Source organism: Urocitellus parryii, chromosome 7 (genome assembly GCF_045843805.1).
Source record: "Urocitellus parryii isolate mUroPar1 chromosome 7, mUroPar1.hap1, whole genome shotgun sequence".
In the NCBI taxonomy this organism is placed as follows: domain Eukaryota; kingdom Metazoa; phylum Chordata; class Mammalia; order Rodentia; family Sciuridae; genus Urocitellus; species Urocitellus parryii.
In genome coordinates, this window is record NC_135537.1 from 63497329 (window position 1) to 63569417 (window position 72089).

At 41.9% G+C, this 72089-nt stretch overlaps 1 pseudogene; it reads right to left on the minus strand.

The window, feature by feature from the left end:
* Positions 1 to 13765: 13765 nt before the first annotated feature.
* Positions 13766 to 49258, minus strand: LOC113184183 (heterogeneous nuclear ribonucleoprotein F-like; annotated as a pseudogene).
* Positions 49259 to 72089: the final 22831 nt, after the last annotated feature.

Below are 72089 nucleotides of genomic sequence, written 5' to 3' on the forward strand. Positions count from 1 at the left end.
CTAGTCTGCTTTCCTTCATGTAACTGAATGCTGTAGCCTAGGTAATATATAAATAATGGAAGTGCATTAAGTTCATTGTCCTGGAGCTTGGGAAGTTTAAGAGAACAGTACCTGGCACCTACCTGGTAAGAGCCTTATTGCTGCATGTTAATATGGCAGAGGGCGTGACATGACCGGCAGAGGTACACTAGAGAGAGCTGTTTTTTTTTTTAATAATAAAGCCACTCCTGTGAAAACCTATTAATCCATTAATCCACAAATGAATACATTTATTCATGAGTGCTCCTCCCTTATGACTCTGTCAGCTCCCAAACATCCCATCTCCAATGTTGTTGCACTGGGCATCAAATTTGCAACATCTGAGCTTCTGGGGTACACATCACCACCGTGGTGGCATTGTTCAATGGATGTAGTTAGTGCTTCCAACTGAAGTATTTCAGGAGGCAGCATGACTGCACTTTTACACTATTTCTTCCTCACCACGTGACCTTCAGCAGGTCATCCCATCTGTCTGACCCTTGAGTACTACTGTAACAGGGGGAGTCATATCAAATTAATGGGGTTGCGGTTAAAATTGTAGAAAACACTTAAGTACCTGCACCGAATCACTCACTTAAAGGGCAATTTCTGTGGTTCATCAAAACAAAGACTTTGATTGTACGATGGACCAATTGAACTACTACTAAGGTGCCACAGACTATAAAATGCATTCCCCCCTCCTGAGATGATCACATGGAAGGAAAATGTACATCTTAGGACTGATAAAATGGGGTAACTGCCTTTTGGTGAGTTCCTAAGAAGAAGGTCATAAAAGGAAAAAAAAAAAAAACCAGAAGCTCAGAAACTGTCTCACCTTTTGGAAAAGGATCAAAGGAACGAGAGCCATTCTGCTTTTTCTGTGATTAAATTGGGGCCCACAACTGGGACAGCTCTCTTATCTAGTTGTGTCCAAAGAATTCAAGGAGAAAAAAATTTCTTTGGAAATGCAAGCTCAGCCCTGGCATGCAGAATGGAAGATGAGCTGCTATGGGGGAGGGGGGGGAACCCTTTCCCTTTTTACTTATTGAATGGAAACAGCATCCTTCACCCATGGCCTTGGCTGGTGGCTGCTGTTCGGAGCTGGGGGTGGAGGGGAGTCACCTTTAGTCTCCCCAGGTTAACTACATCCAGCTACCCATATCCTTCTTATCTGGAGTGTCTTACACAATCTGTCCATTTGAAGGTGTTAGCTGTAGGAGAGTGACTCACTTCTGAGCCTCTAGTGTGCCAACTTGTTGGATCTTGACATAACTTTGAAGGTGACCTCAATAATGGCCTTGCTGAGCAGTATACGTTATATGTTCCACCCCTCATCTTTTTATTTTAGTTTTGGGGAACCAGTAATTCCCCTTTAGGTTAAATCTGCTTGCATTTGAGATTTTTTTTTTTTTTCCTTCTCTTCTTTTTCTTTGCTACCAGGGATTGAACCTTTGGGCACTCTACCACAGAGCTATATTCCTCACCGTTTGTAATTTTTATTTTGAGACTGGATCTAGCTAACTTGTGCAGGCTGGCCTTGAACTTGCAATCCTCCTGTCTCAGCCTCCCAAGTCACTGGGATTACAGGTGGCAATGCCACACCCACCAGTTTGCATTGTTTTGCTCCTTGGAACAAAAAGTATCAATATAGCATACATGGGTAAGAAGTGGGCTCTGGAGCAGCTACATGAATCACTCTGCCTTCCTAGCAGTGTAGTCTTGGGCAAGTTACCTATTGCCCTTCTGTGCCTCAGTCACCTCATTTGTAATATCAGGAGGCTAATATGATAGCACTTACTGGATAGTGGGGTTGTAAAGATGAAGTGAGTTAATATCTGTCATCTGCTTAGAACAAACAGTACCTGGTGCATGGAACATTCCTAGTCAGTGTTGCCTTTTATAAACAAAACTATTCCTTGTTTTCCTCTTGCCTCTCTGGCCATTCTTTCCTAGCACCCTCCGTAAGTCCTCTGGTTTCTGTCCTAGACTTTCTCCTGGTTTTGGCCACTGATTATATGCTAACCATTGTCAGCTGTGTTATCTCCAGGCCTGACCTCTGTCTTGGGGTCCAGACCCAAATACCCAGTTACTTGTTTACCATCTCCAATTAGATGCTATATTATTTTCCCTCTTGCTTCATAACAAATTATCAGAGGCACAGTGTCTTAAACCCACACATATTTATTATCTCATAGTCCCCGTGAGCCAGGAGTCCGAGCTTGACTTAACCACATCTTCTTGTCAGGGTCTTTCAAGCTTGCAGTCATGGTCTTGATTGGGCTGTGTTCATCCCGAGGCTTAGTTGGGAAGGAATCTATTTCCAGGCTTGCTTAGGTTGTTGGTGGTCGTGTGACTGTGGATCTCGGTGTTCTGCTGGCTGTCGCTGAAGGCTGTCTTCAGGTTCTAGAGGCTGCTCACAGTTCCTTGCCACGTGGGATTTCCCAACAAGCTCACTTCATCCAGCCCCCAGAGGAGCTTCAGTCCCTCTGGCTAAATAAATCTTTTTTTTTTTTTTTTTTTGGTACTGGGGCTTGAACCCAGGGGCACTTTACCACTGAGCTACCCCGCTAGTCCTTTTTATTTGTTATTTTAAGACAAGATCTTGATAAGTTGCTGAGGGTCTTGCTACATTGCCATTTCTGAGGGTCTCACTGCATTTCTGGCTTTGAACTTGGCATCCTGCCTCAACCTCCCAAGTTGCTGTGATTGCAAGCACACACCACCTTACCTGGCTGACTGTCTTTTTTTTTTTTTTCTTTAATCTTTTTTTTTTTTTTTTTGGACTGGGGATGAAACCCAGGGGCACTTTTCCATTGAGCTACATCCTTAGCCCTTTTTATTTTTAAATATCAAGATAGGGTCTTGCTAAGTTGCCTAGGGCCTCACTAAGTTTCTGAGGCTGGCCTTGCACTTGCAATCCTCCTGCCTTAGCCTCTCAAATCTGTGGGATTATAGATGTGCACCGCCACACCCAGCTCTAGCTGAGTGTCTTATAATGCAAGTACAGGAGTGACATCATCTCACCTCTGCCATATTCTGTCGGTTAAAGCAAAGTCACAGTCCTGCCTGCACACAATGGGAGGCGATTATTCAAGGGTGGGAACACCAAGGGTTCATGGGGCCACTCTGGCATCTGGGTGCCACAATATCCATGAGCATCTTCAACGTGCTCCAGGTGGGCCCTGTCACCTCCTGACCACTCTGTCCTCCTTCCACAAGTCCCTGCAGGAGGACATGGCATCACCATTCACAGTGAAGGCAAAGGGTCATCCTGATTCTCACTCTAAACCAGCCCCTCACACAATCAACCATCAAGCCCTATTGATTTGCCTCCTAAATGCCTTTTGATTCCTTCCTTCTCCGCTGTGTTTACTGCAGCACCTCCTGCTTGCCTCCATTCTTTTCTTTCCACCACAGCCAGAGCCTTAGTGTTGAAATGCATTCTGATTACCTTGTACCCTTACATTGCACTTAAAACTCCATGACCCACATTCCCTAATGGGGCCCATCAGACCCTTTGTCATTTGCCTTCTCCCCCCCTCCCTGACCTCTCTCTACTTGGGGCTTTTGTGCTTCCTGTCCTTTTTACCTAGAACAGACTTTCCTTCTCTTTGCTCCTTAGTCCCCATGCATGAATCAGATCTCAGCCTCCATGTTCCTTCTTTTGAGAGTCCTACCTGCCTGCTCACCTACTTCAACCTGTCTGCTTTTTGCACACAGGTCCCTGGACTTCCATGCTCCTAACAGCGCACACAATAGTTATTTCTTTTTCACTTGTCCTTATTCTCTAAACTGTAAGCTCTGTGAGGCTGGGGGGACATCCCCTGTGGCTAACACCAGGATTTCAATGCTGGAAGCCCTCAAGTAAGAGGCAAGTAAAGGAAATGATAGATGAAGCTTTGGATCTCAGCCTACTCTTAAAAATATTCCCTCTTCTTCTTTGCAGCCATAGCCAGTGTTCATTCCCTATGGGCTCGGCTCCAGTTGGCAGACCTTTATAAGTCGAAAGTAATAAATTAATAGAGGCACCTTTGTTTGGGGTAATATTTCTTTCCTATTATGGCCAGTCCAGCCCTTAAGACATTTCCCTGCTGCCGTGATACTCAAGCCACATCAGTGCCAGGACATCACCGACTTCCTCCTTCTGCAGTGTTGGTCTTTTTGCTGTGTAATTGGAATTTTGTAAAAATAGCTGACCAACTGCTGTACATATAGTTCTAACAACTCGCTGAGAACAGACCCCACTGTCCACCCTATGGAGAGGCCCACAGCTGCTTCCCGGACATTCCAGGGAATGCTCTCATCCACTAAGAACAGAAGGAGCATTTGTTCCCTGAGCCCAGTTTGGAGGGACAGCTGAGGCTCACCCAATCCAGCCAGGTCGGCCTGTCCCTGGGCATCGGGGTCTTGTTTCACACAACCAGCGATTGAGCTTAATTGACAGGTGTGAAGTATGTTCTTTCTAACCCGTCTTGATTCACTTGTGCCTGTAGGGGTGAAACAAACTCACTGGGGAGCCCAATTAGCATGTCCTGTTGTTGTTATTGTTATTGTGGTTCCTGTGTTTAAGAGCCAGGGTGGGGGAAGAGAAAGAGATGCCTGTGTGTTCTGTGAGAAAGTGGCTGAGAGGAACAAAACTCAGATGCAGACTGGGAGAGATGGAGGGAGAGACCCCGGGAAAAGGAGAGTGGAGCAATAGGAGACAAAGGAAGAGAGAGGCAGAGAGCTAGGAGTAGAGAGATGTACAGATAAGAGGGCTTGGGGGCTTGTGCACACAGGCACCACTGGTGGCCTTTTAGTTGGGTTAAGTGTGCACAAATGGAAAATGGGACAGTGTAGAATGTCAGTCCCATCTGGAGGGCCATGTGTGAAATAAGGACAAAATGAGCATCTGTATGGTTGCTAGTGTATTCCCAGTGGGCCAGCAGTGAGTTCTGGGAGGAGGTGGTAGGATGAGACCAGGAGGCCTGTGTTTCCCCAGCAGGAGGTGTCAGCCTCAGCCTTTGGCACACAGGTGAGGAGGCTGGGTAAACGGTAGAGTGACCACAAAGTCATGATACTGGGGCAAGGATGCCCCCCACTGTGAGGGCCATTCATTCTCTGGAATGTTTAGAGGTGGTCCTAACATAGAACCCAAAAGCCTGAGAAAATGTTCTTTGGATCATCCATGGGCTTCAGACCCCACTGAATGCGGCAAGGCACCTGTGTATATAAAATATACTCCTGTCCTTATGTGTACCATACATTCACTCACCCTCCAACACCCTGTTTAAGAGATACTATTATTGCCTACACTGTACAGAGGTGCAGAGATACTAACCACCTTGCACAATACCATAACGGTTAGTAGGAGAGTATACTAGATGGAGAGTATGGTGGAAAGCATGGACATCCTGTCTTAGCTCTGAGATATTAAGATGGACTCTGGAAGCTTCAGTCAGGGGCAATGACCATGTGGACAAACCTTGGAATCACAGCCATGTGGCCCACACACCATGTGTCTGTTACTAGCTGGGTGCCCTTTGTCTTTGCCTTAGACGATGTGGGCTGCAGATTCCTCCTCTGTAAAATGAGGACAAAAACAGGGCTATTCTTAAGGGGTTTGAAGGTTAATCAGGTTATGTATTTCATGTGCCCTCCATAAATGTTGTCTGTGATTATTATCTACCAAATGGTGGCCCTTCCTATTTTATATAGAATTGTCTGTCAGTATCAGTATCTGTTGTCTCTCAGGATCCCCTCTGGATAGCAGATACTCAGATGCTCAATACCCTTATATAAAACAACAGTATTTTCATATAACCCACACATATCTTCCCTCATAGGCTAAATAATCTCTAGATTACCTTAACATATAATGCAAACAGTTGTTATACTGTGTTGTTGAGGAGATAATGATAAGAAAAACTCTATACACGTTTTAAACAGATGTGATCTTTAAAAAATTTTTTTTCGACCCACAATTCATTGAATCCAAGCCTGCAGAGCCTGCAGATACAGAGGGCTGACTGGACTAATTGTAGGAATGACATGGGTAAGGAATGGGAGAGTGCTTTTATAAGTTTTCTATGCTGTTCAACTATTACTACTATTGTTCTTATTCAACATGACTGACTGCAAGGGGTGCGTGAGGTCTGTGAATCAACAACTTCTGCAGGGAGTTGGCAAGTGGAGGAGACTGTGATCTGGGATGAGGGCAGGGAAGGCTAAGGAGGAACAGTGATTCCAGAGACTGAACATGAAAGACACCCCGGAAGAACTTCAATGTCATGCTCTGCCGAGGAAGGAATCAGAAAAGGCTTGATTTAAAAATGCATTGCTGAACAGGATATAGAAAATACATTCGTTCAATGCAGGTTGAATCTCTACCCCTGACTGGGAATTGTGCTGATTTACAGCCACAAATAAGATGTAGTCAGGGTACCTATGGAATGACTTTGGGGTAAGACTTTAACTGGAAGTTTGGAGTTTGGAAGGGCATTTTGAGAAGAGAAAATAGGATGGCCAAAGACATAGGCATGAAGAATGATAAGCAAGCTTTATAAAACATCCAGCAGTTCTGTATGGCTGGTGTGACATTTGTAGAGTAATGGAAAGTGAATCCAGAAAAAGGATGTGGAGCTATGCTGGGCAGTCTTGAATCTTTGAAAGGTACTAGGGAGCCATTGAAGGGTCATAATATTCTTGTGGCCACATGAAGGCCACTCTCGACTATGAATTTTCATTAGTGTAACTTAACTAGGGATAGAGATCGAGTCTTCAATATAGAAGATCTTCTGTGCCAAGAAGATCTACTCAAAACCTTTTCAGGGCAGGAAAATGTACATCCAATCTTTGAGAGTGATATTAAGTCAATTGCAATACATGAGACATTCGCAGACTTAGTACACGCACTGCACAAACCCATGGCCGCACACTCACACACATTATCAGTAGAGTGCATTTTAAAGTCAGTTTTGCACTTGGAGGTATGTACGTGTGTCATTTTCTTTTAGTTTCAAAATTTAATGTGTCACTATATAAAATTCAAGAATAAACGTATATGGCAGGGTAATTGTTCAAGAATTAAAAGATATGCCAACAGAACACTAGCAGGCTTTATTTTGTGACATTTGGGGCTTTTGTCTCTGCAGTGTTTCCTTGTGGTGAAAGAGGTAGATTAAAGATCATTGCAAATCAAAGCGATGCTTTCAACCTCCTAAATGAATGCTAGCTTGTCTTTTTTCCACTTTTCACACATTTGCATAGATCTGTCAACTGAACTCTGAATTCTTTTAAGAGCAATGCTTAATACAAAGTTATGAACACCCGCGTACCACAAAATTGCTTTGCCCCTCTCTTCCTCGGTTCACATCCCCATGCCCTTACCCTCACCCTCTCTGGAGCACATTCCTCTCTGAAGATGGAGAAGGAGCTTACAGAGGTGGAACCAGAGCCTTAAAGACAAACCGGTGGCTGCCAAACTGAGTAGAACTCCCCAAATGAAACTTAACACACCCTGCCACTGACCTTCCCTGTGTTTCTGTGTTTAACTGCCTATTGGCTGTGTTTTCAGATGTTGCCTAGTGAAACACTGGAATTATCTTCTGGCTGGGGCTGGGTAGTCAGGTATGCATTCCCCGGGGCAGATGGGCCCTTGGCTTTGACAGGGTTAAAAGGCCTGGGCTAGAGAGAGCCCTCTGCAGAGGGAGGATGGACACCAAAGGGCTCATGCTGCTCATCTGTCATCTGCTTCAACTGTCATTTTTGGATATTCGCAGTGATCCAGTGGTTCCTGTGATTCTGATTGGTTGCTAGCTGTGTTCTAATGTATTGTCTAGCACAGTCAGGTTTGCAAGATGTATCAGCTATGCTTGCAGTTAGGCTACTAACCACAACTGTCAAAGTCTTCAAAAAAAAAAAAAAAGAATACAAAACCCTGGGGCAAGAGGGATCTTGAATTGGTATATGTTTTGTTGCCTGTGTTTTTATTCTGAATTAATATCACAGATCAGGCCAACAGTTAAACAGCACATCTGCCTAGGGTTTGTTGTAGCAATTCACAATATGTTTTTATTCATTATTGCTTTAATTATGGTTCAGAATTCTTTTGACTCTCTTTCAGCTAACAGGTGGTTTTCTGACCATGATAAATGCTAAATGCTATGGAGGATAAGGCAGTTAGGCATTGTTTTCCTAGCTGTGGTTACACCTAGGCCCCAGGCAGCTTCTGATTTAGCAGTTTACAACAGATTGGAATTCCTGGGGGATTTCATTTAACCCTTAGTTTTTCCCAACCTGTTTTCAATGTACTGCTGGGTGGGGGCTCCCCATTACACCCAGCTGCGCAGCAGATGTACTTTTTGTATCCTGGGAGGTAGCGGGAGGGTTGAGGGTAGGTCAAAAAGTTAATATGTCAATGTTCTGAAGGGTGATGGGAGTAAAAACTTGGTGATATTAAAGATGATTTGAATTTAGATTTTTTTAAGAATAAAAGCATTCTTTTATATATCTGCAATAGATGATAACAATTAAATAAGTCACACATGAATCATTGAAATTAGAGTGAGGGCAAAGACCTATTAGATCATCCAACCAATTCCCCAGCGAACACAGAATTATTCCCCACAGGGTTTCAGGGGTGCTTTGTACAGTCTCTTTTGAAAGACTGGAGCAATTGGGGCCCTCAATTATTTCCTGAGAGAGATGCCTTCTATTATAAAGGACCACACTGTTTTCCTCCTTTGGCTGATATTTAAGCTAAAAAAAATATGTCTATATGGTGCATGCAAAATCATTTGCACAAGGAGACTGACTGGAGGTAGAAATTATACCTACAGATCTACTAGAAAATGGCATGCTTGCACTTGACATTCTTCTGGCACTCTTATTTATGGTTTTTGCACTTGAATTTGCATACTCCTTGGAGGCGGCAGTAGTTCTGAAATATTCTTTGGAGACCTCCCTCTTTTGGACATAACTATCATCCATGGGTCAGGGGTAACATTGCATCTCTGAACATGAAATTAGGGGAACACAGGATATGGAATAATTTCTGTTTAGACTGTCCATGTTTTCAGGGTAAAGAACACTCAGTCATCCAGGAAATAGCAACTGCTTAGCATTCCTCTCTCTTAGGAACAGACTGGTATTGTCTTTTCCTGGGCTGTTTGCATTGGACAGGCTACTGATTGTGTGCACATGACGCACATGATGGGGGTGGTGGTGTCCAGGACAGACACTCCACCCCCAAAGATTCAGTAATCAGGGGCCTGGAGCTGCAGAGCCAGTCCGGTGTGGTGTGTGCTGTGTGCAGTGTGTGTATTGGGGGGGAGGTGCGGGAACAGAAAAAACTTCCTGCTAAGTTGCTGTGCTTTGTGTCAGACAGCCTTTAAAGGAAAGTTTTCAGTTCTATGAGGTCAGATTTTAAGATTTCTAAGAGGCCAGTTGCAGACACTGAAAGGGATGAATTGCAGATTTTTTTAGAACTCTCACAGAATGCTGTGATAGGAACACCTCCCATCCCATCCCCCTCACCCTGCCTTCCAGAGTGGTCAATGTGCAGGCAATGAACTTGAAAATGAAGAACAAAGAATCAAGCTTCCTGTCCTGGAGGAGCTCATGAATAGGTAAGGCAGGCAGGCGTGGAAATAATTTGGAAGCATTAAGGGCTATGACATGGAGGCGGGTGGGGAAGCCAGGAGACTCAGGGGAATGGCAACCAAACAAGCCTGGGACTTGGAAACTTTCTAGGGGAGCTGGACAGGAAGCCTGATGCCAGGAAAAGTGGGGGGAAGTTTTCAAACAAGAGAGGATTAGCAGAGGCAGGAGAAGCTTTCAAGTTGGGTGGGGAGTCCATGCCAGTTCCCGCAGTCTATAGGAAGGAGCTCACTGTCCTCATTTTGCAAGTGAGAAGAAGCAAGGTGGCCACTCACACAGCCAATGGGAGAGCCTAGATGCAAAACAGGTTCTTCTTAACATACTGCCCATGCTCTTCAGAAAAAAAAAACAAAGGATGTCAGAGTGTAAGTTCAAGGTGTGCATCATTTCCTGAAGCAAACAGGTGCCCATAGGAGTAGTAGAGCTGAAGGGAATTTCTACTGGGCCAGGACCTTCTGTCATCCACCTTGTACCAGACAGAGGCAGGGCTGTGCCTCTGATTACAGGAGAGAAGAAATTGGTTCCTGCAGAGTTTATCAGCTCTTATAATTACTCTGGATGACTCAAACTGTGGCAAAATCAAGGGCCTTCTGCAGACTGTCCGTCCTGACCAGGGCTGAGTCAGCTGGGGCTGTGGGAGCCACAGTGGGCCTGTGGTCATGGTCAAGGAAAATATGTAGCTCTGTGGTCATGTATTTCCAACAGGCATGTGAAATATGGGGAAGCTGTGGGAGTATTCTATACCTCAGAAATGGGAGGAGGGTGAGAAGGACAGAGTGGCAGAAGCAGAAGACAAGCAACTGGACATGTGGGATGGATACGGATGTTGGGCTCTCCGTGTCATGTGGACATTATTTCCACTGGTATGATGTTCTGCCTATTTCCCCATGCCTTAGTCACTCGTACTCTGTTATTTCTGTGGAAACTGCTCAACTCTGCCATTAAAGTGCAAAAGCAACCTGCCTACCTGTAAAAAAAAACAACTGAGTGTGGCTGTGCTCCAGTAAAATTTTGTGGTACTCTCTTAACCCTTTTTAGGTGCTGTAACAAAATACCATAAACCAGGTGGCTTATAAACAATAGAAGTTTATTTCTGACTGTTGTGGAGGCTGGGAAGTCCAAGATCAAGGGGTTGGCAGATTTGCATTCTGGTGAGAGTTCATGTCTTGATTCATAGATGGTCAATATGGAAGAGGCAAGGCAACCCTTTAGGGTTTCTTATAAGGCATTAATCCCATTCATGAAGGTGTGCTTTCACAATCCAATCAAGTCCAAAGCCTACCTCCTAATGCCACCCCATTAGTGTTGAGGTTTTCAACACGTTCTTCCATGTAGGATGGGATTACTTCCTGATCAACTCATTGTGAGTTGAAATCATAAGTTGGAAATATATTTAGTATATCTGACCTACCACCAAACATCATGGCTTAGTACAGCCCACCTTAAATGTTCTCAGAAAATTTATATTCACTTACAGTTGAGTGAATTACCTAACATAAAGCCTAGAGAATAACAAAGTGTTGACTATCTCATGTAATTTATTGACTACTTGACTAAACATGGGAAACAGATGTTTGTATGGTTAGATTTTTCACTCCATTGAAAAGTTAAAAAATCTTAAGTTGAACCATCAAAAACTGGGGACTGTTTGTACCTACATGAAAAGGTTAAATGACATAATATGGGAAAAAAGCAGTGCCTGATGTTTCGTCATACAAGTATTTAGTAAATGTTCCTTTTCTGTTTTGTGCTTGGAATCTGCACCAATAATGCCAAGGTTGACCTTGGTGGAAATGGGGGTGCTGTAAACTTTTCTTCTGAGACATAGTCCATCCATAATCCAACCTGGCTAAAATCCTCTTGCTTATGGTGAAAAGGTATAGAGAGAAAAATTGTGAAAGTGTACTATAGAAATAAACTATTCCACCAGAAAATTCAGGCTGTGCCCACCAGACCTGGGGGACTCATCTCGAGTGTGTCAATGCCTGTCTTAATATCCCACATAGAGAACCTGTGAAATCCTATTCCTGCCTTGAATAAATGTGGACATTTATCTGGCTTTTAATCCCATCTTGAAAAATGGATTCAGCTCCACAAAATACATAAGAGAAACGAGAAATGTATATCTAACTGAAGATACGGAGGAAAGTCAGGAGGGAGAATCCATAATGCATTCCATAGTGCAAAAACACAAAGCTATGTTCCATTAGATTTTTTTTTCATTCTGTTAGATCTCTCTCTCTCTTCCTTCTTTCCCTCCCTCCCTCCCTTCTTTCTTCCATCCTTCCTCTATCTTGATCTCTTTTGCAGGGCCTCACACGTGCTAAGCAAGTTCTTTGCCACCGAGCCACGTCCCCAGCTCTTGCCAGTATTTTTGGTCTTCCTCTCTTCTCTTGCCTCAAAGTCCTGTCTATTTTCCTGAGCAATTCAGTTTAGCATTTCTTGTTCTTTCCCAGAATATCCTGCTGGGATATGTTCCTTCTAAGCGTTCATCCTTCAGACGTTCCTTTCTTAATTGTAGATGAGCGGTAAACTGTTCAGTTTTTGTTTTACCAAAATAGTATTCTTTTTCTTTTTTTTTTTTGTTTCATTATGAAAAAGTCTTTAAGAAAAATTAATAGATCCATAATTCAAAGAGAAACATTTCTCATTCTAGTTTTCTTTTTTTCATTTTAAATCTTGTAGGTTAAGTTTAAACTATTTTAAAGTTCGTTTTAGGAACAAAAACTCAATGCTAATCCTGTAGGGATTGGTCAGACCTTGATTTAAAATTTTCTTTGTATAATGATTTCCTTTTGAATGTATTTTAATAAGTGAATCTTGCTAAATTTTTAAACTATTGTGTGTGTGTGTGTTTGTGTGTGTGTGCTAAGAATTGAACCCAGGACCTACATGTGGATTTTTGCAGCACACCCCTGTGAACATTGGCAGATGCACTCTTTTCGACAACTCAAAGACACTATATCCCTAGGGTTGGGGGTATAGCTCAGTGCTAGAGCATGGGCCGCTCGTGTGCTGCAAAAGATCCATATTTTTTTGTATGTGAGGGTTACTGGGGATTGAACTCAGGGGCACTCAATCACTGAGTCACATCCCCAGCCCTATTTTGTATTTTTTATTTCGAGACAGGATCTCATTGAGTTGCTTAGAGGCTTGCTTTTGCCAAGTTTGGCTTTGAACTTGAGATCCTCCTGTCTCAGACTCCAGAGCTACTGGGATTATAGTCCATGCCACCATGCCCAGCTCAAAGATCCACGTTTGACATACTTTAACTACTTTAACTCAAATAACATCACTCTGAAGTATACTACCAAAATATTAATCAAGAAAAGCAGAAAAAAATAGATTTTAGTTTATTCAATCTCTCATACTAGAAGAAAAGTTTGCATGAGAAAGCACCAAAGAGGTATTTTTTTTAAAATTCCAGATATCACAAACTCTTGGTGAAAAATGGGTCCCACAGCTTCCTCTATTTATAAATTGCTTTTCACTACTTGTTGGCTGCCTGTGAAAATTTGATTGAAATAACTCAAAGGTTCCTACAAAACTAGTCTTCTCCACCCATGCTGTTCTGACTGATGTAGCCAGCCCATAATAGCCCCTCACTACATGACTCCACTATGGTGGCCTAGGCCTCTGACACCTCTAACCCTCCATCACCTGGTTGCTGTAATCCCCACCGCTGGTCCCTGTTGTGGAATTTGGGAACAGTTCTATGTGTCTGTGTTGCACAATGGCCCTGTATTTTGACATAGCCTCCACAGCTTATTTGTAGTGGCAAATTGAACATCTGCTTTGCCTATCATTGCTCCATCAGGGCTAGTCTCAGAATGGATGCTCACCATGTTGAGTGAAGTTGTAGATATTGTTCTCAGTTGCTTTGTAGGTCAGCTCCCCCACCCCAACTCCATATGGATACAGCAGCTAATGGTGCTCTGAACATGAACTCACCATCTCCATGTCTACAGTTATACATGCCTGGAGATTAATTGAGGCCTCTCCCAAATGGTCAGTGGGGAAACTGTAGCCACAACTGAGGCAGCTGAACTTCTCAAAAGTCTCTGTAGCCTGCCCAGTAGGCACCAGACCTCATCATCTCCAGCCCTGCTCACCTCACAATGCCATTGTAGTTCTGGGCTCTGTCTGGCCAGTCACAGGGTCCCAGCCACTGCACTGACATAACTTTAGAGGCAGATCAGAGGATGAGTTAACTTCCTCCTGACTGCTTTTAAACACTTCCATATTCCTATGCCCTAATCTCTCCTGTGCTTCTCAGCTAATCTGTGAGGCAAACTGTACTAGGACTCCCCTGTAGTCTTGCCTTCAGGGTCCACAGGCAATGTTGATCCTATTTGGCTTGATTTCCAGCCCTTAGAAGAACTGAATAATTTCTTCCTTTGTGCATCCAAATGGGACTCCCTGAAGCTACATGAAGCTGTCATTGGTAGTGTCAGAGCTGGTGGGACCACTATGCTTCAACAACCAATCCACCTCAGTTTCTGTGTGACTGGAACATCTCAAAGGTCCAGTGTCCTTTGTTTTTGCTGTCTTTTCAGGGCCATTTTATTTTTTTAACATCATCTTCTGATTCAAGTTCAACAAAAGCCTCACCACTCTGTCTGCCTTCTCTAGTGTAAACAAAATGGACCCCAGGATCCCAGTGTGAATTGTGCAGTCAGACAGAAAGTTCTGCATGTCCTGAATTGAGCAGTAATAGGACAGGCCACGGAGCTTGATCTCACCTCCTTTATGGACAATTGACAGGGCAGGTGTCACACAAGCTTGGGCACAGATTACTGTGGCTTATGGAACAATCATGGGACCTTCAGTGGAAGACTCTTATATTAGGTAAAAAATTGTCCTCTGAGGAAGGAAGGGCTGATTTTTAATTTAATCAAGCAGCATAGCTTGGGCCAGAGAAGCCCAAATTCTCCCTGATGCTTCAAAATGCAGGGGGCTCTGGGAAAGTCCAAGTGCTTCTTCTTTTTGTTCTTAACCTTCCTAAATAAGACATGGTGCAGTCCTGCTTCCATGATGGAGCCAGAAGAATGTTCTTTTCTTTTCTTTCTTTCTTCTTTGGTACTGGGGATTGAACACCGGGGCGCTTAACCACTGAGCATCACCTCCAGGCCTTTTGATTTTTTGAGACAGAGTCTCACTAAATTCTGGAGCCTAGCCTTGAACCTGTAATCCTCCTTCCTCAGCCTCCTGAGTTGCTGGGATTATAGGTGTGCACCACTGCACCTGGCATATTTTCTACCATTCTTGAGAGAATACTTCCGATGCCATTCTAGGTTGACAGTTAATTTTCTCTCAGCCTTTGATGACACAATTCCACTGCCTTTTGGCTTCATACTTTCTGGTGGAAGTCTGCTTTCAAACTATTGTTATTTTGTGGTAGATGCTTTGTGTTTTCTCTCCCTACTTTTTTTTTTTTTTTGGTTACTGGGGATTTAACCCAGGGGTACTCAACCATTAAGCTACATCCCCAGCTCTTTTTATTTTTATTTTTAATTTTGAGATAGGGTCTTGCTGAGTTGCTCAGGGCCTCACTAAGTTGCTGAGGTTGGCTTGAATTTGTAATCCTCCTGCCTCAGTCTCTCAAGCTGCTTGAATTATAGGAATCTGCCACCATGCTCAACACTTTGTTTTTTCTTTCCTGTTGCTTTAACATTTTCTCTGGCTTTGGTGTTTCACATGATGTACCTAGTGTATATGATTATTTTTTTGAGGAATTTTCTGCCTGGGATGCATGATAATTCCTGTCCCTGTGGATTCATGTCTTTCATTAGTACTAGCATTTTCTTAGCTATTATAACTTCACACAGTCTCTCCTCCATTCTTTAGTTCTCTAGTGTAGAACAGTGTTTCGATGTACATTAGAACTTCTCATTCTTTCCTTCCTTTCTCTTATTTTCTTATCTTTTTGAGTTGCATTCTTTAGAACAACTTTCAGTTCACGGCTCCTTTCTTCTTTCATGTTTATTTTGCAGTTTTCACCTATTAGACTACCATCTTTGCATACTCATATGTATATATGTATAGTTTACTGTAGCTAGATTGTTTAATTAAATGTAGCTTTAATTTTTATAAGTTCTACTTGCTTCATTATGAAATGTATTTGGTCTTTTATTGCCCCCTCTTTTTTGTGGTACTAAGTATTGGACCCAGAAATGGCCTACCACTGAACTACACCTTCGACTCTTTCTTTTATTTTGAGACAGGATCTTGCTAAGTTGCCCACATTGGCATTGAACTTGAGATCTTCCTATCCAGATCTTCCTGGATAGCTTGGATTACAGGTGTGTGTCACTACATCCAGCTGTTTGGTCATTTTTTTATAATCCCCCTTTCCATGTTCATTTTTTCTATCTCTTTCAACATTTTATACATGTTTTATATATGTATGTATGTATGTATGTTTTAATTGTGGTAAAATATACATAGCATAAAATTTACCATACTAATTAATTTTAAGGATATAATTCAGTGGCATTAAGCATATTCACATTGAACATAGTTATTTTATAATCTATATCTGGTAATTCTAATATTTGAAGTCCCCTGGGGTTAAATAATGCTTATTGTTTCTATTGAATCTCACTTGTGGTTGTTGGTAATCTATAGGTTTGGTAATTTCTTTCTGTTTTTTTGAAACTTAGATTTAATTGAATTTAACCTGTAGCAATCTTTGTAGGACTTTGTAGGAGAGAATTGGCATTTCCCTTTGCCAGACATTAATTTTCTCTGTTTGGGGTGTTTAAGATTATCTGGACTGGGCACAATGGTCTATGACATTGGTCATATGAATGTCTATGACATTCCCAGCAGCCCAGGAAGCTGAGGCAGGAGGATAGCATGTTTAAAGCTAGACTCAGCAACTTAGCAAGACCCTGTTCCAAAATAAATAAATAAAAAGGGTTGGGGATGTCGCTCCAGAAAAATAAGAGTTGGTGCTACTCAGGAAACAAAAACTAATACCAGAATTCTAGAACAGTGTTGGCAAAATAGCACTCAGGCCAAGCACCTGTTTTTATAAATAAAGTTTTATTGACACATGGCCATGCCTATTCATTATACATGGTCATTCATGCCCATTTATTTACAAATGGTCTATGTTTGCTTTTGTGCTACAATGGTAGATTTAAGAAGTTGCAATTGACCCCATATGGCCCACAAGCCTAAAATATTTATTGTATGAACCTTTAAGAAAACTTTCATAGTTGTTCAGGGAAATACTGTCTTTAGAGCCTGCACAAACAGGTGGGGTAAACCTGAGACTTAAATAATGCTTTGCAGTGAAAGGGTGTCCCTCATGAAAGCAGGCACATAGTTAGCAACTCCTCAGGAGACCATTGTTATTGTTTGGATACAAGGTGTCCCCCTCAAAGCTCCTGTGTTGCTATAGGATTATTCAAAAGCAAAAACAATTAGATTGTGAGAGCTGGAGCCTAATCATTCCATCTAGTTTGAATGGACTCAATAGTGGTTAACTGTAGGCAGGTGGGGCATGACTGGAGGGGTGGGTCATGGGAGTGTGCCCTGGAAAGGTGTATCTTCTCTCTTCTCTATGGCCCCTTCCCCCCCCCCCCCCTGCTTCCTCGCTGCCATGTGGAGGAGTAGCTTCCCTCCTCCAAGCTCTCTGCCATGATGTTTTGCCTCACCTTGGGCCTAGAATAATGGAGTTGTCTTATCTATGGATGGAGACATCGGAAACCAAGAACCAACACATCCTTTTTTGCCTCTAAGTTGTTCTAGTTAGATGATACAAAAGCTGACTAAAACAACCATCTTTGTTGTTTTTATCATTATTACTACTAATATTTTCCACTGGAGCTACGGAAAATTGTCCTTTGGCTTGTTTTGCAAAGTTGGATTTTTTTTTTCCTAGTCCACCCTTTCACTACAAAGTGAGCCTCTTTGAAGGTTTAAGCATTATTTAAGTCTCAGGTTTACCCCTCCTGTTTGTGCAGGCTCCAAAGACCGTAGTTCCCAGAACAATCATGAAAGGTTTCTTAAAGGTTCATACAATAAATATTTTAGGCTTGTGGGCCATATGGGGTCAATTGCAACCTCTTAAATCTACCATTGTAGCACAAGAGCAGACATAGACCATTTGTAAATAAATGGGCATGATGATCGTGCATAATGAATAGGCATGGCCATGTGCCAATAAAACTTTATTTATAAAAACAGGTGCTTGGGGGCTGGGGATGTGGCTCAAGTGGTAGCGCGCTTGCCTGGCATGCGTGCGGCCCGGGTTCGATCCTCAGCACCACATACCAACAAAGATGTTGTGTCCGCCAAGAACTAAAAAATAAATATCAAAAATTCTCTCTCTCTCTCTCTCTCTCTCCTCTCTCACTCTCTCTTTAAAAAAAAAAAAAAAAAAACAGGTGCTTGGCCTGAGTGCTATTTTGCCAACACTGTTCTAGAATTCTGGTATTAGTGTTTCCTGAATAGCATCAACTCTTATTTTTCTGGGGGAGGAGGAAGGTACATGGTTAATTTTGTTTTGTTTTACTATTTATATTTCTGAGAATTTTCTTTATTATCTTGAAAGTTAATAAACTCATTTGACACATTTAACATTTCAATTTATCCAACATCTCAGTGTTTTGCAATGGAAGGATTTAAAAAAAATATCTTCTATCGTTCCAGCAGCAAAATCCCACAATTTCTCTTTCCTCTTTAGTTGATATATGAGCTCAACAAAAACTCATAAGTTAGCTAAATGATAGCCATCTGATTTTCCTTAAGCATCTCTTGAGTTCTTTAACATCTTGTCATAACAATTTATAGTTTCTTTTGCCTCTGAGAATTTATAGTCTCAAAATAGCAAGATTTCCAATGATAAATGCTAAGATTCTGACTTCTTTTCTGTTATGTCAGAGGATGGAGTATAGACAGTCCCCACCTGACTTAATGATGATTAGACTTATGAGCTTTCAACTTTATAATGGGTGTGAAAGCATACCTGAGCAATTATTCAGTTTTTCCACTTTCAGTACAGTATTCAAAAAACTAACTACATGAGATAGTCAAAACCTTATGAAATTGTGGGGAAAATAAGAATTTTATAAGATACTCATTATTCAAATATGACATAAACTGAAATGTGGCATGGCTTAGAGGAGATGATGTAATTTAAGGAAAGGGAATGCATTTGATTTTGGTGCATGGAATATCCTCCTTTAGACAACAGAGGTTTAATGACACATGGTCCAGTTGCTATATTGAGATTTTTTTTGAACAGCTTTATTGAGATAACATTAACATATGAAAATTCTATATATTTAAGATGCACAACTTGATGTTATGATATACGTATACATTTTGAAATGATCACCATGATGAAGCTAATTAGCATAACCATTACCCATTACCTCTAATTGTTACTGTGTGTGTGTGTGTGTGTGTGTGAGTGTGTGTGTGTGTGTGTGTGTGTGAGAGAGAGAGAGAGAGAGAGAGAGAGAGAGAGAGAGAGAGAAGGTGTGTGGGGGAGAGAGATATGATGGACTTTTCAGTGAGAACAATCAGTGCTCTAGGGTGTAATATTTATGCATCATCAGTAGTATTGTAAACATGTTTTCCAAGTTTAAAGTTTTAGAGTCAACCTACATTGACACAGCAAGGAAGGCCCAGCTATCATTAAGGAAAATGGTGAATGTTACAAACCTAGGAGTTTCAGAGGTCTGCACACAGCTGCCTGTGGCTGGGAGGACAAAACTCTCCAGGGGTAATCTTGTCTCTGTCTTAGTATAGTCTGATGGGTGAGAGTTTGAGGGAGAATTTATGTTTTAAATGAATTTATGTTTGGTATATTCTAAAACTTTTAAACTCTCTGGATCTTTTTTCTTTTCTTTTCTTTTTTTCTTTTTTTTATACCAGGGATTGAACTCTGGAGCACTCAACCACTGAGCCACATCCCTGGCCCTATTTTCTATTTGAGTTGCTTAGCTTTTGCTGAGGCTGGCTTTGAACTCGTGATCCTCCTGTCTCAGCCTCTCTAGCTGCTGGGATTACAGGCATGCACCACTGCACCCGGCCTCTGGATCATTTTTATAACCTTGCTTTAGAAAGAGTTATCCTGTAGTTCTTTTATTTCACAATATTTATGGAACATTTCCTACATTCCATTTGTCAGGCTCTGAGGAAGAGAACAAGAGAAAAATATCCTTGTCCCCATGTGGCTTATATTTCACTAGGGGAGAATGTGCCTTTCTACAAATGTCTTTAGCAATCAGGAAAATGCAAATCAAAACTATCCTGAGGTTTCATCTCACTGCAGTCAGAATGACAATCATCAAGAATATAAATAATAATAACTGTTGGTGAGGTTGTGGGGAAAAAGGTATGCCCATACATTGTTGGTGGGATGGCAAATTAGTGTAACCACTCTGAAAGCAATATGAAGATTCTTTAAAAAACTAGGATTGGAACCACCATATGACCCAGCTATCCCACTCTTTGGTGTCTATCCAAAAGAACTAAAATCAGCATGCTGTAGTGATTTGTGCATACCAGTGTTTATAACAGCACAATTCACAAAAGCCAAATTATGGAACCTAGGTGTCCCTCAAAAGATGAATGGAAGCCAGACAAAATGGGGCACACCTGTAATCCCAGTGGCTCTGGAGACTGAGACAGGAGGATCATGAGTTCAAAGCCATCCTCAGCAAAGGCAAGGCAGCGAGGTGCTAAGCAGTTCTACGAAACCGTGTCTCTAAATAAAACACAAAATAGGTCTGGGGATGTGGCTCAGTGGCTGGGTACCCCTGAGTTCAATCTCCAGTACTCCCCCAAAAAAGAGATGAATGGATAAATAAAATGTTGTATACATATACAACAGTGTTTTACTCAGCCATGAGAAGAGTGAAATTATGCATTTGCTGGTAAATGGATAGAACTGGAGGACATCATGCTAGGTGAAATAAGTCGGACTCAGAAAGTCAAGAGTTGAAGGTTTTCTCTCCTATGTGAAAACTAGAGAGAAATAAGGAATGAACAAAAAAAAGAGGGGGGGAACCTAATGAAAATAGAATGTATAATTGTGTATAATTTAGAGGAAGAAAGGAGGGATGGGGAAGGGGAGGAACTACAAAATGAAATTGACTAAATTATGCTATGTCAATGTATGAATATATCACAGTGAATTCTATTTTATATATAATTATAGAACATAAATTAAAATGAATTAATAAAATGTATTAGAAAAATGATAAATGAATAAATTAGAAAAAATAAATTAATAGAAGGAAAACCAATACAGTAAAGGAAGAGGATTGGGAGAAGGTAGAGGGGAGGTAAAAGGGTAGTACTGAGGATTGAAATGGAGCAAAGTATGTTATATGTACTAATGAATATGTCAGAATGAACTCCACAGTGGTGTAAAACTCTAATGTACTAGTAAAAGCATAAATAAATTATCTTTTGAAACAATCTTTAAAAAAATAAAAAACATCCAAATTTGCCAAAATTTCTTAATAAAAAATATATTGAAAAAAAGACAAAAGGGAAAGGAATTGGGATATCATTGATATCTCCATCACGTTTAGCAACAGTAGGTTCTAAGGCCCTGTATACTTTGGTGATTCCTAATTCTCTATCTTCAATCCAGATCTTATTCCACAGGGTCAGTTCTGCATGTAGGGGTGTCTAAGGAACACGCAAAACCCATCTTCCTCCAGTATCCTGCAGCTCCATCAAAACACACTCCTTCCTTTTTCCATCTCCCTCCTCTTCTCCCATCCTCCCACCATCTAGGAGCAATCACTGGATGCTCAGGCTGGCTGACTGTACCTCCTGTGTAGCTAGAGCTCAACTTCCTGTCTAGGTATCATACCCACCACTCCTCAGTCACCATCTCTCACTTGGATTATTGCAACATGCTTTTCAATGCTCTCCAATCCATCCTCCTACACCGCAGCCAGAGCCTTGTCTCAAACAGAAACGATCATCTCATTGATCTGCCTAAAGACAGTCAAGAGTGTCTTAGACTGTTCTGTGCTAACGGAGGAATCATTTATGATGAACACAAATTTGTTGGCTTGTGGTTCTAGAGGCTGGGAAATCCCAGATCAAGTCTGGCAGCAGATGGGACATTTTGGAAGGCAGGAGGTCAAGAGCACAAGAGAATGAACTTACTCCCACAGCCCTTTTTTATAATGGCACTAGTCTATTCATGAGGGCTCATGGCCATTCTGGGCTCTGGGGTCTTATCTTCTTCATTCGAATCTTGATACTACTCCTTCCTTGGGCAAGTTATTTAACTTTTGTAAGCTCACTGAGCACCTGTGACATGGGGATCAAGGTGAACTTAACTTGTGGGTTGTTGGAGACTTGTATTTTGCCCTGTGGCACCTCGTACTTTGTATCTCACCATCTGGTCTCAATGAGTTTCTCTGAATGGCCTCCCCATGCCCTCTGCTTGTCGCTGCCCTGCTCTATCTTGACGACACACACCCACTTTGTCATCCTGGTAGATTGTCTTCGAGAGCATGAGCTCCACCATTGTGGAGACCACTGCCCTGTTTTCTATAACATTCCCAGTGTTCTCTAACAGTGCTTGGCAATGGGAGGGCTCAGTAAAAAACGAGGAACACCTGAGACAGATGCAGAAGTCAGTTAATCTGGCTTGACCTTGGGGAGAACACTCTGACCTTGAGGTCTCAGGGAACCTGGAACAACCCTGGGACACCCAAGCAAGACAGCTCCACCTCTGGCAATGCACCAGTCATTGTATAATTTAGAAGATCTTTAGTAAGTGTATTCCTTCATCGACCCTTAAGAATGCTGGTTTCTCCACCGCATGACCCAGCTATACCATTGAAGAATTTAGGGTAATTTTGGGGTGGCATTAGAATTTACCTTGAAGAATTTAAGTCATCTTACCATAGCGATACATGCATACTGATATTATGGCAGCACAATTCACAATAGCCAAACTATAGAAATAGCCTAGGTGTATCAATGGATGAATGGGTAAAGAAAATGTAATATATATATATATATATATATATATATATAACAGAGTTTTATTCAATCATAAAGAAAAATGAAATTATGCCACTTGTAGAAAAATGGATGGAGCTAGAGACCATCATTAAGTGGAAAAGTCAAACTCAGAAGGCATGTTTTCTCCCATGCAGAATCTAGAGAGGAAAAAAGGAAGACAAAGGTGAGGGTGGATTTCCTAAAAACTCAAAGGCAGATCAGTAGAGGAAAAGGACCAAGAAGTGGGAGGCAGAGAAGGAGGGGAAAATGCTGGGGAGTGATATTGGCCAAACTATATTGTTATACTATGTGCATGTATGAATATGTAATAATAAATGCCATCAATATGTACAACTATAATGCACCAACAAAAATGTGGGAAAAATGCTGGTTTCTCAGCCATATTTATAACTTAAATAACATTAGGAGACATGTCTACACATCTGAATGGTACCAGATAACCTGTAGGGAGGTTTAGGGCTGCATTTGTGGAGTGCCATGTAGTCCTGGATAGGCAGTGTCTCTGCTGGGAAATTGCCTTATTTTATGGGGAAGTGTTTTTTATTCATCGATGCTTCCATGTAAACCTGCCACAGGACCAGCCCTCCTCCTGCAGGGAGGAGCTGTCAGCTGAGATGGGTGGACCCCTCTCATGGTGTGACAGGAGCTCAGGCAGTGATTTGGCTCCTTTAAGAGTGGGGACAGGCTGCTGGAGTTCCAAGGCTCCCACTGCTCACAGCCAGCAGCAGAGCCCAGCTGTCTGCAGCCCCGAGGGGACTTCACTGTGTTTACAGGGATGGTCATATGGTAACCTCTTCCAGCTCACGGGCAGGCTGCACAGTTACCTCATCTGCAGTCCAATGACTTCATCCACGTAAAATGTAGCATGTGGGAACTGGGAGCAGAGCAGGGCCAGCCTCTCACTGGAGCCCAGGAGAAGCTGTCCTCCATGTGGGCTCAGGGAATCAGCCCTAGAGCTGTCCACTTAGTAATTATTTCCAGCCCGGAGCTGACTCAGAGCCAAGTGGATGTGTTCTCCTGGGAGGGGAGCTGGGAGGCGCCTGTGCAGACATGTGTACCCACACCTGGAACTTGCTTATCGCAGGTGATTCCTCCTCCCCCACCCCAGTTGGGCCACATTGGCTGTTGCCTCAGATTCTTAGGCAGGAACCTCCAAAATGTTGTTGTACAAACAGGATGCAAAGCACAAGGAGAGAGAAAAAGGCACATGGTGTTCTAACTTGGGGGTGGAAGCATCATTAGATATTTTTTTTATTATTGTTTATCACTATCTTTGAATTATATTTGTTCTCCAAAAAATATTGCATGTGATGACTAGGAATATAAAATAAATTACCTTTGCCATAGGCTGCTGGGTTTATTAGCCCCTTTCAAGCTCTTCACCATGTAAAGGACAGGTTGACCTACAGTTGTCTCCTCCTTCCAGCAGCCTCCCTCTCTCTCTGTAACAGGAGCTCTGCTATTTGTGCATTTAACAGCTTAACCCTTTGAGTCAATCCAAGGCTCTGTATTCTTTCTGGTATTTCTTTTGGGAAAGCATTAAATTTTTTTCCAGCTTTATTGAGATACAATGGACATTTAAAAAATGTATATATTTATCATGTACAACAGCATGTTTCAATGTATGTACACATTGTGAAATGATTAGCACAATCAAGCTGATTATCCTACCCATTCTTTCACATACTTGCCACTGTGTGTGTGTTTGTGTGTGTGTGGTAAGAACATGTAAGATCTACACTCTTAGCCATTTTCATGTACAAAATACATTATTATTAACTATAGTTACAATGCTGTAAAATAGATCTTCAGAACAGTTATTCATCCTATCTCACTGAGCCTTCATCCTCTTTGACCAGGCATCTTACATTGTAAGGCAGCTGATTCATGTTATGCACATCTTGTCTATATATATATATATATATATATATATATATATATATATATAATGAAAACAGATGGAAAAACAAGCCCAGGAAATAAAATGGAAAGAACAACACAAAAGTTAAATAGCCCTAGAGGTCAAGAATTTATTTGGATAAGCTTTGCACAGCAAAAAAAAAGACTCTTGAAGGGGAGACTGCTCATCTTAAAGAGCAAATGTTAATAAACTTACCGTCATCCCCCTGATTGCATGAAGCTCAATTAGCAATACAGGACCCGTTGCCCTTGTTCTTTAAATGCAGGACAAAACCAGTTATTAGTGTGGTATCTAAGTCTTGTGGGGGCGGGAGGCAAAGTCATGACTATAATGAGCAAAAAAGCAGGGGTCATTATTTTGATGGTGTGTTTGCTGTTGACTCCTGGTTGTGCACTTGACATATTCTTTCTTATTAGCAAGCTTGGAACAGCGGTGGAGAGTGTTCAAATGATTTCCCCCCAAAATCTGAGCTTTAGGACAGTTCTCCTACATGTAGATGAATACCCCTCTAAGCAAATCGCCTCCCAGCCTGTCCAAAATCACCTCTGCTGCTGGCAAATGGTTTTTCAGAGTAAGGTAAGCACTGCAGAGAACCCGAGGCTGTATATTTAAACAATTACAGGCCTGTGTGTATTTCAGCCTCCTGCTGCATGGTCCCGAGCAAGATGGTGTAATATGTGCATTTTACATATCAATAGCAGAGGAGGCTGTTTCCAGATGGCTGTACCTATTTCAAAGCCACCTTTTTATTCAGAAGGAAGACTGTGTGACCTCCCTCCAAGTAAATGTGTTTTGTAAGCCCTGGGAATGAATGCTTAAAAAATGGTCCTGGGCTATATTTCATGTCCAGTCCAACGTGTTGTGTGTGCACAGCTGTTCGGGGCTGGCATGTGGTAGCATATTAAAAGGAAGATTACCATTTCCAATTTTTTCCCCTTCTGAAAGCTTGATATGCATATATGAAACTTGTGGAAAAAAATAGGCATAATGAGACAGGGAAGCTGGGTCTCAAGGCACTAGTCGGTGCACATCTGGAGTTTGTAGCATTCTAGAGATAGTTACTTATTCCCAGGAGCCGCAGCCGGAGTGGGAATGGTAGTCCGGTATCCATGGTGAGCTTCCCTATCTCACCGTGCCAGGTGTGCGTGTGTGTGTTATTTCTTGGAAAGGCTGTCCTCTGAGGGGATGGGGAGGGGAGAGGACAAGAGAGGAGAGAAGGGAAAAAACAGAAGGGAGGTAATTAGGCACCACCTTGCCCAGCAGAGCCAGCTCAGGCGTCTGAAATCGAGGATGGGTATTGGAAGGGCGCTGGTGGAGTCAGATGATGCATTCAGAGTCTTCTTGCCGCCTGCCAACTCCAGGCTTGTTTCTATGGGTACGAGGCCAGGGAAGAGAAACCCTGGGGTCAGAAAAGGCGCACAGATAACAATACCAAGCAGGATGGGCCTTGCTCCTTGCCTTTTGTGCAGTTTCATTTTAATCTTGAACTGGCAACCTGAATGCATGCTGGTCCCTCCACACTGTCCCCCTACCCCAGTTAGGAAATTGGAAATGTTTCAAATCTTGTAAGCTGTGATTTAGAGAAAGGCTTCATGGAATATTGCTTTCATTGCATAATTGGCCGATCTTTCTATTCCCATTTAGCGGACAGAGAAAGTGAGGAGTTGGAAACTGTATGGACCCGCCTTATAATAAGAGGGAAATGGCACAACTGGGAAGTTTTCCCAAGAAAAGAATTTGTTATAAATTTCATAGATCCAGGACATGCGTGATTTTTTTTTCTTTCTTTCATTTCTTTTCTTTTCAACCCCCCCCCCCCCCAAGCTTTAAGATTGTGAAGTTCCAGATGCTCTCTGTAAAAAACAATGCCCCACAGGGAGGGGAAGTGTGAGGTCCGGCTTGAGGCCACCCTTATAAAGGCTATAAACAGCAGCTGCTTCTATTGTGCGTGCCAAGTGCTGCCTATTAGGGTAGGTCTCCGAACTCCTTGTTTCTTTCTCTTCAACCAGATGTGACCAAGCGGGAGTTTGTCAATTCAGAGGTGGACCCCAGATGGTGGGAACCAGGAAGCGGAGGGGGCACAGGGGGCTCTGGGGAGGCCCTCGCCTCTTTCTGCGGTGCTTTGGCTTCCATCTCTGCGTCTCATCTGCATTCCCTCGGCTCCCAGTTCTCTATAGCGGAGGCTGAGAGGAGAAGGAGACCCGAGTGTGTGATCTGCAAGCTCAAATGTGGGCATGTGGCGGATGCACGACACACTGGAGGGGAAAGGTGACAGCGAAAGAGCACTCGGAGGAACTCCATTTAAATTCCCCCAAAGGGAGGGCAGAAGAGGGTAAATAAATGAGCCCCATGCTGCTTAGACTAAGCAGGACTGGAGGGCGAAACAAGAGGATTTGGGCTGGAAGAGACAGAGATGTTTCTCTCAGCCTCACCTGCCAAGGGCTCATCAGTTCTTGGGTTAGCAGGGCATAAACTGTCATTCTCAACCTCAGAATCATGCAAATCTAGTTACTTGTGCACACGCGTATTTACCCATTTGCCATTTAAGAAACCGAGTTCAGACATTCTTAAACCCTTATTTCTCTTTCCCTTTTTGGTTCTTCTCCCTTGGTAGAGGACCTTGGAGACACGACTGAAAACAGCTGTCTGCACAAGTTCCCTAGCTAGAAGCCCGGAGGGGGAGATGGGGAAGGAACATCTTTCACAGAGCCCTGGACAGTCTCTGCATGCAAGTAACATGGCCCAGGCAAGTGGTCCTCAAAGTAACAGCCTCTGTTGTTTTGCCCTTTCTGTTTCATGGAGATGATGAGAATCATTGAAAAGTTTATCTTCTGAAGTGCTCAACTGTATTGCCAGAGCTGTTTCTGTCACAGTGATTTCCCAATTATACAAGCAAATTCTCCAACACAGCTGGTAGAAGTAGATGGGTAGAGTGATACAGAGAACAATTCAAAAGTACAGTATGACCGAATTAAAGATTTGAATAGGTCATGGCACATCATTCCTATAGATGCCAGAGAAACTCTTGCATAGGTGTATATGGAAACAAATGTATAAAGATGTTTCAGTTGGAGTTGGAGGCAACATAAGTACTCAAAATTTGGGGTACTCAAAATGTGGCAGGAGTTTATGGTGGAATATCATGCAACAATTGTCATCATGAAGAACCACAGTTCTTTTTTTTTAAAAAAATTTATCTTTTAGTTTTAGTTGGACACAATACCTTTTCTTTCACTTATTTATTTTTATGTGATAGTAAGGATTGAACTCAGGGTCTCACATGGGCGAGGTGAGCTCTCTATCACTGAGCCACAACCCCAGCCCTGAACCATAGTTCTTTAGAAAGAAATGAAAATGCAGGCAGCAGAAGAATACAATCTATAGAATGATACCTGTTAGTCAGCTTTACATTACTGTAACAAATTCCCGAGATGAATCAACTTAAAAAGAGGAAAGTTTCATTTTGGCTCACAATTTTAGAGGTTTCAGTCCATGGTTGCTGTAAGCTTATGGGGAAGCAAAATATCATGGCAGAAGCATATGGCAAGGATACTGCTCAGTTCATGTAGGGAAACATAAGGTGAGGAGGGGCTGGGGTCTAAATATCCCCTTTCAGGGCATGTCTAAATGATCTAACTTCCTTCTACTAGGCCCTACTTCTTAAAGACTGGGACATTCAAAATACAAACAATAGCAATACCACTTTAATAATGATAAGGAATGTATATTAATACAAACGATACTGTATTTTTATATCTCCAAAGGCAAATTCCTAATACGTTTGATGAGTGTCTATTGGGTGGGGAGAAAGGAAGGAGACAAGACCCTGGGTATCAAGAATAAAGGGAGGGCTGGGGATGTGGCTCAAGCGGTAGCGCGCTCGCCTAGCATGCGTGCTACCTGGGTTCGATCCTCAGCACCACATACCAACAAAGATGTTGTGTCTGCCGAGAACTAAAAATTAAATAAAAATTCTCTCTCTCTCTCTCTCTCTCTCTCTCTCTCTCTCTCTCTCTCTCTCTCTCTCTCCTCTCTCACTCTCTCTTAAAAAAAAAAAAAAAAAAAGAATAAAGGGAGCCAGGCATGGTGATGCACGCCTGTAATCCTAGCGACTTGGGAGGCTGAGACAGGAGGATTGCGAGTTCAAAGCCAGGCTCAGCAAAAGTGAGGCACTAAGCAAATCAGTGAGATCCTGTTTCTAAAGAAAATACAAAATAGTCTGGGGATGTGGCTCAGTGGCTTAGTGCCCTTGAGTTCAATCCCAGTACAAATAAAGAAAAGAATAAAGGATAAAATAAAAATTAAATAAAGAAGAGAGTAGTATGGTTTGAACTGACCAATGATGATAATTAATGGGCCACAGAGTAAAGAAGCCATTAATTCAGTTGCACTTAAATTTGTAAGTATAAAAATTTCCTTTCTCCGTCTCTCCCCTATCTACCTGCCTAAAAAATAGCAGGGTTTCTGTGGTAAGAAGTACTAAAGAAATGCACAATTCATATATAATATTATCATCAACAATTAATCATCAAATACTCTTTAGACCTATACTGTGGGTTTAGTCCTGCACTAGGTATGACAGAAGCATGCAAGAGCATATGGTATTGTCCTTGGCCTTATCATGCAGATTGGAAATTTTATGTGAAAAATAACCTGCAATTCAAAACAGTTTTTAATTAAGGCCCAAACTGTGGAAGATATACCACATGAGCTGCATGAGGTTTGAAAAAAAAAAAGATGGTAAGAAAAGCAGTGGTCTGAGAAATTTTTCTAGAGAAAGATGCTCTACATTGGCCCTTACAGGAGACAGGGGTTGCTTTGGTGGAGGGATAGAGAACTGAAGCCTGGGAGCAGCTGTATTCAGGGACAGACCCCACAGAAAATGCAAGTTTGAGGTGTGAGTTGGGGTGTAGTATCCACTTACCCTCTGGTAGAGTTCAGCTCTGGGGACTGTGCGTTGTCCCCAGGGTTCTGCAGGAGGTCATTGGCAAAACCTCGTTCAGGCTTTCCTGCACCCTGTTCAGCATGTGGGTGCTTGAGAGTGGGATTTGGGATTTGGTCACGAGACCATATCTGTCGCCAGAGGCATCCCTGTCACTTTATTTGCCCTTTCAGACTTGGGCTGCCTCCCAGCATTGCCGTATTGCTCCCTCTGTGAGAAAAAGGGAAGGGGTCACGTCTTAAGGTAACGGACCTACATTAGCAATGTTGCATAGACAGTTCTCTGCATGCCATGGACAGATCTTCCAGTGATCATTTAAAAAAGCTTTTTAAAAGTCAAAATCATACTTGTGGGAATTCAAAGAGTTGACTCACTATGGTTTCTTAAGGAAACCAGGAGTCCCCTCCCTCCCATTTCTCCCTGCTCAGACATAGTCACTTGAAGCTGTGTGGATAGATTCCTTTTGTATTTATAACTATGTTTCTGCTTAATGGGTGTGATATTGCTGCCTTTTGATTTTTTCGTTTTAGGCACTATCCATGGACCTCATATTGTGTAAGAAAAAGGTCAGTTAGCTTTCTTTTCACTTCCTCCCTTGGCCATGAACATTTCCTATCCCCTGTTTCCCCAGGCACTTTATATATTATAATTTGGTTGGATCAATATTCAGAGTATGTTATTCAAAACTGAGCCTTTCAGCAACGATGATTATTTTTTCTTTTCCAAGTAACTTTTTGATCTCTGGATCTAGTGGCTATATCCACCAGCAGTGTGGAAATATAACTAATGCAATTATAGGATTAATTCTTCATATTATTCAATTTTAATTCTTTTTACATCTAAACTTAAAAACGGTCAGCTTTTGAGAACTTTTGAGTATGTTTGGCATACCTTGGGTATGTAAATCGCTTTTCATTTTCTAATTTAATGAAAACTCAATATAGCTGAAATAAGTATTCTAAGAAATTTTAGTGTGCAAATTGTGATGGGTGGCAAATGCAAGAAACACATTGGATCTGAAAGATTTAGTTTAAAAAAGAACATAAAATATCTCGTTACTAATATTTATGTTGATTTTATGTTGAAATCATATTTTGGGTATATTAAGTATGATGTACTATTAACCCAGTAAGTTCCATTTTTTTTGTGTGTGATTCTGGGAATTGAACCCATGGCCTTGTGCATATGAGGCAAGCACTCTACCAACTGAGCTATATCCCCAGGCCCCTATGTTTTTAATTCTGCAAATATTTCAACAAAATTGACATAGCTGCATTAAAATAGATTGGAAAACTTAATCCATAGCTTACATATTATTAAAATAATAATTATTATTAGAATTATATTCTTTTTATCATATCATGTCTTTATTACATGCTATATAATTATATATTATCTATTAAATTTGAGTTTTCAGTTGGGCATTGTGGTGCACACCTGTAATCCCAGTGGCTCAAGAGGGTAAGGAGGAAGATCCTGAATTCAAAGCCAGCCTCAGCAAAAAGCGAGGCACTAAACAACTCAGTGAGACCCTTTCTCTAAATAAAATACAAAAAATAGGGCTGGGAATGTGACTCAGTGGTCGAGTGCCCATGAATTCAGTCTCTGGTAACCACCTCCACCCACCCTCACCCCCCCAAAATTGAGTTTTTATAGGTGTTTCACATCTGGGGTGATGGGAAAATATAAATGAAAATGAATTTCAGTTGGCTTTTTAAAACATGATTATAAACTGTTGAAAATGGCACATTTCTATTGGATATGGCTGTGTGGTATTACATTTCATTTATTTATTTGGTTTTTCTGTGAATTTATCGACCTCCAATCCTACAGCAGTGCTCTGAGTTTCCTCTTGGGATGGGCATTCCCACCAGCATTCTGTATCCTGTGTCCTCTGATGAACTCTCATCTGGACTGGCAGCTGTCATCCTCAGGCTCCCCTTCACTAACATCCTGGGAATACTTACATTGTTCAACTCTGTTCATGCCTGTTTACTGAACCTCATGACTTTTCCCTTTTTGTTTAATGAAACACCCTTTCCAGTAGTTTCCTAAGAAAAGTGTGTGGGAGGTAATTTTTTTGCAACCTCTTACATTTGAAAATTCTCTATACACCCTTGATGTAGTTTGTCTGGGTAGGTGAGTCCTGTATGGAAATAATTTCTCAGAAATTGGAAGCCACTGTGCCATTGTCTTCCAACTTTTTGTGTTGCTGTTGAAGCTCTAAGTCGTTTGATTTGTTATCCTTTGTATACACCGTTTCTCTTGCAGGTATTGCTCTCTGTCTCCTTGTAGAATCACCTTTTTTTTTTTTTTTTTTCACCATCGCAGCAAACTTTCATGATGATGTGTCTTGGTGTGGGCCACACCCTTCAATTTCGGGAAATTTCCTTGACTTACTTCATTGGTGATTTCCTACCCTCCATTTTTTTCCATTTCTTCTCTTTTCATTTGCATGAAATAGTTATTGATCTCTACAGGTCTCAAATTGTCATATCTTTTCTCTTTTATTTTCCATTTACGTCTTTTGCTCTTCTTTCTAAAAAGTTTAATTTTTTTCCAACTCTTCTGCTGATTTATTAATTTATATATCATATTTTTGATTTCTCAAAGCTCTTTTTTTCCTCATTGACTATCCTTTTTAATTGCATCTGGCTCTTGTTTTATGGATATGTATTTTCTATATCTCCTTCTTCAAGAACTATAATGTTTTTTTTTTCCTTACATACCCTCTGTTTCTTCCCAATTCCATTTCTTCTGTGTGTTTGATATCTCTTTATGATAAAGGATTCTCTAGATGGATAGAATTCTGGGGTTGTTTGTGCCTGTTTAGTTGCGTGCGGTTGAGCTTCTAACAGCAGGGTGCTGTGGGGAAAATCCTCAAGTGAGTTAGTTGCTTTAGGTATTTCCTGGAGAGCTGGTCAGATTTCCCAGAAGAGATTTGGTCAGTCTGGCAGTAAAATCTTGGCTGCCTGACTCCTGGGAGTTGACTTGAGGGCTTGGGATTTCAACATTTAACATGTGGACATTCACTAGCCCTTGTTTTCATAGGGCACCCCAGCCTGCTCTTGGCTGCCTCTGCCAGTATCTATTTCTGCATTAACAAACTTCATGGTTTGAGACAACCATTTTATTTTGCTTCTGATTTTTTTCTCTCTCTTTTTTAAAAATTTATTTCTTACATACATTAACAATAGTGGAATGCATTACATTCATAAGTATCCATTCACAGCACAGTTTTTTGTAACTCTGTATGTAAAGTATGTTCATGCCAAATTATGCCATTATACATGAGCTCTCTTATTTTTTTTGCATACAATTCTTAATACACCTTTATACCACCATTTATCATATCTCTGTTTGTATATAAGGTATGCCAACTAGGATGCTCTTGATCTTTAATATCAGGCTTTTGGCAAGCTTGGTTGGGTGGTGTGTTCGGTTACATGGCCTCAGTTGGTGCAGCTTGAACTGAGGGTTCATTTCTATGTGGTTTATTCCCTGCATGGCTGGAGCTCCTTGGCCTCTCTGTCTCTTTCCATCTCTGTCTCTGTCTCTGTCTTTTTCCAAGGTGTTTTACCCTCTAGGGCCTCTCATAGCATGGAGGTCTCTGTGTGGTCACATTATTTACATGTTGCCAACTCCCAGTGGGCATGAAGCCGGAGCTGCTAGTGCTTAGAATTGGCACAGTTCTCTTGCCTTGTCCCTCAGATTCAAGGATATGAAAAGATAGAAGTACAGGAGATGGAACCCAGGACCCCATATCAGCTAGGCAAGTGCTCAACCATGGTAGAGACTTCTATCATCTACTGGATGGAAGAGGAAGGCCACATTGCAAATGATCATGTAGCTTTAGAGAATGTCATCCTTGGAAACTTTAATCTGCTGCACTCTCAAATTAAAATTGATTTAAAGGAACTTTTAGTGAGCATGATTTTCATTGAATGGGAATATTTATCAACTTTGTTTCCTTTTTATAGCTGTTCTTTATAATGTCCATGCAACATTGTTGAAAATTCAAATGAAAGATTGTGCTCAGCCAATCTTTCATGCACCTGTAGACCCAGGTACTCAAGAGGCTGAGGCAGAAAGAGCTCAGAAGTTCCAGGCCAGCCTTCATAACACAGACTTATTTTTAAAATAAATAAATAAACATTTTCCCTGAGTCCTCAAATCATTTTCTTTCTTTTTATGTCCTATTTTTTTCATGTTTTGTGGATTTTTTTTTTTATTATTCAGAAGGGGATCTAAATTCATTCACTTTGGAGACTTAAGATGATTTTGTCAGTAATAGTGTTGGTTCCTATTATCTTAGTTCCAAAGGGTAAATTTTTTTATTTAGTGGATGGTTTTATCTTCCTTTCTTGGGTGTCCATTCATCTGGGAGAAGTTGGTTTGGAGGGCAGTTTCTTTTCTCAGGGGTTCACTGCTTTTCAAAACAGTTCCTTATAAGCCTTTGTGGGCAGGTGCTGATAGGGGCACCTCAGGTCTCCCTAAGTCCCTCCTGGGCAGCTGGCAGTTCTGTGAGGCATGGCTCTCACTTGCCACAGTCCCATTCTCTTCCAGTTCAAGTCTGAGAACTTCCCAGATCTCTGGGCAGGATTCCACCCACTTACTTCCCACAGGGGCTTTCTTTGTTGCTGTTGAATGGTGGTTTGTCAGTACTTTGATCTGTCTTTTCCGCCATGATTCACACAGCCTCCCTCCAAGTTCCTCGCCCATGGAGACCATTTTCCCCTTCATTTACATTAATGGTATCGACTTTTCTCACCACTTAGGATAACTCTATTAATATCATTTCATTGAGATTTTGGGAAGGGAGGAGCCTGAAACAAGCTCAAATTACCATCTTTTAAGTCTCATCGGTCATTTTCTTCTTGATTTGAATCAGGTCTACAAAGAAATGCTCCAAAAATTTGATTGTGTTGAAAAGAATGGACATTTTATTTTCTATGGAATAGAAGAGAGGAAACACCTGTAGTAGGGACACTCAATCCTGGTTGCAGGGGGTGTGTTGACGAAATGCCAGTGGCCAGGCTACAGACCAGAAGCTTTGATTTGATTGGCTGGGCCAGTGCTCAGCCACCAGCTTTCATACAAACTCCCCGGGTAGCTTTGGAATTGAGTGAGCTGAGAACTATGGATCCTGAACCTGTGAGTGTCCTGGGAATTGGGGAAAAGGAGGCAAAGGAAACATTAAAAGGAAAAAGGAAGACATCAAGGAAGAGGGAAGAGCACAGGATTTAACCCCGTGTCCTCAGCTCCATAGTCGGATATTTGTGTAACCTTATGTTACTTCTTTGGGATGCTGTTTCTCTCTGCAAAATAGTAACAATGATGTCTACCTCATCCATTGATGCAGGACAAAATCACATGCCTGTGAATGTGAATGTTTTTTATAAGGGGGGGGGGAGGGAGAATTAGAAGAGGGGAAAAGTAACGTGAAATAAAGGAGAAACTCTCAAGATAGAGAATAATGGTTTTCTTTTTGTTGGCTGCCTGACCTTGACCATGAATCTAAAACACCATTTTTTTTTTTAACAGTAAGAAACTTCAGGGGACTTTCCAGGAAGGGAACTGAGAGGGGCCTACAAGTGAGTTCCAGGAATTCAAATGCTCACCTCTAGGTCCATCACAATTTCATCAGCTCACTGAATGTTCCCTTATGATAGGTTATCCGTATTTCATGCGAATTCTCCCAAGAGATCATCTGCAGTATAACTCAGGATTGATGGGCAGGTGGAGTAAGTCTTTGAAGAAGTTTTATTTTTTAAAAAAAATAAAGTTTGTGCAAAGACCTCACACCTAACTAAAAGCAAAAGAAGTCTCTATCATGGGGGCTGGGGTTGTGGTTCAGTAGTAGAGTGCTTGCCCAGCACGTGTGAGGAACTGGGTTTGATCCTCAGTGCTACAAAAAAAAAAAAAAAAAAAAAAAAAAAAGAATAACTAAAATAAAGGTATTGTGTCCATCTACTACTACTACTACTACTTAAAGAGAGAGAGAGAGAGAGAGAGAGAGAGAGAGAGAGAGAGAGAGAGGTCTCTAGCATATTCTTCAACAAGACTCCCAAAACACAAGAAGTAAAATAAAGAATCAGTAAATAGGATGGTAACATTCTAAAAAGCTTCTTCATAGTAAAGGAAACAATCAAAAACTTGAAAAGAGAGCCTGCAGAATAGGAGAAAATCTTTGCCACCTGCATTTCAGATACAGCATTAATATCCAAAGAACTCAAAAAACTCAATTCCCCCCCCCAAAAAAAAACCACACCAAATAACCCATCAATAAGTGAGTAAAGGAACTTCACAGAAGAAGTATGAAAATATATGAAAAAATGTTCAGCATCTCTAACAATTAGAGAAATGTAATTTAAAACTATACTGAGATTCCACGCCACTCCAGTCAGTATGGCAATTATCAAGAATACAAGTAACAAGAAATGTTGGTGAGAATGTGAGGAAGAAGGTACACTCATATATTGCTGGTGGGACTGCAAATTTGTGCAACCACTCTGTAAAGCAGAATAGAGATTAATCAGAAAAAATTAGAAGGTATCCACTTTTCTCGTCAATTAGGATAACTCAATTAGTAAAGGAACTTCACAGAAGAAGTATGAGGATATATGAAAAAATGCTCAGCATCTCTAGCAATTAGAGAAATGTAAATTAAAACTATACTGAGCTCAAAGAAATCTCTCCCTCTTTTAACTCCACCCTGCCCCAGATGTGAGTCATTTGTTCAGTGTATCAACCCTGTGTATGTTAATCATCCAATAGTCCCTTAATAGCATTCTGAATTATCAAATTGATTGTGGTTGTACTGTAGCACTTATGTTCAAGTTACCCTTACAGTGTAGCCTAACACTACGTCACAATGTCTACGTCATTTACCTCCTTTCATCTCATAACAGGCATTGTATTATCTCACATCATGACAAGAGAGTTGACTAACAGTACATGCTTTTAGAAAGAGAGGTCACACATAACTTTTATTATACCTTATTGTTATGATTGTTCTCTTATTATTATTTAATGTTATTAATATTATTATTATTTAATGTTATTAATTAATGTCTTATTGTGTCTGATTTGTAAATTAAACTTTATAAGTATGTGCATGTCGTCCATAGTGTGTACATATATTGGGTTTGGTACTATCTGCAGTTACAGGCACCTACTAGGGAGATTTGCAATGTATTCTGCATGGACAAGGGGGTACTACTATTGGGTTTTGCACATACTACTACAGGGTTTTGAGATGAGTTACCCTGGTTTTGGGTTTTTCCTACATCCAGTGATTGGTATTCTTATAAGAGACTGGAATTGAGAGACAGAAAAAAGGAGAAAATGCCATTTGAAGTTGGACAAGGTATACCTGGAGCCACTTGAAGATGGGAGAAGCAAGGAAGGATTTGGAGCCTTCGGAGGGAACATGGTTCTGTTTCTACCTTGAATTTGGACTTGTGGTTTCCAGAACTATGAGAGAATAATTTTTTTTGTTTGTTTTTAGCCACAATTTATGATAATTGGAAACAGATATGCCCTTCCTTATTCTGTCTTCCTCTCTTTCCTTCCTCCTCCTTCAGCTTAATTATAATGTTTAAGATAGGACCTAATTATGCTGGAGCAAAGAACACAAGTCCCAGCAGAAGGTAAGTGATATGCAAGTTAAATGACTAAACAGGACCACAAAATGAGTATCACGAGCCAGCAGGAAGCCAAGTGCTAAGGGAAGAATGCCTGCAATAAGTACAGGAAGGTCAGGGGCTTCTTTGTCCTCCAACCCAGTTTTTCTCTTGATCAAACATCCCTTGATGCTGAGAACTAGCTTCCTCTCTCACTGCCTGGAGAGATGCACCTAATGCAGTGACATCACTTTTGTCCCTCAAATTCTGAGCCTCCAACTAGACTCTTGGAGTTCCAAGATATTTTCCAGATCATGTTTATAGCATTTTTATATATTTCTTGCCGCCTATAGTTATTTTTAGAATATGTGTAACTTAAGGGTGGCCAACAAAAATCACTGGGTTGTTTAATCCCTTATGAAAGACCATGAGAAAGTCAAGACCCTCCCCCCCATTGAAGAAATGCTGGGGAGAAATATGTTCTTTAAAAATAAACAGGGCCATTTTTCCTCCAGCCCCAATCCCTTTGGAAGGCAGACATGTATGAAAATCTCGGTCTTGTCAGAAGCTGACTTCTGAGATAGGAACAGAAGCTCCAGTGACTACACATTATAAAAGTACTTCTTAAAAGTTAATTTTGAAACATCAACAAGCAAGATTTAGCAATCAGGTATGGGAGAATGGAATCTCCAGAGTCACCCTATCATGATACTCAAAATGTCTATTTTTCAACGGCAACAGAAAAAACAACATATACACAGAGAAACAGGAAATGTGACTCCTTCCTAGGTAGAAAGAGTTTCCCTGAGAAATTCTGGACATTGAAAGATGAAGATGTTTAATTTACTGTCTTAAATATGTTCAATGTGCTAGAAGAAACCATGGACAGAGAACTAAAAGAAATCAGTAACACCATGGATGAGCAAAATGGGAAAAATCAACAGAGAGAGAAATTATAAAAATCAGCCAAGCAGAAGAGCTGGAAAGTGAAAAAAAAAAAAAAAAAAAAACTGAAAAAGAAAACTCCCTGTAGGGATTCAGTGGCAGATCTGAGCAGGCAAAGTGTATGACTGATGAACTGGAAGGTGAGACAATTGTAATAATCCAATATGAGGAACCGAAAGAAAAAAAAAGATGAAAAATGGACAGAGCATGATGGGTTTGTAGAATAGTATAAGAATATGAATATCCGCATTGTAGGAATCACAGAAGAGGAAGAAAAAAAATTGAATAAATAATTGCCAAATTTGAGGACATGATCATACATATTCAGAAAGCCTAATGAACTCCAAGGAGGATGAAGTCAAAGAGGTCCACGTGGAGACATATTACAGCCAAATTTTTTGAAACTCAAAGAGAATTTTGAAAGCAATGAAAAAGACAAGTTACTACTCCTTACCAAGGCTCCGCCATAAGATTAACAACTGATTGCTTTTCAGAAACCATAGATGCTGAAGGGCAGTGGGCTGACATAAAGCCCTGAAAGATTAAGACACGCTAAGAATGGCAAAACCCAACTTTTAAGAATGAAGGAGAAATTGTAAGTAAAAGCTGAGGGAATTCATCACCAGCAGTCCTACTCTGCAAGAAATGTCACAGTTAGTTTTTCCATCCCAGATGCAAAGGTAATGAATTGAAGCTATAAGGAGAAATAAAGACCATTGGTAAAAGCAACTAAATATATGAATATAAAATCCAGTATCACGGTACTTTTGGTTTGGTATGTAAGTTCACTTTTTTTCCTGTATGATTTGATAGGCAAATGTACCAAATTATTCTAAGTCTATGTGAATGGGCATGTAATATAGGAAGGTATAATTGGTGACAATAACTATATAAAGAGGAAGAAAACGAGATATATATAAGTAGAGGGTTTTTATATTATTGAAACTAGGCTGAAATTATTCTCCCTAGTTTGCCATACATTTAAGATGTTTTTTTTTAAAGAGAAAGAGTGAGAGAGAGAGAGAGAGAGAGAATCTTTTTTTTTTTTTTTTTTTTTTTGTAGATGGACACAACACAATGCCTTTATTTTTATGTGGTGCTGAGAATCGAACCTGGGTCTCGCCCGTGCTAGGCGAGCACTCTACTGCTGAGCCACAATCCCAGCCCCATTTGAGATATTAATTGTAATCCCCAAAATAATCACTAAGAAAATAACTTTAAAAATACAAAGAAAAAAAAAGAAATTAAAATACTATAAAACCAAGCACTACCCAAAACATTCTACATTTTTTTCAGAGCACCTTCTAATGTTTTTTATTTATGAATTATCACAAAGGGAATCATTTATATACACTAGACTGTGATAACTTAGGAAACTTAGCCATGAGGTAGTGCACTGAGTCACTTTTACAAGCCCAAGTGCAGACTTGAGTTAAAGAAAGAACATAGTACAATGGAGAGATTAGTAGACTAGAAATCAGTAAAAGTGAGTCCTAGCTGCCTGGGTTCTTTGTATTAGCAAGCCGTGTAACATTGGACAAATGTTTTCATATCTGTAAAGGGAAGATGTTTATATTAGTCAGTCTTTTGTTACTGTAATAAAATACCAAAGACGGGTTAACTTTACAGAGAAAAAAGGTTGAATTAGTACACAGATTTGGAGGTTTCACAGCATGGTGCCAGCATCATCTTGGCTCATGGTGGATTGGTACTACAATGTTGAGAGCATGTTTGAGAGGGAAAGATTACATAAAGCAAACAGAAAATCCAAGAGACTGTGATCCCATACTCTTTCCCAAGGTCAGTGCCCTTATTGATCTAAGGAGCTCCTGCTAGGCTCCACCTTTTCAAGGTCCACCACCTCCTCACACTGCCACACTGGGAACAATGAACCCTTGGGGGACTCACTCAAACCATATCCAAGTCATCACAGGGTTAAACTAGATAATCCCAAAGGTTCCTTCCAAGCTTATGAAATGCACTATGGTTACATCTTCTGAATCGACGAGCATAAATAACATAAGTGAGTAAAGTGAGTAAGAAGCAGTCTCACTTCCAGTGCAGATGTGTACTCCCTGATACTCATTTTAAGACAGATGAAAATATCACATGGTTGGAAGAGATGTTGAGACATGATTTAGTGCAAGAGCAACATCTGCACAATATAGAAACCTTCCATCTGTGTCAGGTGTTTTGGATCCTCTCCAGAGGTAGCCCTCCCAGGCCCCACTTTGAGTCTAAGTCAGGTTAGGGAGACGTTCAGTTCAACTAAACAAATATTCATGGAGAGTCCTTTTGTGTGCCGTGTCATATTCTCAAATCTGCACACAGAAATATTAGAGTGAGTTCTTTCTACCTTAAAGAGTCCACATATTATATCTACCTCGGGGAGGAAACTGGTACTTAGAAAGACCAGGTTTTGTGAATGACATCACCAATAAGAGGCATGGCTGGTGCAAGAAGCCAGCTACACTCTCAGGCTATCATGGGTCAACCCAGGGACTATTTTGTTGATGTCCAGACAAGGTTACTGTAGAATTCTTCTTGGAAGTAAAACTCTAGTCTGCCACACCAGACTGTGAGGATTTTGTCGTGATCAGTAGCCTGACCATCTCATATTGAGATTAATACTTTTTCTTCTTAATTAAAGACATAATCTCTGCCCTTTTCCGTGTCTGGTCAGTAACTTACGTTCTCATTGAACACTTTGCAGAAGACCCAAATACAGCATCCTTGGGGCAGGATGGGAAAAGGAGAATTGGAACTCCTCACTGGAGCCCTGTGAGATCTTCAGGGCCAAGCACTGTGCGTGTTCCAGTGCCAGTTTGCAAAGTGTGTGCTTTCTTTCTCCAGAGGTGAGGAAACAGGCCAGGTTCCTGTCCTTGGCCTTGGTGAAAGCTTAGCTGTTAAAGGCTTCCCTTTTCTCTAACCTTTGACTCTTAACTAATGATAGATGGTCCTCAATTTATGATGATTTGACTTATGATTTTTTTTAAAGAGAGAGAGAGAGAATTTTTTAATATTTATTTTTTAGTTTTCAGCGGACACATCTTATAATTCTGTGAAAGGGATTTAGTAGAAACCATACTTCTGATTTTGACTTTTGATCTTCCTCTGGACATACGCAGCATGACCCTCTGCCCCAATGCTGAGTGGTCATAGTGAGCGGCAGCTGCCCGTCACAAAGGGAAGCAGCCGGAGTTCTGCGGGGTGCCTGGTGGCTAAACCCTGAGGATTAGTAGATCAGGAGTACTTTGTGTACTTTCCATTTGCCATTTTACAACTTACAATGGGTGCATCAATGTAACCCCAAAGTAACTTGAGGTGAGATTTTTTTTTTAATGGGCCTTGGTATGGGCATCTATTTTAATTTGTTGCCTGCTTCTTCACATCCTTGAAATCATTTCATCTATTTTATAATCTCAAGGTCAGAATTGAACCGTCAATTAAAAATTAAGCATCGGGAGACTGAGGTAGGAGGATTGTGAGTTCAAAGCCAGCCTCAGCAACTTAGAGAGGTGTTATGATTTAGATGTGCTGTCCCCCAAAAGCTCAAGTGTGAGACAACGCAAGAAGATTGAGAAAAGAAATGATTGGGTTGTGAGAGCCTTAACCCAATCAGTGAATTAATCCCTTGATAGGGATTAACTGAGTGGTAACTGAAGTGGTGGAGCGTGGCTGGAGGAGGGATTTAGGGCCTGGCTTTGGGGTACATATTTGTATCTGGTGAGTGGACTCTCTCTCTGCTTCCTGATCATCGTGATGTGAGCTGTTTCCCTCTGCCACCTTCTCCTGCCATGTGTTCAGTCTTACTTTGAGCCTTGAGGAATGGAGCTTAGTCTATGGACTAAGACCTCTGAAACTGTAAGCCCTTAAATAAACTCTTCTTCCTCTATCATGGTCGGTTCCTTTGGTCAGAGCATTAAAAAATCTGACTCAAACAAGAGGCCCTACGCAACTCAGATCCTGTCTCTAAATAAAATGCAAAAAAGGGGTAGAGATGTGGCTCAGAGATTAAGTGCCCCAGTACTAAAAAAAATTAAGTAAATAAGTAAATAAATAAATAAAATTAAGCATAGGGACTGCTGTGGGCTGAACGGTGGCCCAAACACATCAGGTTCAAAGGTTCCTAATCCCTGGAACCTATAAATATTACCTGATTTGAAAAAAAGGATCTTTGCAGATGTGTCTAAGTTAAGGATTTGGAGAAGGGGTGCTTGTCCTTGGAGAGGGAGAGGGAGATGACACAGAGAAGAGGGGAGGTGTGTCAAGAAGGTGGTGTAGATGGAGTGATAGGGCCACAAGCAAAGAGGTGGGGAGGAATGGATCCTCCTCTAGAGCCCCAGGAGGGTGGCCTGATGAGACTTTGATTTTGGCCTGGTGATGCTGATATGGAATTTTTGACCTCCAGAACCGTGAGAGAAGAAAGGTCTGTTGTTTGAAACCATCAGAATTGTGTTGTCTGTTATAGCAGCCACAGGAAAATAACAGAGATGAAGAGCCTGGGCGCTGTTGTTAGGGCAGTCTGGTGAAGCCTAGAGATCCCTTCTCAGACGATGTTAAATTGTACAATAAGATCCACAGAATTATGCGGACAGCCAAAGACGCTGAAATATACTTGTTAGAACACAAAGAAACAAAGTGGTGCAGCTTTGAGCACATTAATCAAGACAAGGCATTTCAAGCTGGGTATGGTGGTGTATGGTGGTAAACACAGCTGCTTGGGAGGCTGAGGCAGGAGGATTGCAAGTTCAAGGGCAGCCTGAGCAACGGAAAGAGACACTGTCTGAATATAAAACAGAAAGGCTAGGAGTGTAGTTCTGCATTTCAAATACAGAGAAGTTAGAGATGATTTTATTTTTTGAAAGACATCAGAGCACTTCACAACAGGTTGCTGTGACTTGGCCTGAGCCAACCCAGGAAAGATGGAGGGGCCTTTGAAAGGAGGTGGAGACCATGTGCCATCGATAGAAGTCTCAGCTTCCCCCTTGTTTTGAAGTCGTTGCGAGGGTAGACAGTATTCCCAGATTCTTACAGAATCACTGGAAAATATTTGGTGTCCCCTGGTGACTAAGTTATGGAGATGGCTCTGTGGTTGCCTACGTTTGTAAAATTGGAGAAAATGCTGAATTTTAAGTTGTGGACCTCAGGCACAAGACCCCAGTCTCAGTAGCAAAGGAAGAGCGCGTGGCGACCTGAAGGCCGAGGAGGGCCAAGCTGGCAGGGTGTTTGCAAGGACGGTGGTCCGCGCAGGCGCGGGTCCTCTCGCGCCCTGCCTCTGTAGGAGGCAGCAAGCGGTTAAGGCAGGCATGGCAAATTGGACAGGGTGTCAGGTTGACTATGAAATATGACGGATTAACAGCCGAGGCTGGTGGTGTGACCTGCTTTCAGACACTTCATTTAGAAGTTATCATATTGCTGGATGCTTCCTATAATTTGTGATGATGCTGATTGTGATAAATCGTGAGTTTCTGGCGAACTCCACCAGCCCGCTCCAGTGACTGAACAGAGAAAATGTGTAATTCTATGGGAACATTCATGCCACGAATGAGAGCGAGGGTCTGGCCGTAACAACAGAATGCTCAGTCAGTGAACAAAGTAATTAAATCAAGCTAATTAAATCACAATAAAAAATAATTTTAATTTAATTAATTTCTCTGCACTGATGGAACATTATGTGGAAACCAAGAGGCTTTCTGAACGCTAATAGAATTTAGGAGCTGGGACACCAAAGTTGTGGTCACTGGTGTGGTACGTGGGTTAATGTTGAGGGAATGAAATTAAAATACACTTACCCGAGCTGCTGATATGTTGACTGAGTCACAAATGGAAAATGATTTTGGAAGCCAGATAATGGGGTCTTGCCCTTTCCCTGTTAGGTTTCAGTACTAACTGGGCCAATAAATGTCAAATTTGGCAATAATTTAAAAGTTCCTAAGTAAAATAGGTGGTGCATGATTGCCTCACTGTGTTGGAATTGGAGGGAATCCTTAGGTCAAGATCCCAGTGGTGAGTAGAAGTACTGTACTAGGGACACTTTCCTACTGTCAGCCTACCAGTAGCCCTTGGGGTGATAACAGCCATAAAAGCCTTACAACTAGAATCCTGTGAGGTCCCCCATCAAGGACTAAGCAAGTGGCAATGAGTTTTTAACATGAAAAATTTAGATGAGCTATACAGAAGGACTTCCTGTGTGGGACAGATGTTAACCAGTTACTTACTTCTTGAAGACATTAACTATGGCAAATCTCTCCCAGTCCCTCAAATCTTTTATCCCAAATCAAGCAGAGAGCTCTATACTAGCTGGAACTCAAATAATAATGATTAAATTAAATCATTGTGGTCTCATTAGAAATTTCTTCCCTCAGGGCTTGAATGTTAGGATGCATACTCTTCTTCCAGGGTTGCTTAGACGTTGTTCGGTTCAGAAGCAGGAGGAGGCTCACACAAGACGACCTCTCAAGGTCACCTCCCTGAGACTAATTTTGTCATGTAAGCAACACTGGAATTCTAAGTGTGTGTTAGCAGGCGCTCGCATAATTACCAACTGTGATTTTAGAGGAGTTCTGTGCTTTGGATCCCAATATTATTTATCATGCACGTTATTTTAATTAATATGTTGTGTGTGTGCCAACATTTGAACCAGACCTCATTATGACTAGTCGGGGCACCACATTGTTTGTGGAGTGGAATTGTTTTCTGGGATGCAGCTGTTTTCCCTCCTCAGCAGCCAGCAAGGGCAGGAGAGCCAAGAGCCACAGAGTGTGCAGCCATCCTCTGCCCTTGACTAGCCAGCAAGAGTTGTTTCTCCATCCCCTGGAGGGGTAGGCTTACCCCAGGGAGGACTCTGGAAGATGCATGAGGTTACCCTGGAGTAGGAAGGTGTCTGAGAGCTACACCACAGCCTCAGAAATACAGGGTCCAGGTGCCTGAAGAGGGAACTGAACCTTTTTGTTGGTTGCTAGATCATGGGTGCAATCCAAGATGGCGCCATGTACATGAGCTGCAGCTACCAATCAACGCCACCAGAGGCCTGGTGGGTCCTGTTCTTCCTGCCAGTGCTTCCCACTCATCCTCTGAGGTTTAGAATGACATATTCCTGGAGGAGAATTTTGTCTTTCTGACTTAACCTATATTCCAGCCAGTTTGTTTGGTTGAATCCCAGCTTGGTCTACACCCTATGCTCCTTCTCCCCCAAATCTCCTTTCCTGTCTCCCCAAATGACCTTCTTCATGGAGGGAAGACATGGTACAGATCATCCCAGAGGAACCCCTTTTCTTCCTAGGTCATCTTTCCATTCTAATATCTGCTGTCTCTTATATGATACTTCATGTTCTTGTATTTGCTAATAAGAATTAATGGCTTTGACCATTTTCCCACACTCGAAGAGAATCATAAGGTCTAGTCTTATCATATGATTTAAAACAGTGCTTCAGGGTTGGGGCTGTAGCTCAATGGCAGAGTGCTTGCCTAGCCTATGCGAGGCCCTAGGATTAATCCCCAATACTGGGGGGAGGGGCAAAAAAGCTTCCAATAATACTATAAATGTCATTCACATCCCAAACCTGCCAAACAACGTGTTAAGCACTTTATCTGCATCATTGCATTAAATTCTCCCAAGAACTCTATGAGGTAGGTGCTGTTTTAATTTCCTTCCTATAGATGAGGTAATGGTGGCTTATGGGACTTACATAACTTAACCCCAGTCACAGTGAGGTGGAGGCAGAGCTGCTGCTGGAATCGAGGTCCCTCTTTCCAAACCTCCTCTTCACCCTCATGCTGATGCACCCTGGGTTCTGCTCACCTCCTCCCAACACTGAGCTGTCCACCAATATGCACCTGTTCACCTGTACCCTTTGCCCAAGCTCCACATCCTCTCCTGACTCCTGTTTCCCAACCTGAAAAGCTATTTTCAAAAGGAAGATTTGGGACTACCTGAGAATGTTAGGGCTCTCCCTCTCCATGCACTTACAAAATCAATTAACTACACACTGTGTATCTATATTGGTCCAAGGATTCTGTTATGGGAGAAATCTCTTTAAAGGGCTTGCCTTAGAGACCTAAGGACATCTCAAATATTGGGCTTTCAATTAGCTGCGAGTCCCCAGCCTCTGTGCATGTCAAGTGGCTGTGTGTTCAGTGGTACACTCTGTGCTTTAGGGATAACTGGGGCCATTTGCAGGCGATAGACAGCTCATGTGCCACTCTGAGAGCTTCATGTTAATCATCACTGCTCTCTCACTTTTTGATCTTTTTTCTCCAAATTGACTTTGTCCGCTCTCATCCCCATCTCTGAGCCGGCCCCGCCCTTCTCTGTCCTCTTGACTCTGTGCAGTTGACTCCACATGATGATTGTCTGGGTGGCCTTTGCCTGCTTCATCCTTCTCTGCTGAAAAAAGAAGAAGAATAGAAAAACCCCGAAAGAGAAAATATTTACCAGTTCTGCAATGGCTTGAATTAATGAAATAATGCTGTGGGGCATTTAGATTGAACCTGTGTAATTGTAGGTTGCAAAGGATAATAGTAGCTCATGCAGGGATATCATTTTGTGCTATTTTACTTTCAGGTTTTTGTTAATCCAGTGGGTTTGGTGGAATTAGAGGGCTGCTGTGAAGGAAAAAAAAAAAAAAAAGCCCCACAACCTGCTGGTGTGAGAACGGCCTTGTCAAACTAGCAGGTAGCTGCACGTTTAGCCTTTATCCAGCGTACAATAAGGGCAATCACCAGGGCCTGTAGAAAGAGTATTGAACTGTCGACACAGGACATTTTTGTTGAAAGTAGTCCTTTTGATTTCATCTTCCTGGACTAATGTAATAAAAACAGACATTATGGAACACATTCATCTCAGTTTGATAGAGACCATCATGAATACCCAGCAACGTTTGCAGTCATAAAGGTTATTTGACTGCTGTAAGTGACTTGGAAGATGATTGTTGATCCCGAGGTGGTGAACACCTTATTCCAGATAAGGATGGATAGCCGTTCCGTGGAGCGGGCCAGTGTGTGGAGAGGGTTGCCATGCTGTTTCTACTCAGAGAATACAGAACTTCTGAAAGCACCCCAAATCTCAGTGGCAAGCGCAATTCCTCTCATTAGCAAAGCCTAGTGTTTATCTTCAAGGAGGAAGAAAGGAAAACAAAGTGAAAAGAACTCAAAACTTATATTTGCTGATCCGATGGCTGTTTCTATGGCAACAGTAATGGAGTCAGGAACCAGCCCATGAGCAGCCAGGGTCAGAGGCCTGGTTCATGTCAGTCTCTCCATATTCTTGAATTCCATCGTCTGTGGCTCTGTGAGTTTATGACCTCAGTGGGGGCCATTGGCAAAGAAAGGAGCTTCACATAACTGGAGAATTTAGGAGTTTTGCCCCAAACAAAAAGCTCACAGATGTTAGGCTAACTCTGGCCTTTGAAAGGATCCAAACTTACTAAACCTTCTCATTCCTTTGCTACTTGAAGCATTCCAAGTTTGCTGTAACATGGTAAACATCACTCCCAACATTTATTTGGGTGGTTACTAGGGTGTTATTTTTCATGCACCCGTAAAAGGGCACTGGAAGGAACGGCTTATTCTCCATCAATTATATCCTGCCCTGAGCTTCTAGGTAACATTGTGCTGGATGATAGAATGAGAACAGGTGAGTAATTGCAGATTGGATTCGAAATACAGTATATAAATATAAATATAGTTCCTCCAACTGAATGAAAAGCATGAGCTGATATTTCTTTGAGACTCAAAAGGCTTAGGTCTCATTTTTCTAATAGTTACTCTTTTTTAAAAAAATTAATTTTTCATTGGTTCTAATTAGTTATACATGGTAGCCGAATGCATTTCGACTCATTGTACACAAATGGAGCACAACCTTTTATTTATCTGATTGTACATGATGCAGAGTCACACCATTTGTGCAATCATTCATGTACGTAGGGTAATTTCTCTATGTTGAACCAACCCTGCATCCCTGGGATGAACCCCACTTGGTCATGGTGTACTATCTTTTTAATATGTTCTTGTATGTGATTTGCCAGAATTTAATTGAGGATTTTTGCATCTATGTTCATCAAGGATAGGTTTTACAGTTTCTACCTTATACACTCATAGTATCCCTGCAGGTTTCTAATACCTTGCCTTTAAGGGAGAGATCAATATTAACAACACCCAATACAAACAATATGCAGCTTTAAACCAAAATAGCTCCTATTAAGACATTTATAGTTTTGTCACAAAAAAAACCAGAAGTGATGTGTTTGATTATTGTCTACAATATAAACAGTAGGTTTGCAAAAGGGTCCACAGTTTCTAATGGTGGACAAAGAGACTACAGGGGGCGGAGTGTAAGATGAGATGTTACTGAGGTAAGAGGTGAGAATGTAGAGGTATTAGATCACAGAAAGTGTGAAAGAGGAATCAAAATAAATTGGCTGTTAGTAGGAGAAAAGGGAGAAAGAGATTCCAGGGAGACAGACAAATGGGCAAAAATATAGAGGGACAGTAAAATAAATAAATAAATAAATAAATAAATAAATAAATAAAGCAAATTAAAAAAGAAAAAGAAACAAAAAAATGTAAAAATAAAATAATATACAACAAAACCATAATATACTACTCAGACATCCCAGTTCTCAGTAGCCTGAAGCATGAAAATTAGTTGGTTTCACGAATGTTGGGGATGTGGGCGGGGTGGGGGGGGGAGAAAAAAAATATCTCAAAGGAAAATTGAACCATTGTTTCTGTTGGAGTTTAGTATCCTCCCAGCTTCCCTTCTCATCTGATAGATGGGGTGGTCTGGAGTTTGCTGGTATATCTACTCTCAGGATGATGAGGTTATTAGGGTGAGTGGGTTAGTCCTGGAGGTGGAACTCCTGGAGGTGGGGTACAGCAATTGTGGGCCCCTGTTGGAAGACTCTACCCCAGGAATCTCCTTTGGTGTCTACTTGTATGATGTGGGAGCCTGGTCTTAGCCCCTTACATCCCCTGTGGACCCTATTAATTCCTGGTCTCTAATTTAGTCTCTAAACTGTATCCCTCTTGCCCCAGCCCTTTCCATTTCCCAATCAGGACCCACTCTCTCCAGACCTGTGTACCTGCTGCGGACAGCTGTTCTGTATCAGGCAGATCAGGACCAGGCATCGAGAGCTGTGGGCTGGCCATGTGCCTGCAAGCACTGGGCCAGGTTGGTGGCTGGGGTAAGGGTTGGGAGGCTGGGATTGGGGAGCCGGAGGGCCCTGTTGTTGCCAAACCTGAGCAACCTGGTGATGGGTGGATGCCTGATTGGGAACAGAGACAGGGACTAGGCTGATGTTAGGTCCCAGCAAGTGCTGCCTGAGTTGGTCCTGGGAACACAGTGGGTGTGGGGCTGGTTGGCTGGGTGACCCAGGATCCAGATGCTCTCATACCCTCTTCCAACCTACCAATCCCAATCCTGTGAAAAGCTCTCTCCTGTCTCTGCAGCAAGATGGTGGCTATTAGTATACCGAGCAAGGAGACCTCAGGTGTAACCAAGCCTGCAGGGACCTTGGTGATGGTCCAGGCCCTGGATGTTGTCCCTAAATGGAAGTGGCTGCATCCCCAGTTGGTGGGGACGGAAGCAGCTAATCTGTAGGTACCTTGATGTTGGGCTTCCAGACCCTGCCAGTGTCCCAATATGGAAGCTGCCCCAACTTAAGATGGCAATGACAGCAGTGGATGTAACCCAAGATGACTACGGCGGTGTCTCAAGATGGAGGTGACAGTTGTCAGAGATGGGGCAGCCAGTGCGGGCCATGCGGTGGCACTGGGTGGCCTGTTCGGAGATGCAGTGGTGTGGCAGGCAGTGCTATGGTGGGTGGCTCCTGTCTGGGGTCCCACGGTGGAGGTACCACATCGAGGGGGTATGGATGGCAATTGCAGTGTCCCAAAATGGAGGTGGCCAGAGGCGCCCAGCAGCAGGGGTAGGGTCCAGCGAAGCGGTCTAATAATTACTCTTGAATTCACTGTGTTTCATATTATTCACTTACTCATGCATCTGCTCAGTAAGCAACTCCACTAGTGAGAGCCATGGTCACTTGGGGTGTGGTAATGGTCCAGTCTGGAGAACTGGGCAGTGCTCCTGCGCTTAGTTGCAAGGAGTTTATTTGTTGAAGGAAGAAAAGAAAGAATAACAGGCGGAGTCAATGAAGAACAGGGAAAAAAGATCTGAGATTTGTTTTCTGGGTGTGCCTGATGATTTAACAAGAAACAAAAACAAAAACAAACCTATCTTTCAAAATTTCAGAAGCTTGATTTCCATATATCTATATCCATATTCCATATCCCTATTTTCAAGCTTTCAAGGAATATTATGAAGGTCAAATGAGATAGTGATGTCAGGTTCTTAGCACAGTCCCTGTTGCATTGTTCACGCTCAATAGCAGTGATCATTCTTATGACAATGAGTGTGGAGGACAAGGACTAATCAAAGTGCCAGTGAGAAATGGTGGTGGCCAGAAATGGGCTGGGGAGAGCAGTAGATCTGACAGCTGTGTGGTGGGCAGTACTGGCAGGGTCAGTGAGTGTGGATGTCTTGGTGAGACAATTTCCAGGGGTCTGGTTGGGGGCTCAGTGGTTCCTCCGCTGAGATGGACACAGAGGGAGCATCAGGGAATATCCACAAAGTCAAAGACCACACAACACTGTCAGTCTGTTTTATGTTGCTGTCACAGAATACCACAAACTGGGTGATTGCCTGTGAACAGGAATCTACTTGGCCATGGTTCTGAAGGTTGGGAAGTATAGATCCAGGGGCTGCATCACATGGGCAAGAGATGGGATTGAAGCCTCTGGAATCAGTGTTGATCCATTCAGGAGGGTGGAACCCTCAGGACCTACACCTCCCACCAGCCCCACCTCCCATTACTGTTGCATTGGGGATTAAGTTTCCAACTCATTCTTTTGGGGGGATACATTCAAACCACAGCAAACACTGATATCCAATTCAGTGATCTACAGAGCTTGCTTTACAACACTGAACTGAAATCAGAACTATGCAAAACAGCAGAGTTGAATGGGGAAGTGGGGATGAAGAAAATCTCAGTAGGAATAGGTGGGGCTCACAGCATCCTGGATGACCTCTCCTCAGTGCTACGTGATGTCGTGCACCTCCTCTTCTCAGTCTGCCTTGCGGATACTGGTGACAAGGCCTGCTTCTCTCTAGCTCCCCGACCACCTGTAAGAATCCCGCCAGACTTCTCATTGCCACCCATGATCTGCCCTGCCAATGACCTTTGATCTTCTCTGTACACCAGACCCAATACCATTACACATAAACCCACTGCTGGAAATAAAAAAAAAAAAAAAGGAAAGAAAAAGAAAAAAGAAAGAAAGAAATAAAAAGAGTTGGGGAAAGGGAGTTATGAATCCTGCTTCTACGTGTTCTAGCCAGAGCAATAAAATTTATTCCCAATACTAATACTGCAATTTAAATTTATTATCTTTGTGCTTTACAGTATCCATAGCAGTAAAATCTATGCCCAAGAGAATCATTACAATTTCTAACTACTTAAGAAATTATTTTTGTTTATGTTTTAAAGCCACAGCAATAAAATTTAACACCAACAATAATACTACAACTTTGTATGCCTTTAAAACTTGCCATAAATGATAATTGTGAGAAGAATGTCTGTAAACAAGTAAATGTTTTTCCAGGAGAAAGTAGATTTTTTTTTTGTCTCACAGTAAGACTCAGATGTTTCCCAGTGTGTGGAGAGACACACTCCTTTCCAGTTGGTCGACCAGTCCTGATGACCCTCTGTCCTCAGTATGTCTCCAGTTGGCTTATTCCTCTCTCCAGATTGTTGTTCTGGTCCAAGGAGCATCTTGGACCTGGGTAACAACATGGCCTTCTCCTCACCTCCTGTCCCACCCTGTGACCCATTCTAGAAAGAATGTTTCCAAACACAAATCTTTCCAGTTTCAAGAAAAAAAAAAAAAGCAAGGGGGATAGAAAAGAAGTTATATAACAGTTAAAGAAGGTGACCAGTCACCTGCATGCAGAATACCAACACTGTGCTGGCAAATGATCTTGTTTCTCTAACAAATCAGTGACATAAAAGACCTAGGGGGGAAGGAAAGGAGGAGACCATGATCGAACCAGAGAGAACCAAGAACTCTAAACACAGCCACCAAGTGTCACCTATGGGCTTTGTGTGGCTTCTGACCCCAAGAACCTAACTGTATAGAGACATACTTGAGAAACCAGGGAGATGTGAATATGGCCTGGACTCTACATGATATTAAAGAACTACTGTTAATTTTGTTGGCGTGTGGTTTATGTTACCTAAGCAAAAAGGCTTCATTTATCAATTAGAGGTACGTTCTTGGGTATTTATGGGGGAAATGACATGATGTCTTGTGTTTGTTTTAAAACACCCAGCCCTCTGTTTCCCCTGAGCGGATGGTGGTGGGATAGATGAGAATTAGGAATGACAGAATGCTGATTCTTGCTGAAGCTCAGGGGCTAAACACCCAAGGGTTCGTTATATATTCTGTTTACTTTTCTGAATGTTGGAAAAGTGGCATAATTAAAAGTAAAAACATTCAAGAGATGAGGCCACAGGAAGTATTTTTTTTTCTTTTCAATAGTAACTGATTTATTAAAGAAAGATATTTTTTCATCACCTACTTCAATGAAGTTTTTTTTTTTTTTTTTTTTTTTAACTGAATACCTATCTTGTGCAAAATTTGTTAAGATAGCTTCTGTGCCCCGGAAGCTTGCCATCTGGTAGAAGGGAGGAGACTTGTGTGTGAAAAGGTAAATAATAATAATAATAATAATAATAATAATAATAATAATAATATAAGAAACCAGTCAACAACATATAAAACAGTCCAAAGCGAGACCCCAAATTTCAAATTACAGAACATCATGCATGTTATACTACTTTTTGAATGTATAAGGAGCAAAATAAGAATCTGTACTCATATTTGTTTGTAGAAGCATAAAGCTAGGAAGGACATATAAGAAACTATGAGCCAGGTGCGGTGGCTCACACTTCAAATCACAGCAGCTCAGGAGGCTGACCTAGGAGGATCTCAAGTTCAAGGTCAACCTCAGTAATTTAGCGGGTCTCTAAGCAACTTAGTGAGACCCTGTATTAAAATAAAAAATAAAATGACTGAAGATGTGACTCAGTGGTTGAGCACCTCTGAGTTCAATTCCTGGCATTAAAAAAAAAAAAAAAAGAAACTAAAACTATGAAAACTTGTTATGATTGTTGGAAGGAGGAGAACCAGGCCAGGAGGTGCTTTTTACTGAATAGCTTTTATACTTTCTGGTTTTTGAAAACATGTGAATATATACCATATTCAAAAATTAAAAATTGGGGTTGGGATTGTGGCTCAGTGGTAGAGTGCTCGCCTAGCACAGGCGGGACCCAGGTTCGATCCTCAGCACCACATAAAAATAAAGGTATTGTGTTGTGTCCATCTACATCTAAAAAAAAAATTAAAAATTAAAAGCAAGTGCTTGGACTCGAGGTGTGGCTCTGTGGCTCTGTGGCTCTGTGGTTCTGTGGCTCTGTGGCAGTGTACCTTCAAGCAACATGCAAGGCTCTGGGTTCCATCCCCAGCCCTGAAAAACAGGAAGAAGAAGGAGAAGAAGGAGGAGGAGGAGGAGGAGGAGGAGGAGGAGGAGGAGGAGGAGGAGGAGGAGGAGGAGGAGGAGGAGGAGGAGGAGAAGGAGGAGGAGGAGGAGAAGGAGTAGTAGAAGAAGAAAAAGCACTCTAAGCTCCTCTTTTATGGAATCCTTATGAAGGGTTCAATATCCTCAATATATAATCTGAAGTCCTTGCCATGGCTTTTCAGGACAGCCACAATCTGGCTTCTGTGTTCTCCCTCTAGAGTCTCTACCTCTTGAGTCCTGAGTCCCATCAGGTTATGCTCTCAAGGATCTCAGCTCCACCCTGCTCCTTCCAACACTGGACTCCAATATGATTTTCTGCTCCATCGGCTTGCTTTCCTTTCCCATGTGGCCTGACCAAGTCCCACCATTGCTTTGGGTTATACTCAAGAGAGACCTCTTGCCAGGCACAGCATGCCTGTAATCCCAGTGGCTTGTGGGGGCTGAGGCAGGAGGATCAAGAGTTCAAAGCCAGCCTCAGCAACTTAGTAAGGCCCTGAGCAACTCAGTGAGATCGTATCTGTAAATAAAATATAAAAAAGGGTTGGGGATGTGGCTCAGTTGTTAAGCACCCCTGGGTTCAATCTTGAGAGAGAGAGAGAGAGAGAGAGAGAGAGAGAGAGAGAGAGAGAGGGAGGCAGCCATCTGTCCCTCATCTCCTTGAGTGACTGAAGCCCAGTCAGGTACTCACTTTAAGCCCCTTTGGTATATGCTTCCAGAAAACCCTGAGACTCTCTTTTGACAGGGTGACATGTCCAACTTGCGTGCAATCATCTGACTTCATCTTTTTTACTGCTCTGTAAACCCTGAGGAGTCCAGCTGACTCTTTTTTTTCCTATGCTCCATCACCTTTTCCTGAGTTTCATATTTTGCGGAGTTCAACTCAGGACATGTAAGTGAAGGAGCCACTGTTACAGAAAAAGAAAGAGAGGGTGGGTTTTTATGTCTAGAATCCGTGTAATTCAGTTGCTGAGAGAGTTTCTGCAGGAAGTGAATGAAGACAAAGAGAAAACCCGCTGCTAGGATGATCAGAAAGAATTGTCACCAGTGGGCAAGTAGTGAACAAGAAGGGCTGTTGGAGTCAGAGATCTTCCTGGACTTCATGTAGGGGATGGCAAACATTTGTACTAGAAAGAGGAGAGCTGTGGGGAAAAATGGATGTCGAGAAAAGACTTTCAAAGTTGATTCAAAAGTAAAGGGAAACGACTTATGTAGGGGTTCTTAGAGAGGTGCTGGTGTTTGCAGAGATCTAGTAATTCCACGAAAACCTCCATGAGAAAACTTTGTTGTGCTTTGAGGATTCACAAAGTCTGTTGATTTAAGAACTAAAGATCTTGTCAGATTTAGACAAACTAAGGAGAAGAGAAAGAGGTGAGTTACGAGAGCTGGGATATGAGATGGGGAAAACCAGGAGGTGAATTTGGGAAGCATTTCAGGGTAGACAGCTGCACTGAGGGGTGGGAGTGGCATGGAGGGGTTCCTGGAAGGACTTGGAAGGACAAACAAGGGAGGAGCCCTGGCATGGCTAGGATTCGTAGCAAGTGATCTGCTTCATTGACACATGTTTTTACTGCTGGGATAAAGGAAGGCACTAAAAAAAAAAAAATATATATATATATATATATATATATATATATATATATATATATATATTCTTATCTTCCTCACAAGGATGTCATGAGGGCCTAAGGAAAGACTCTTTGCCTCTGAAAAGTTGTAGGTTGTTTTTCTTTCTTCAATTTGTTTTCTGCTGTTTCCATTGCATTTGATGTAAAAATGACTGCAGTTAGTAGAGAATGACAGGGAGGAGAAAGCTCTTAGGATGCCTTAGTCTTTTAGCCCCTCATTGACTTTCTGAAGAGATTTATAGCATTTCCTCACACTACACAATCTTTTTCTGGTTGGTTTATATGCTGTATTCCCTCCTTATCTGCAGTTTCACTTTACATAGTTTCATTTCCTTGAGGTCAATAGTGGCTCTAAAATAATAAATGGAAAAATTCCAGAAATAAACAATTCATAACTTTTAAATTGTATGCCAATCTCAGTGTGTGAAGAAATTTTGGGCTATCTAGCTCCATCCAACCCAGGATGTGGATCGTCTTTTTATCCAGTGTATCCACACTCTATATGCTACCCATCCATTAGTTACTTAGTATCCACGTAACTAGTCATCAGGTACACTATCACAGTGCTTCTGTGCATTCAATCCTTCTTTTGCTTACTTTTGCTAAGTGCCAAAGTAATGATGCTGGCAGTTCAGGTATGCAGAAGACATGGAAGACATAAATTGCTTCCTCTAAGTGAAAATGGGAAAGTTCTCAATAAGGAAAGAAAAAAGCTTGTATGCTGAGGTCACTAAGGTCAACAGTAATAATAAATCTTCTGTTTGTGAAGTTGTAAAGAAAGAAAAAGAAACCAATGCTATTTTGCTATTTTACCTGAAACTGCAAAAATTGCAAACACCATTTATGATAATTGCTTAGTTAAAATGGCAAAGGCATTGAATGTATGTACCCTTGAACGGGAGCAGAGGGAAACACAACAACACCACAATATGTTTAGGGTTCAGTTCTATCTGAGGTCTCAGACATCCACTGCCAGTTTTGGAACATAACCCCTGCAGAGAAGGGCAAATCATAGCATTGTCAGAATGGAACATTCTTATGCTAAAGTTTCCAGCATGTACTCTAGAAGTGGGTTCAAGCAGGGGGAAGCTCAGAAACCCTGAGCCAGCTGGGGCTCTTGTCCTACTTTAATTCTTATTGACTGTTGAACCTGACCTAGTTGCTTCACCTCTGTGCCTTGGACTTTTCATTTGTAAAATGGGACAATGGTAGTCTAAAACCTATTGAGCTGTGGTGAGGATTATCTGGTTTGGCACATATGAAAGCCATAGGAGAGCATCTGTTCCACTCAACTACTTTCCATTCCTGAGCCTTTGTGTCCTAGCTTCAAAATTGAATTCAAGATGGGCCCTAACCAACGGTTGTTCTGTTCTTGGTTTCCCCTCCTGATGGTGCAAAAGCAATATGCATTCAGTAGAATCCATGTTTTAAATCTGAATTTGAACCTTCTCCCAGACTGGTGAGATGTGGTGTGAGTTTCTCCAGATGCTAGCAGAGCAGTGGGAGTTCCCTGAAGCTCCTGGTCAGCCCCATGGTCACGAGGGGTATCAACTTTCTATAGCACACTGTGTTGGTTCAACTGGAGTATTTAGTAGTTTAGGTGGATTAAATGCATTTTTGATTTACAATATTTTCAAGTTGCAATAGGATTATTGAGATGTAGCCCATTGTAAATAAAGGAGATATTGAAATTGGCTACCAGAAAGTCTATTTTTCTGCTCAGGTTGTGATAATAAAGTGACATAGACCAGGCGGCTCAAAGAGTAGAAATGTAATTTTTTTTTTTTGTACTGGGGATTGAACCCAGGGGTGTTTAACCACTAAGCCACATCCCCAGCCCTTTTTAAAATATTTTATTTAAAGACGGGGTCTTACTGCGTTGGTAAGTGCCCCACTAATCTGCCAAGGCTGGCTTGGAACTCGAGATCCTCCTGTCTCAGCCTCCTGAATTGCTGGCATTACAGGTGTGTGCCACAGCGCCTGGCTAGAAATTTAGTTTTTTTAACAGTTCTGGAGGCTGGTAGTCCAAGATAAAGGTTGGTTTCTCTGAGGCTTCTCTCCTTGACTTGCCCATGGTCATCTTCTCCTTATGACCTTTCCTCTGCATACCTCTTTATTCTAATCTTGTTTTATAAGGTCATAAACTATATTGCATTAGATCCCATCCACATGACCTTCTTTAACTTAATTATCACTTTAACAGTCCTGTTTCCACATACACTTATATTCTGAAGTACTGAGGGTTAAGATTTCAACATATGAATTCAGGGTGGAATGGTGTAGGGACATACTCCATCCCATAACAGAAGGTTAAATGAGAAACTGTGTGTTAAAACTTGAAATAAAGCAGCACTTGATAAATGCTTGTTCATACATTGACATATATCACTGTACTGTATTTTGCCTGAATTTGGAAATTGGGTCTTATTTTTTTCTATTTCACAGTGCAATTCTCTTACATCTGTGCCTGCCTCTCTGATGTGCTACCACTGGCTAGGGGTGAATGAGCTAATACCTTCTTTAAAACAAATTTTTTTTTTGGTGGCAATATTATTGAATGGAAAAATTGATTTGGTAAATCTCCTTAGGCCACTTATTATTAGGAATTCTAGGACATCATCTCGATTGTCTGGATTTTGCTTTTACTGGTCACATGCCATGTGTCTCTGGAACACAAGGTCACAGTTGTTACCTTATGAATAAAGGAAAATCTGTCCTGAGCTGGTCAGGTCGCTTATGGGATCTTTGCAAAATAGCTTTTCAGTATTTCTTCAATTAAAACAAAAGCAACTAAATAGCAGAAATGATAACAATAAAAGAAGTAAAAAAAGAGGGAGCAAGAGCTGCATGGCTCCAAAGATAAGAAAAGTGCAAATGTCCTTTTCCTAGGATCAGTCCCTTGGGAGTTCCACCACAGGCCCGGCTGCTAGTGGGCTTCTATTTTCTTTATTCTCTTCTTGTTCCCAGGCTCGTGCATCCTACAAATGTCACCACCAGTTATGTATTCCTTTTTGTGGTGCTCTTGTGGCTCTCTGTCACTCAAAATGTCCCTCTTGCTGAGGTTAATGACTGTGAGCAAGGACTTGCTGGTTGGCGCCTACCCTTCTTCAGGAGCAAAGCAGACAGAGGCTTCAAGCCCCGCACCATTGCCTGCGACCTCTGACTCTCGAAGTCCTCTGCATTCTGACCTTCTCTGCTCTTTTGCTTAATGACAATTATAAATGTTCAAGAGGCACACCACTGAGGCAAGAGGCCTTAGCTAATTGGGCAACATGATTAAATGGAGGTAGACTTTTTTTTCTTTCCCGCTAGTATACAGTTATGTATATTTCACGAGTAGAAATAATGAATTTGAGAAAGAAAAATTAAGGCTGAAACCTAATGGAGGTTTTAAAAAAATTATTTCTAGATTTTTGGGTAAAAAAAAATTGCTGGTTGTAATTTTGGGTTTCCTTGATGGATGGATCCCCTTCAGGTGGGGGATGTCAAAGGCTCAGGTGTGGGGGCCAGGAGGGGGGTGGACTACAGCTGCAGTGCAGAGAGGCCAGATGGCTTGCAAGGAAGGAGCGGAAACTCAGGGAATTCTAATGATGAGAAGCCCTCAAAGAGCTTTCAGAGAGCTGACGGACATGCTGGGAATCCTGGGAGCTGCCACAATTAGCATCTAGAAATGATTGCAGGACATCCTTGCCTAAAATATAGGTTTTCAGTGCAACACAGCCTCTGCCATTGGAGCATGTGGTCTGACAAACACGCAGGCCAACCAACTGTCTATACATTCAACATATATATGTATTCATATATATTACTCCTATGCATAAATAAATAAAACTGGTACACCTTTGTTAAATATATACTGATGAGAATAAAATCAAACAAGGGGAGCTGGTAAGTCACAAGGTCCCCAGCCTCCCTCTCTTGCAAACTTTGTTGCCCTCAGGAACAAGCTCCTGGTTGCCTATCTGGGAAGGCAACACTTCATGCCGGAGTGAAGGACAATGCCCAGCCAGGCACAGGCACAGTCACAGGCAAGTACCCTCTCTGCCTTTCATGAAAGCTGCCACCATTCCATATGATGCCATCAAGCTCTCTTTTATTTTTTTGCAGGGAGGGGTACCAGAGATTGAATCCAGGGGCACTTGACCACTGAGCCACATCTCCAGCCCCTTTTTAATATTTTTATTTAGAGACTGAGCCTTGCTAAGTTGCTGAGGTTGGCTTTGAACTCTTGATCCTCCTGCCTCAGCCTCTCAAGTCCCTAGGATTGCAGGCATGCACCACCATGCCCAGCCAACCTCTCTCTTCTTGAGCTGTGAAGAGCCAAACACTTTCTTTTAAACAGTACAGGTCACCTAGGGTAATCAATGGTCATTGTCAAAGATGTTCTAATGTTTTAAGCAGGAGAGTTCATGAGAAAGGAGTTCCCAGCCCTCTCAGGAGTCCTCCTTGTCCTCAAGGGTTTCTGGTGAAAGCCTGTGTATCTACAGTGGTAGGAAGGCTATGAAGAGGTTGGAAGGAAAATATCTCCCTTGTAGAAAAACAGATGCCCTGCATTGGTGCTTTTCCCATTGCTTCCCCTAAGCAAAGAACCCATGCAGTGCACAGGACACCAGGAGAATGGGTCGGGTCTGGTCTTGCTCTCTCATAACAGTTCTGGGGATGTAACTTGGCAATCACTTTGGGAGAGGATAGGCAGAGAGAGGATGGGGCACTGCATTGTTTTAGTCAGCTTTTTTGCTGCCATGACTAAAGGACCTGACCAGCACTATTATAGAGGAGAAAAAGTTTATTTAAGGGCTCATGGTTTCAGAGTCCATTTATAGCCAGCTCCATCATGGCGGAAGATTGTGGCACAGGGAAGCAGCTCACATGATGATCAGAAAGCAGTGAGATAGAGTAACTCTACTCTCCAGATACAAAACACACAAGACACACAAAATATATACCCCATAGCCACACACCTCAATGAACAGCTTCCTCCAGCCACACCCTACTTGCCTCCATTTAACACCCAGTTAATCCCATCAGGGATCAATTCACTTATCAGGTTAAGGCTATAACCCAGTCATCTCTCCTCCAAAATTTTTTGCACTCTCTCACATGTGAGCTTTTGGGGACATCCCATCTAAACCATAACATATGTCAATGATGGGAGGGCTGGCTACTCCTTCCCACAACCAACTTGATTCCTGTCCATCCCACTATATCTTCTGGCTTAAACTCCCTCAACCGTGCTTGGTGACTTATTTGACTTGATTCATTGCCTCAATGTCACACGGGAACCCCCATCTGCAGTTTCATGGGAAGACACGAAGGCCTGCTCTGGTGGTGACAGTCCCTGGAGTGAGACATAAGGGTGGGAGTGTCTCTTCTTCTCAGTGGCTCTCCTCTCTCGTGTGGCCAGACTGTCACACTTGGGGACAGAGGAGATGGATTGGGATTGTAGCAATTCTACTGACTGCTTCCCACCCCTTGCTAATTTGTGCCTTTTAATGTAATATTGTATTTTTTGCTATTTGGGTTTGTTCCTGGTCCTGGGAGTGAAATTAGTACATATGGCCTTCAAATCTCAGGGTACAAAGAAGACAGGCCACAAAAAAGCAATGCTTTTTATTTTTTATTTTTTGCTCATTTTTCTTTGCCTGTAGTGCAGATTTGTTGAGTGTCTCACATGGTGTTGTTTACAGGTATCGTTACTTGTGCTGCCAGAGACTCTGCCTGTTGGGTTTTTTGCCCCCAGGAGTACTACAAAATACATTGTGGATGAGAAAAATATACAAACATGGGTGAGCCTCTTTGTTAGTCAACTTTTTGTTGCTTAGACCAAAATACCCAACAGGAACAATGTAGAGGAAGAAAAGTTTATTTTGGCTCATGGTTCCAGAGGTTCAGTCCATGGTCAGTGGAATCCATAGCTCTGGGCCCAACGTGAGGTATAGCATCATGGTGGAAGGGTGTGGCAAAGGGAAGTTGCTCACCTCATGGCAGTGGGGTGGGGGGTGTAGGGGTGGGGGAAAAATGGGGAAAGGGGTGGAAGGGGAGATAAATCCTTCTAGGACATGGCCCCGCATTGACCCACCTCCTCCAGCTACACTGTACCTGTGTCCAGTCACCACACGGTCCATTCAAACTAGGATGGACAGGTTAGGTTACAGCTCTTGCTATTCAATCATTTTACCTCTGAAAGTTCCTGTATTTACACAGGAGCTTTGGGGGCACACTTCACATCCAAACCATAACAGCTTCCAAGATTTTCTAGCCCCTGGTGGTTTGGAAACACCCAGGACAGTCCTGCCATGAAGCAGCTAGCCAGTGTCTTGGAGTATGGAGGGAGAGGATGGGATAGAGGTGGTGGGCAGAGAACTAAGAAAAAGCCCAATGGTGAAGGCTCTGATGCACACAAAATGGCAAAAAGAGTGGCCCAGCCCAGGGAAGGATCCATGCTTTGAGAACCTGGAGTCCCACCTACTGCAGGGTGAGTGGGAGGCAGAGAGAGAAGGGTCACCACTGGGTGGATGGGAGGAAAGTCAAACAACAGTCTGTTTAGTGAGTGATATGGTTTGGGTCTTAATTGTCCCAAGTGTTGTAGGCTTGGATTGTTGGGAGGTGGTGTTTAGGAGGTGGGGCCTAATGAAAGGAAATTAGGTCATTGGGGGCCTGTCCTTGAATGGGATTTAGGCACCAGACCTTCTCCTGTCTCTCTTTGCTTCCTGCCTCCCACGAAGTAAACAACTTTCCTCTACTGAGTACTCCTCTTCGTGATGTTGTGCCTCATCACAGACCCCAAAACAACAAGCCAAGCAACCATGGGCTGAACCCTCTGAAACCATGAGTCAAAATAAACCTTTCCTCCTTTTAAGTTGATTACCCCAGGTGTTTTGTCACAGCAATGAAAAGCTGACGGACATAGTAAGTCTGAAGGGAGTGGGAGAATTTATAATGACTTAGACAGGTGGAGTTGGCTTGGATGTATTAGAGTTGAGAGTAAGGAGGGAGGGCTACATCTGCCGACTGAGGTGGTTCACCATATCTGACATTTACGATAGATGAGATCTTTATTCAAAATAGCAATCTAAGAAAGGGACTTAAGTCCTGCCTCCCCCTGCCCTCCAGAAGAGACAACACTTCCTTATTTTCTCTCAATTCAGTGCTTTGGTTCAAACCGGAAGATAAAGCAAATGGAAGAGAGAGCAAAGAGAGAGAGAGAGAGAGTTCCAGCTCTATTTGAAGAGAAGCAAGTCAGGCTTCTGCATTTGTGTCATGAGAGGTAAAGGAAAGAGTTTCTCAAAGGAGGTGACAACATTGTTCTGCCCTTCAGGAAGGGAGCTGGTGAAAAGGGGATGATTGTAGTTGATTTAAGGGGTGAACTTTGAGAGGCAAAGGATGACCAAGGGTGAAAGGGCTTCTCTGAGTGGTTCTTTTGTTCGTGGGCAAGATGTTGTTGCTGATGGGTTCAAGGGGAGTGGGAGGGCACGGTAGAAGTGGGAGGGATGATGGATTGCCCATGAACCTATGAAGAATGAGGCAAAGCAGCATGAAACCATTTGTTTGGGCTTTATAGATTTTCTAATAAAAACGTCAAGGTTTTTTCACACCATTTTGAAAATGTCATCAAATGCAAAACAGTTCTCCTTGTGCTGGTGACAAAGGCTGCATTTCCAATGGTAAATTCCAGCTCGAGATGCAATAACAAACCTTGTCGGGTTTGCCTTCAAGTCAAATCAGGGGTCAGGTTTGATCCAGGACCCTTCAGGGTGATCTTTGACCCTTCACTGTAACTGAACCCTCCCAACAGAACCCAGAACTTTCCTGGCTGAGAAGTATTTGGAGAGTGATTAAGGGTTCGTGTTTGCCTACTGGGAACATCCCTAAGACCTGGGAGTCCACTCTTGAGCCACATTTGCAAAGTATAGCACATATCTTTGAGTCACTGACTCATTCAGAGTCTTTCCTGTGTAGCCATTAAAAAATATGGAGAGCTGAGAGTGTGTCTCAGTGGCAGAGTGCTTGCTTAGCATGTGCAAGGCCCTGGGTTTGATCCCCAGCACAAGGAAAAAAAAAAAACTTACAATGGACTTGCTTGTTTCTATCTCTCCCCTTTACAACCTGCCTCACACACATTTTCTAAGTTATCTGTATTTTAGGGCACCTCACTCATGTAACAGCCCAGCTCAAAAACTTTCAATGGTTCCCCTTTTGCTTTTTATAATTTTCCTTTCTATAGCATTTTTCTTCAACCCAAGAAATTCAAAACAATATCATTTCAAAACACAATCCACATCAGAGTGATGACTAAGGTATTTGATATCTTTTCTTCCTACGGAGCCTCAAAATCCAGTCTGTCTCATCAACACGTCTTAAAGCACATCACAATGTGGAAGTTAGATTTATCAGATATGCTTGATCTTTATTGAGCTTTTCCTAAGATTTCCAGGTTTTAAGAGAAGATTCCTAAACCAAACCTGCCTTACAGTTTTCCAATAACTGAATCAAATATCAGCTGTTTAGAGTTGACTTAGACTAGTTACATTTGAGCCCCAAACCTCACTCTGATTATTATGGAGAGCTGTCCCACTGTAGAAATGGCCCTGTTCCCTTTTGCCTTTTAAGTGCTAGCTCTGTTGGCTGGCTGGTTGCACCCTGATTTGCTTGCTGCCTTATCTTTTGAAATTCCTTGGCATGTATTCTACACTTGGCCAAAATCAACTGGGCTCCACCCCACCTCCAGCGTTGGTGCTTTGGCTCTCCACTGCAATGCCTTTTGCTTACGTCTGTCCTTCCATCCTTGCCTGTTGGAAATCTGCCATTCCTCAGCAGCCACTTCTTTCATGAAATCTTCCCTGATCCCCTTAATCTGTCAACTCTGTTTTTTTTTTCCATGCTTTTGAACACATCAGTATCTTCAATCAATCCCCTTTAACGTGTATTCTAGTTCCTGTGTTCTGATCTAATTCAAAATGCTCATCTCTTTGAAGTAGAAATCCATGCCACATGCATTTTTGAGCCCCTTACACCCACCACCTGCAAGGCAACATGGATCTGTCGAGCAGCTAGAGGCAGAGCAGTGAGGGTTACCCATGCTCCCCCCTCGACTAGAAGACACTGGTGTCAGTGCAACAGGTCTGCTGCCGGGTGCTTCTCTGGAGTCCCCCAAGTGCTGGCAGTACAATTGGTAACATCTAGGCAAGAATTTTGCTTTTTGCAGGAAGAAAACTTTGAGAAGCTTACCAGAGCATCTCCCAGCCATGATTTGCAGGGTATAGAAAGCCACTGCTAAGATAATTGGAAGCAGCTCAACCTGTTAGTCACAAACAGAATAGTTTAGTCATAGATCTGTTAGTGGTCTGTGTCGGAATACTGAACATGGCTGCCTCTGAATTTTCCATTTCTAGGAGGGATTGTTACTTGTCATTTCTGGCAATCTGACCAAACATTATGACTATTTAAGCTTTAAGTTGGAAAATAAAAGCAGCTTTATTAATCCATTTATTCACTCATCCATTTATTCATCCATCTGCCAATTTATTCATTCACTCATTCAGTCCATTCATTATTCCTTCCTTCCTTCCATGTACCCGTTTATTAATTTATTCACTCATTCACTGAACAGATCTTAAATACCTGCTATGCTTTAGGAAGATACAGCAGTGTGAAAAACAGTCAGAATCTCTCATCTCACTCACACACTAGCACAAATACATAGATAGTCAGACCTCTGTATCTGCATACTCCTCATTTGTGGATTCAACCAAACTCAGACTAAAAGAATTCAAAAAGAAAAAAAAATGTGTACTAAACATGTACAGACTCTTTTTTGGTCATTATTCCCTAAATAATTCCATATAACAATCATTCATAAAGCACTTACACTGTATGAGATATCTTTGTTCCATCTTAAACACGGGGAACAGCCCTTTTGTTTATCATTAAACTTTATGTACTACAGTTTTTCAATGATTTAAATATTTTATAGTGTTTTCACACTTATTTTAAAATATTGTTCAAGAAAAATGAGATAGGAAGTAAATTGAAAAGCTGTAATTGTATTGTATTATACCTATCAAATATAATGTGTTTACCAAATGTCATGTGTGATGTTTGTATATATTTATTGAAGTGTAATCTGTATACAGTCTGTATAAAATTAAGTGTTCCCTTCATAATGTGAAAATAACTGTACATTGGTCACATATCCTGACTGTCACTGAGTTTAAAGTTTTGGAAAAGGAAAAATCTTTTAAATATGCTGTGTAACTGAATGAAAAGATATAATCTAGAGGTGATGTAAAGTGTGAGGATATGCATAGGTTATAGGAAATACCACAAACCATTTTATATAAGAGATTGAGAATTCTCAGATTTTGACATCTTCAGGGATCCAGAAACCAATCTCCTACAGAGACTGAGGGAAAAATATATACATTTGAAATCAGATAGTGATAAATACTCCAGAGAAAGATGGATGAGGGGCCTGGAAGTAACACAGTGCTGTTTGAGACAGACCAGTCTATCTAAAGAAGCCTCATCTGAAGGTGTGGCATTTGAGCAGAGACCTGGATGAAGCGTTTCTCCCTAGGGAAGCTCTGTGGTACCTGCAGAGAGAAGAGTTCAGTGAGACAAATGCACCAGCTGCATGACCCTGAGCAAAATAATAAGTTCTGTGAGCATTGGTTTAAAATAAGCCCAATAATGCCCACCTGGCAAGGTGCTTGTGCACATTAAATGCAATAATGCATGCAAACTGCTCAGCATATGGTAGAAAGTACCCAGGTGGCTGCTATCAATGATAGTGGATGCTCTTATATGGAGCCAGGGTGGGCAGACTGAGAGCTCGTTCTTTCTCTCTCACTCTCTCTCTTTTATTTTTTTGGTGTGGGTATTGAACCCAGGGGTGCTTATTCACTGAGCTACATCCCCAGCTCTTCTTATTTTTTATTTTGAGACCGGTGGTCACTAAATTGCTGAGGCTGGCTTTGAACTTAGGATCTTCCTGCTTCAGGCTCCACGAGATGTTGGGATCACAGGTATGCGCCACCTTACCCGGCTCTTTCTACTCTTACCTAAGACTCCTATCATCCTTGAATCTCTCTTGGTCTCTTTTTCAATCTATAAATGGGGAAGCAATCCTTCTTGTACTCTTCCCCCCAAATGAAGGAGCCAAGTAAGACAGCAACTACAAGAATACATTGAAGAGCTGGCGAGACAGCTTAGCAGTAGAGCTCTTGTCTTAGGCCATAGGTTTGATTCCCAGCACTAAAATTAAGAAAAAAAAAGCATTGAACTAGCCCTTCAATTTTTTAAAGGTGTGCAGAAAGCAAGAACGAGTGTGGAATGGTCAGCCTTTGCCACATAGCTTTCGGCTCCAAAGACTCTAATACAGGTCCTGCCCTTTAAAGACCTGGAGCATAGACCCAGGCAGAATCACATTTGCTAGCACAAGAGAAACTGGGAAGAAAGCCAGCTCCAAGGTGGAGACGCTGCTGAAGGGCAGGCTCAGAGTGACCGCCAGGAAGCAACAATGCAGTGACACAACAGGAAGCTGGTGACAGAGTGGGGCCCTGTGAGGGCCAGGAAGAGCCCCGGTGGTGGGGGCTGCCTGGGAGCTGAGATGACAGGATGACGCCTTTTAGGACAGGAAGGGAGGTAAATCTGTGCAGACCCTGAGTGAAATTCACATTGATATTCAAAAGACTGAATAAAGCTCCCCTTTTCATTTTTCTTAAAAATGCAACAGAAAGCTACCTATTCTGTAACTTCCCCACCCAAGTCCCCCGCCCACCCACCCCCAATGTTGGGAGAGGGGTTTTCTACCTCATCCCTCTTAGCCACTTACACATCCACCTTGCCATTAGTGGAATATCACCCCCAGGCCTGCCATTACTCTGCTGATCCCAGAGGCTGGAAATCGGAGCCTGCCTTATTATATAGAAAACTGCCTGATGGAGGCATCTAGCAGATGATTGACTCCCAATGACAACAGGATCTGCGTCTAAAATAATACAAGTAGATTGCAGATTGATTCATGGGACAGAGTACCCAACAACCCAAACTCCATTCTGTCTTCTGAGTTCCATCTCCCATCTCCTGACAGTTTCAAAATTGATAGAACAGCCTGAAGCCATTGAACAGAGTTATGTCGGCAATCACCTTTCTAATTCTTGCACATAGGTGCCAATATGTCAAGAGGACCCAGGCAAAAGGACAACAGGGCGGCTTTATTTAGTATTATGACAAGCAGATGCTTGAATACCAAGAAACTTTACAGTAGAAGGGAAAAGGAGTGGGGGAACCCCCGTATGGATGCCCGTCTGGAACTCCACTAGCCCTGCAAGGTGCAGAAAAAGGCGATTGCTAACAAAAAGGTCATTCAACGGTTCCCCGAAAAAAAAATCCCAAGGTAACCAGTACGGATGGAGCAGATGTCAGGAGACTGAGCGCTACTTTGGAAAACTGCCGAGATATTTTTAAAAATAGCGCTTTCTTATTAACCCAAGCACAATGCTGAAAGTCCTTTAAAATGAAACTTCCCAGATGCCACCTGCATCTGACATGGCAATAGGATGAATGCCAGTGCGTCCACTGATACTGGAAATGCTCTTAAGAAACAGCCTCGACTGATTGTTCCGGCACAAACAAATCACAAACTAATTTATGTATTCCTGCAGCTGCAGCCCGGCTGAAGCAGGCGGAGGAGTCAGACCAATTCACAGTTGACTAGTGCTGCCTCATTCTTCGCAGATTTTGGCATTTAACTATAATTAAGATTTATTGTTCACTAGCTTGCAGGTCAGGGCAAGCATGACAATATGGGTAACTTTTCTGTTTACTAGTAAAATGTCTGGTAGGAGGAAGTCTCAAACCTTCCAAGCAGAACTTGACAGAAATAAATAGCGCCTCTTCACTCCAGGACTAGCGCATTACCGATTTTAATCAGACGTGAGGAGTCACTTGAAGCGAGGGCAGGGACAAATCGGAAAGAGCTAGTGAACTGTGCTGTTGCGTTTGCACCAGAAGGGTACGGGCCAGAAGCCAAATCAATTATTGCTGATCTTCTGGATTTGGGGAAAGGATTGTCTGCTTGGTGTGGGAGGGAAGAGGGCCCTTGATGCCGACAAAGGTCATGCAGAAACGGGGGATCTGCGGGTTTTCAGTGCCCCTCCTTGCCACCCAGAGGAGAACCATTCTTCATCTCTCCCCACTCTCAAGGATGCCCTTGGATCCAGTCAGATGGCCCCCGAGGAGGGGGGAGGCGGGGTTCAGCAGTCAGCGGTCACTCACCTGCTTTTACTGTCTGTCTGCTGAGGTCCTGTGCAGGTGACCCGCGACACAGTGGGTGTGAATGCACAAACGGTGGTAAGCAGACAGACGAAGAAGGGCATCGCATTCCCACTGGTTTCTTAGAAGGCAGAAATGCTAAAGCCTAATATGCTCCCAATTTTCTAACATCTATAATGTTTTGTGTATTATTATTGCTTGCCCTCCTTGGGGATATTTTTAGGGACCTATATAAAATAGAAAAATAACACGGCGTGGACCAAAGATTAGGAACCTGAGATTGTTCAGTTTCTCCTTGCTCCCTCCTAAAGGAGGGAGAGAAAATCCTTTGCTTTTCTATAGAGCTGCTGATTACAGAGCACAATTTTACACGATAATGTAAAAATGTCTTTGTATCTCACTTTATACTATAACAGATTCAAAACTGGGGCTTTGAAAAATCCATGTAACACTGAAGGAAAAATTAAGGGTAAGATAACAGAAAATTATACAATTCCTGCATTGCCTTGTTTCATGTTGCTTGTTAATATTTGAGCTACCAATTCATGGAAATTGAAGAGGGTTGGTTCTGCTGGGATTTAGTATTCCTGAATTGCCTAAATTCAAGTACATTTGTTTTCCTCTTAATCGGAAAAAGAGGAGAGGCTAAGAAGTAAAAGGGAACTTTTGTTTTGACATTAAGAGAAGGCTATAAAAGCAAGCATTTCCCCAATGTTGAAAAGGGTGTGAAGTTCATGTTAATGGTGGGCAGAGACAAGATCAGAGAAAGGAATTTAAAGAAAAACTCACATTTTTTTTTAAAGCACCTGAAGGTGTTTTATAGCCCTAGATACTAGATTTCTAACCAGTTTAATGAAGTGTTTTTGAATCACAGGAGGGAAATAGATTTGTGGGAGGAGACTCTAAAATTCAGATTTGATGGCTAGCAGTATTTTTAACCATTTTGGAAAAAAAGCAAATCCCCCACTTTGATGTTCAGATCTTGCCACTCTACATGATAATTACCCTATTCTATGGAAACTTGAAACAGGTGGAGAAGGGTTCAAGTAAATCTCACAGGCAGCAAACTTGGCCTCCTATGCAAAAACTCCATTACTGTACCATGGAACTTTGAACTTGGTGATGTTCCGCAAGGTCATTTCCAGTGAACATAAACAGTCACCACTCAGCTCTCCTGCATTGCTGATACAAGCAAAACACATTTATAAATATGAGCCTCTGCCATCGTCGACGCAGATGCATAGAAAAGGACAGGCAGGACATTGCAGCCATTTAGTAGCAGGACATTGTTGAGCCTGCTGCCCTTAGGTGCACACGGGGTAGGAGGAAGGAGGGAGCTGCCCACGCTCAGAACAGGTGGGAAGCCGGAGGAAAATCACTTTGCTCTCAGCTGGGGAGGGCTTTGTGGAGGAAGCAGGATTTCAGGAGCTGCTGGAATGATCACAGGAGACAGCTTGACAGGATGGGATGGGGCAGGATTCCAAGCACAGGGACTCCTACCCAGGAACCAAGGAAATCTTGAAGGAGGGAATATAGGCTTAGTTGAAAGGGCAGTGGGAAAAATTCCAAGGATAGAAAAGGAGAAACAGGCCAGATATTAGCAGGGCAACTTGGATGCCCAGGATGCAGGAGTTCCTCTGTACTCAAACACAGTCATTATTTTCCAATCATTGCAGAATATATCATTACTTCATTATATGTTTTTTAAGAGTAATATGGGGTTGGAGATGCAGTTCAGATATAGAGTGTATATTGAGCATGTGCGAGGCCCTGGGTTCAATCTCTAGTACCAAAATTAAAAAAAAAAAAAAAAAAAGGTCATGGCATCACATTGGTTGCCATACTCGTACTCTTAATAGAATATTAAAAAATGAGAGATGATTCATCACTCTTCCTGGAAGAGATGTGAAATGGATCAAAACACAGGGAAAACAACCTTATTGTTTGAAAAAATTTTTTAAATGTGTTTTTTAAATTAGCAAAGAGAGGGCTTTGGGGTAATGATTATTTCCTGAAACAGTGAAGAACTGAAAATTTACTTTTAAAAGGAAGAGTGTTAATAACAGTTTTTTCCTTCTCCTTGTCCTTCTTCTCTTTCTCCTTCCCAGTGCTGTGGATGCAACCCACAGTCTTGGACATGCTAGGCAAGCACTCTGCCACTGAGCTACACCCCCAGTTCTAAATAACAGTTTTCCATCTTCAAGGAAGAAACACAGAGACATCAGAGATTTCAGGTAATTTTGACTGACACTGATGAGTTATCCCTCAAAACTGCTGTAGTGATATATATAACTACTAATAATGTTTGAGGAACTAGCTGTTTCCCCAAATCCTTCTCTATTAGTTTTATGTTATTCTAACAAAATAACTGAGATAAATACTTGTGAGGAGAAAAAAAGGTATATTTTGTCTCACAGTTCTGAGGTTCCACTCTGAACTCATGTGCTCCATGGCTCTGGAACTCTGGCAAGGGTAGCATGTCATGGCAGCAGTGGGTGATGGAGCAAAATGGCTCACATCATCATATCACAAGCCAGAGAGCAAAAACACAAAACAACAACAACAATAACAACAACAAAACAAACTAAAACAAAACAAAACAAAACAAAAAACCCAACAATTATAACAACAAATAAACAAACCAAAACAAAAAAACCCAAAACAAAAGAGGATGAATCAGGGTACCATAGTCTGATTCGGAGTTATGAGGCATGCCCTCAATACTCTGTGACCTAGGAGCCTCCTGCTAGGCCCCACTCCTAAAGCTCTACAGCACCTCCCCATAGCACTATGCTGGAGACCAAGGCTTTAGCACTGAACCTTTAGAAAACACTCTTCCAAGCCACAGTAACTTCTCAGGAATAGAAGTTCCCAAACTTATGATGTCATAGGCCAATAACTGCTATCTTGCTTTACTTTGACCTTATCTAATTGTGATGGGAAATATTTGTGTATATCTGAGTTTCTATCACATCTGAGTCGATATCTATACTTAATCTGTCTCAACTATTTGCATCTCTTTTGTGAATTGTCTGTTCAAACTCTTCACCCATTCTTCTCTTTGGTTCTTTATATTTGTTATTTTGTGGCTGTTCTTTGTAAATTGGGGATATGGATCTCAGTGCCAGAGAGTACCCACTCTGTTGCAAACTTTCTGGCAGTCAGTAGAACTGATTTTCCTTATTTTGCAAGTTAACAGTTTAAAAAAAGTATTTTGGGACTGGGGATGTACCTCAGGAGTGTAGCACTTGCTTAGCAATTAGGTCTATCTCTCGTACCAACCAACCAACCAACAAACAAAAACCCCCAAATAGCAAAAACCAAAAAACCAAAATCAAACCTCCAAAACAAACAAACAAACCCCCCCACAAAAAACAATAACCATGCTCCCAATATTTTGATATTTTTTAAAATTGTATTTGCTTATTAATGAGGTTGAACAATA